Source organism: Notolepis coatsorum (assembly GCF_963971535.1).
Source record: "Notolepis coatsorum genome assembly, chromosome: 3".
Classification (NCBI taxonomy): domain Eukaryota; kingdom Metazoa; phylum Chordata; class Actinopteri; order Aulopiformes; family Paralepididae; genus Notolepis; species Notolepis coatsorum.
Window position 1 is genome coordinate 173,857,062 of NC_140167.1, and position 69,359 is coordinate 173,926,420.

At 44.2% G+C, this 69,359-nt stretch overlaps 1 protein-coding gene across 1 annotated transcript; it reads right to left on the bottom strand.

Annotated features, from left to right (window-relative positions):
* Window positions 1-6,686: 6,686 nt before the first annotated feature.
* Window positions 6,687-51,926, bottom strand: LOC311226063 (TBCC domain-containing protein 1-like; the record flags this gene model as incomplete). The annotated part of the gene is made up of 12 exons (XM_084311440.1): window positions 51,683-51,926; window positions 45,877-45,944; window positions 44,942-45,208; window positions 42,847-43,008; window positions 39,621-39,737; window positions 36,591-36,831; window positions 26,998-27,184; window positions 25,923-26,441; window positions 22,553-22,657; window positions 16,846-17,038; window positions 8,581-8,823; window positions 6,687-6,959 (listed from the first exon to the last, which is right to left on the bottom strand). Exons 2-12 carry the CDS (start codon window positions 45,940-45,942, stop codon window positions 6,687-6,689), a joined length of 2,373 nt encoding a protein of 790 aa, XP_084167566.1. The 5' UTR covers window positions 45,943-45,944; window positions 51,683-51,926.
* Window positions 51,927-69,359: the final 17,433 nt, after the last annotated feature.

Below are 69,359 nucleotides of genomic sequence, written 5' to 3' on the forward strand. Positions count from 1 at the left end.
TTTACTGTGGGGAAGGGGGTTGCTCACTCACTGCTGGCCAGAGTCGTAGCCACTAGCCTGTGGACTGTCTATGCAATGGCGAGCGAACTATTGGAGATTATTATGAAGAGGACAAAACGATCACACTTATGGGTTTTCACCAGACTACATTGGACTCAGCACTTCTGGTAAATCATAAAAATACTATAGTCAAACCGGCCGAGCATGTAACATCTGTTCACTGCTCCGCGGTAGTCGCCGACACTAGAGTTGAGAGCATTCCAGGCTAGGGCCAACTAACGTTCGGCAATGGCGATCGCCTAGACGAGCGAACTATTGGAGATTATTATGAAGAGGACAAACGGTGACGATCCATCCATAGCATAAGGAGTGTTTTCACCAGACTATGTTGGATTCTAGTATTTTCAAACAGGCTGTTTGGCTGCCAGGGCCAACTAACGTTATTTATTGTTCTGACCCAAGATACTTTGGAGCAAGAGTGGACAGGTTTTGGTGGACCTGCTGACAAAGGTAACGTCTATTTTACCGAACCCCATCATAAAACATGCCCCCCTCCCCCCATGGTTTGATAATCATTCTACTATGGTCATGTTACCTTTGACCTGGAAATAATATAGGTGGCAGGCGAGCAACCCGTGAATCCATGAAATGCGCATATGCGCACAAAACACATCATATCTTGCGTTCCAGGAAATGGAACTGGATTATTTTGAAACAGGACGGTTTTTAGCACGGGATAGAGCAGGAACGAAGGTATGTAGAACTAAACGTTTTTTTCCCTGTTGGAGTATACATATTTCCTTTCAAATGAGCCATACTATTGTCTCCATAGCTATAATATAGATTATAGAATATACGATGGGTCTGCAAACATCGTGAAAATGGTCAAAAAACGCTGGCGCCAGGGAGTACAGATGGAAAAACAGTGTGGCAGTCAAAGAGTTAACAATTGTTGTATTGAGCCGTACTGTATTATACCCATTCTGCAATCTGTTTAATAAAGTTTTCAATCAATCAATCAAACAACACAGCACAGCCACCTAGTGGTTTGGCGGTGTACTGCAACCCACGCGTTGAACTGAGTGGAAGTATGTCAGTCTAGCTCCCACATGCAAAATATTGGCGACAGCCAACGTTGAAGCATATCTTGGTCTTAAGTGGCAATAACGCAGAAAATTCTGTTTTCCAACCACCACTGAATCTCAAGTTAGGAAGAAGCAGTGTTTTTTTCATGGTAGAAAACAGGTGGAGTTTTTATTTTATTTGCCTCTTAATGGCACTGTAGCAGTGGAACACTGTTGACTGTATTGTGTAGATCTACCTTGCTCCAGGTATTCACATTCTGCCCACGTGATTGGTCACCACCTGGTGCTGGTGGGCGTGCCAGGCATCGCGCTGATAGAACTGACCACGAGGAGAAGTGTGGAGCTCACACTGGACACGGTCAGTCGACATGTGACCCCCTGCTGTGGCTCATTCATCCATACATAAAGCACACGGCAGACATCACTCTGCAGCACTCTCTCTCTCAGGCTGTAGGGTATGTCTCTCAGGCTGTAGGGTATGTCTCTCAGGCTGTATGTCTCTCAGGCTGTATGTCTCTCAGGCTGTCTCTCTCTCAGGCTGTATGTCTCCCTCTCAGGCTGTATGTCTCTCTCTCAGGCTGTATGTCTCTCAGGCTGTATGTCTCTCAGGCTGTCTCTCTCTCAGGCTGTATGTCTCTCTCTCAGGCTGTATGTCTCTCAGGCTGTATGTCTCTCAGGCTGTCTCTCTCTCAGGCTGTATGTCTCTCTCTCAGGCTGTATGTCTCTCTCTCAGGCTGTATGTCTCTCAGGCTGTATGTCTCTCTCGCAGGCTGTATGTCTCTCTCTCAGGCTGTATGTCTCTCAGGCTGTATGTCTCTCAGGCTGTCTCTCAGGCTGTATGTCTCTCTCTCAGGCTGTATGTCTCTCAGGCTGTCTCTCTCTCAGGCTGTATGTCTCCCTCTCAGGCTGTATGTCTCTCTCTCAGGCTGTATGTCTCTCTCTCAGGCTGTATGTCTCTCTCTCAGGCTATGTCTCTCTCAGGATGTATGTCTCTCTCTCTCAGGCTGTATGTCTCTCTCTCAGGCTGTATGTCTCTCTCTCAGGCTGTATGTCTCTCTCTCAGGCTATGTCTCTCTCAGGATGTATGTCTCTCTCTCTCAGGCTGTATGTCTCTCAGGCTGTATATCTCTCAGGCTGTATGTCTCTCTAAGGTTGTGGGGTATGTCTCACGACCACTTACTGTCCAAGAACATAGATTGTACAGGCTTAGATCTGTTTCTGATCAATCAAGTACTGCCTATATTTAATGTAACGTATAACCGATAGGGCATACAGACGCTCATCTGCACCTTTGTTTACACTTTATTTTATCTAATTTTTATATTCAGATCAATTTTATTGCCTATATGCATGTCTTTCTATTACCCTGCCCATATCTGTACCTCCCATCCCCCATGCTGCTATGACGATTTACCAGAGGGGATCAATAAAGGAATATCATATATTGCATACAATGCATTTTCCCTGTACATGTAGCCTCCTTTTGTAAACATTAGAAAGGATATATAATACTGTGTGTCTCCGTCTGTCCGTCCCTTCCCTCTAGACCTCGGTGCCCTGGCCTCTGATGCTCCAGTCCTTCTGCTCCGAGCTGACGGACCCAGAGGAACCAGGCGGAGGAGGAAACTGTTTCTCCTTCGGAACTCACCTCAACCCTCAGCCCGTCACTGTGGACCTCAGGCCTGCGCTGCCATAGAGCAAGCTGTGACTCTTTTAGAAGTGACTCTGAACATCTGGCACAATATAAGAGGCTGAGAAGTAAGTTGTGCCCAGCCTACCCACCCCAGGAAGCCTGTATCAGTTCCGCAACCGTTCCTATTTCCGGGGTAGGCCTGATTGGCCCCGACAGGCACGTGACCCGCCGCGGCCACGCCCCACGGCAGCCCCAGGACGCGGCAACGAGGCTGCTGTGGTTCAACGCCGCAGAGTTACCATACGCTATACAATATACTATGCAATGTACTAATATACAATACGGCTCACTTTTCCCACTTCAATGACAGAGCCGCTGTTTAATAATATTGTCGCGGCGGAACTCCGTCGCGGCAGCATTATGTAGCAGTAATCCCCCCTTTTTTACCATCGACAACTAGCTCAATTGGTAACGCTGCTTGGCTGTGGATCCTATGGTCCGTTTGTGACAAGTTCGATTCCCTTAAATTTTTTTTTTTTTAACGTGCATTGCACTATAGCGTATTGTATATTGTATATTGTATGGTACAGTAACGGTCTCTGGAGCGCAACAGTAAGAAGCATTTGCACTGCAATGCATACACCTTACTGTAAATTGTACCTCATCCCATTTCTGCTTTGCACTATAGCGTATTGTATATTGTATGGTACAGTAACGGTCTCTGGAGTGCAACAGTAAGAAGCATTTGCACTGCAACGCATACACCTTACTGTAAATTGTACCTCATCCCATTTCTGCTTTGCACTATAGCATATTGTATGGTACAGTAACGGTCTCTGGAGCGCAACAGTAAGAAGCATTTGCACTGCAACACGTACACCTTACTGTAAATTGTACCTCATCCCATTTCTGCTTTGCACTATAGCGTATTGTATATTGGTACATTGCATTGTATATTGTATGGTACAGTAACGGTCTCTGGAGCGGGCCAGCATTTGCACTGCAACGCATACACCTTACTGTAAATTGTACCTCATCCCATTTCTGCTTTGCACTATAGCGTATTGTATATTGTATGGTAACTCAGTTACTTCTATTCTGCATCGAACGCTGTACATATGTCTCTATACTATTTTATTTCATACAACAATGTATGCCTTTCAAATGTTAAATGATAAATGATTGCATGATACACACTGAAATAATCCTGCGCTCGAGCAAATTTGCTGCTGCGGGCAGCGTTGAAGGCGGAAAGCGGCGGTGAACCACAGCAGCCTCGTTGCCGCGTCCTGGGGCTGCCGCGGGGCGTGGCCGCAGCGGGTCACGTGCCTGTCGGGGCCAATCAGGCCTACCCCGGAAATAGGAACAGTTGCGGAACTGATACAGGCCCCCAGGAAGGATCAAGCGAATGAGCCTGTATCAGTATTTGAGCGGATTTCAAACACTGTGGGCTAGATCAACAAAGAATGGATTGCACGGTGCTAATTGCACCCTTACTTACAATTCATTATGAATTGAAAATGGGGGACCCTGATGTAAACAAGATGAAAGTCTTTCTCTGGTCTGCATCCCCTTAACAATTGTGTGTATTGAGCCGTAGTCTATTGTACCCATTCTGCAATCTGTTAATAAAGTTTTCATTCAATCAATCACCTGCACCTGCCTGTGTGGTTCAAGTGAACTGTTCTATGAACCCCCGGTCAGTGGCAGCTCTGCCACTAGGGGCGCAAGGGCGCCGCCCCCCCTTCAGGCCCTGCCTGGTTATATGAAAGTAGAACAAGAAAAAGTATCTTTTAGTTTTTTGTTTTATAGCCCTATAAATAATATAAACATGTTTAAAATGAATAATATTTACTCATTTTAAGTATGTTTGTATTTCCAATGCACAATATAACGTTATTATCTCAAATAAAAAAACACTCGTTTTCCTGAGCAGGAAGTGACATCACGTTTTTTTTTTTTTTTTTTTTTTTTTTTTTTGTATTTCTTGGCCCGGCTAGACACGATAGCGCTCTGAGTGTGCGTCACAGTTTGATCGCTGTATCCGTCACAGCCAATCAGTGCATAACGCGTTGTGCGTTGAAATATGACTATTATGTTGGAATCCGGGCGCGATTTGAAGCGGTCTAGCCAGTAGCGTCAAGAATTTCTGTAGCCGCATTTCGCGGAGACGCTCTCTGATTGGCCGACGCGATAGAACGCCAGGTAGTTTGAATTCGGAAATGGACAAAGGAATGAAGTACTTGTGTTGTGTGACCAACTGCTAACAAGCTAACACTTGGCTAACAAGCTATATGGCGGATGCAGTCTGGACACAGTGGACAGTGGTCTGGAATACTGTACATCAACAGTGGATTATACACTTTATCAAGGCAAGCCCTGGACGTGTCAACTAAACAGTGAGTCTCTCTCTCTCTCGCTCTCTCTCTCTCTCTGTGGTTAACGTTAACGTTTGTAAATAGTTTTTTTTAGGAGCAGTACTGTTAGGCTACTGCTGGCCATTCATGAAGCGAGACATTGCTGATTGTTTATTTATTTTATAACACAAGACTATGACTACCAACTGCCTAGCCAGCCGTGTATCAATCTTGGATGCAATAATAACGTTACCACACTGACTGTGTCGATGGCTCATTGATTTAACTACTGCAGCTCTCTCGGATTGAAAATACGTGGATTATGGCTTGTTCAATATCGTCTATGTTTGAATGAATGAATGAATGAGAACTTTATTAACAGATTGCAGAATGGGTACAATACAGTACGGCTCAATACACACAATTGTTAAGGGGATGCAGACCAGAGAAAGACGTTTGTCTTGTTTACATCAGGGTCCCAGATTTTCGATTCATATCGATAGTTTAATAGCTAGCCTTGGCTCGTTTAACAATATGCAAAATATGTGTACAGCCCTGTACTCATACTGAAGTTATTCTTGGTATATAATAGGTCTGATTGTGTAACGAATCGATTCCACGTCGCGCTGTGTGTGAGAGAGAGAAGGAGAGAGGGAGAGATCTGCCTGTGTTTGGAGACGGGCGAGTTTTGTTTCTAACTTTTCTATTTATATATTGTGTTTCAAGTTGTGAATTAGAGTCTAGACTATACTTTATTTGACTGGTTGTGTGTTGTTGTAGTAACAGCTGAGCGACTCGTTCATAAGAGCCGATTCATTGCCGTGAGCGTGAGTCGAATCGCTCACGTCTTGCCATGAGTCTGTTGCGTGGTACTGTACATGTACATGCAAAATGTTTGGTATAGCGCCCCTAGTGGCGAAGCACCCACCGGCCGTCACTGCCCCCGGTATGACGGATATTGTCGTTCTCCTCCTCACAGCCTTAGTGTGTTGAATCCCGCAGAGGAGAACTACTACTTGTAACTTACACCAGTGGCTCAGGAGGTAGAACGGTCTCCTGGTAATCGGAAGGTCCTGGTTCAATTCCCCCTCCTCCCACAGCGTGTCGAAGTGTCCTTGATGAGCAGGTCGGCACCTTGCATGATCGCCTCCGCCATCGGTGTTTGAATGTGTGAGTGAATGGGTGAATGTGAGGCATAAGTTGTAAAGTGCTTTGGATAAAAGTGTTATATATAAATGAAGTCCATTTACCAAGAAGTTACCAGTGATGATTTCTGATTTGCAATGTTGCCATTAGTTTGAAACATGTGTCTGCAGGACATACAGATAATAAACGAGACAGATGTTCCATACATTCATTTATGGTGTTACCGACTCTTAGGAGCTTTTCAGGAATGGACCTTTAGGTTTCAGGCATCATGCAAAGACACACACAGAAATCCAAAGAATGCCTACAACTTTTGCTTACCAGACAGTTTTTTTTTATTTCAGGTGAGACCTCGGTTATAAAGAGTGGTTGTGTGTGTTATATGTGTTATAGGTTCATGATGCGCTCTAATAAATGGTATCGGGTCTGTTTGCACGGGGCTTCGTCGAGCGGAAGGAGGTCGAGTCACTCTGTGAACCGTCTGAAGGACTGGACGGCGGGGCTGACGGCACCCCAGTCGCCGGGCTTGGAGTACTCGCCCTTCTCCAGGAAGTACTGCCGCCCGCGGTAGTTGGGGAGCTCGTAGAAGAGCCAGTAGCCCTCCAGCACCTGGCAGGAGCAGACCTCCCTCCAGCGGAGCTTCTCCAGCAGCGAGGGGCAGTCCTCCGTGGCCTCCAACACCTGGCCCCCGAAGTCTGCCTTCTCATAGAGCTGCATCTTGTACTGGGTCCCACTGGCCTGGAGGAGGAGGAGGAGGAGGAGGATAGTGATAGTTGAGTGAATGATAGAGGTTATGTGTGGGAATGGAAAGAGGAGGATGGATGGAGGGGTTAGAGGATGGATGGATGGGGGGGGTTAATACAGGGGGTTATAGAAGAAAGATGGGGTGTGGGGTAAGAGTAAGGAGGGATATAGGGAGATGAGATTCTGATCCAAATTAGAAACATACAGCATCTACACTGCGTCACACTTGTACACTGTATACATATGACCATGATGCAGAAATCAGTTTCATACAGGGTTTTCTACACAATTTGACTCAATTAGTTTCAGTAATCTTAACACAATCAAGAGGTGTGTATAATTGCGCTCCCTGGCACAAGGTCAGCTGGGAGGCGATAGTGATTAAAACTCTACCGCGGTCGTTGAGATGGAACGACGGTATTGATCTCCGTCCACGAAGCCCTGAGGCCACGCGTTTACATCAACCTCATTACATGACCTCATTGGGAAGCCTGTAGTCGAGCCTTCCTTTGTTGTTTTACTGCAGCAGAGTGGTTCTGTGTCGCTCACTTTGGCACCTAGAGTTTAGAGATCCACAGGTTCCTTCCTGAAGAACCACACATACAGCAGGGCAATGGTGGCCTTAAGGTTTGAGGAAACAGGGTGGAGAAACCCCTCAACTACTGCTCTCTTCAGCAACTACTCAAGGTGTGAATACATGGAACCGTATGGGTGCGTAGCACAGTGTTGCTTTGAAAAAGCGCATTTATGGTCAGTAAATCTTCCCTGGATAAACGAAGGATGATAAAACTGTGTGTACGGTTCTACAAAGGGATCTGATCGCTGTGTCCGACTCATTCACTAATATGCTGGAGTGAGCAACGAGGTTCTGGCGCTTCAGTCGTTCTGATCAACAAGTCGATCAGGCCGCTGGAGGAACGCTCCGTCGGTCAGTTCCCGCAGAAACGAGGTCCGGGACGTCCGATCAATCCCCTCATGCAGTTGATTAAAGGCATCACGCAGAGTCCTCTTTTTATTATCGGCTCATTCACTAGTAACATCTTAACGTTATTAATGATCTCCTTTATCTTATTCTTTTTTTTTTTTTATCCACTTTTTCTCCCATTTTCTATATTTTTCTCCCATCCCAATTTCGTATCATCCAATTCAACCCTCCCCTGTCACGAACGCTGTTTCTTGCCTCCCACAAGCCGGCTGCAATGTGGACTAAGTCATACATAGCACAAGTCCCCTCCGGTACTTGAGGTAACAGCAGTCGCATCTTTTCACCTGCGCAGCTCGATCTCTCAGTGGCGAAGAGTAACGCGTGGGAGGCTCACACTGCCCCCGACACTTCCTGATTCTACTGCGCAGGCGCACCAACCGACCTGTAGGAGTCGCTGTCCACAACGCCCGATCCCCACCCATCAGTTTCCCACCCCCTAATACGGCCAATGTGTATTAGTATGGACGGCCAGCTAAACTGAAAGCAATGTGGAGCGCTGGGCTCGGACAGGCAAGCCCAGCGTCTCCGTCATTCGTGGCGAGCGCCTTGCCCACTACGCCACGTAGCCGCCCTTCCTTTATCTTATCTTAAAGACTTTGAGCTGTGGGTCTCGGCAGAAGTGTGACTCACAAAGTGGATGGTCTTGCAGGAGCTGAGGCGGTCGTTGAGGCCCATCCAGCGCTGGTAGTCGGGGTACTCGCCCCTGGTCAGCACGTACTGGTAGCCCATGTAGCTGGGCCTCTCGTACACCACCCAGGACCCACTCTCCACCCGGATGGAGTTGCAGCGGCTCAGGTAGGCGTGGAAGTCGGAGCAGTCGCTGTCGCACTCATAGCGGCGTCCCTGGAAGTTCTTATCCTCGTAGAAGACGATCTGGAAGAGGATGGGAAAGAATCATGCGGTGCTCATTGTGGTATGTTTTCCTTTGAGGCCTCTGTTCACACCTCTTCCTCTCCCCTTTATCCTCCCCTTCCTCCCCCCTCACACCCTACTCTTTGTTTCACCTGTTCGCCGCTCCCCACAAACCCTGCCCCCTTTTCCCAGAAAGCTGAGAAGCAAGCTCACAGAATTGGGGGGACCAAACTCCTGAACCTAAATTAGTATTTGATTCTTTAACAATAAATGTGTCAACCATGAAGATTTGACCATGTAGATAATCAACCTCTCCGGTTCCACGACAGGTCCTAGTTTCTCACTGGAGCAGCCTCAGTATTTCGTGGCTCTGTTCAGAAACTTTACAGATTGTCCCTTAATTGTGAGCCAAGCGTTGAGCCGAAACACTTTAAACTCATAATGCATTGCAGCGCTGCCTCCTATATGAATGAATGACATTTTATTTCCGTGTCATGTCTGACGACCCATCCCTTACGGGATTATAAAACACCAAAAACAACAATTGACCATAACAATCACTTCCCATGGTTTCTAAGCTACACCATGCACACCATCAGAGGCCAAAATACATCACGTTATTTTCGTGCGTTTATCCTAAGCTTTCTCTAAATATTCAGCAAGTGCAAAAACCCTGTGATAAAAAATCCATTGTAGTCTATCTGCATCACTAAACCACGTTAACTCAAGGTTTTTACACCTGTCAAATAACCTATACATGTCAGAGTCCTAAAACCATGTGTTTACTGGACCGATGGTTAGTGCAACGTTCACATCCAGCTGACACAATCCCTCCTGACACCTGGTGCCACAGGCAGGCGGAGCTAAACTGACCAGTGCTGTCTCTCTGTCTGCTTATCTAGCAATTAGCTAGAATTACCTTTTTTGAAAGGGGTATTTCACCAAAAAACTATGCGAATTTATTTTGCACATAATCTCACACATCCAAAAACACACATTAATTTAGTTTGACATGTTATTGAGAGTAAATGAGTTTGAATATGACCACCAGTGATGTCATTGGGGACGTTGAATCCTGAATACAAGCAGTACCTCGTCTTATAGGGACTGATACCTGATCATTTCATTGAGCTGTAATTAACACAACACAAGGATTCAATGTCCCCGATGACATCCTGGTGGCCATATTCAAACTCAATTTACTCTCAATAACCGTCGAACTAAATGAATGTGTGCACAACTGAAGACTCTGGCAGGAGCACTCATTCAAGGGTACTACGACTATGCTTGCACCTCATGGTACCAAAGCACCTCAAAGGCGCTAAAAACAAAATTACAAACATCTCAAAACAATCTGGTCAGACTACTGCTTGACCTTACTCCTAGAACCCACCTCACCCCTGCCCACTTTGACAACCTAGGATGGCTTAGAGTAGACGACAGAGTACAGCAACTTGCAATGGGCCTGGTCTACAAGATACACTACACGACCAAGGTACACATGTACATGTCAAAATACTTCCCAAAGGTCAGTGAATACCACGATCACAACACCAGAGGGAGCTCCACAAATCATGTTAAACCCAGATTCGGCTCAAACAAGGGACTAAACACGTTTCGCAATTATGCCACATCAATGTGGAACGCCCTACCCAAAGCTGTAAAGGAATGTGAATCACTACCCACTTTCAAAAACACTCTTAAAAAAACACCTACGGGAGACTGCAATTCGAAACTGGCCCCTGTAAATGTCCTAACACAACCCCCTCCAATGTACAGTAAATTACCAAGTATGGTCTTGTCAATATTCCAATGTACAGTTTTGTTTGTACAGTTGTACAGTGTCCCCCACCCACCCCTCCTACCCAACCTCCCCCCCCCCACTCCTACCCAACCTCCTCCAATGTACAGTTTCTACGTCAAATGTATATACTTTTTTTTTCTGGACTCTTTTTTGTATCACAAACAGTACTGTATTTGCAAATCTGGTATGTCATAAATGTATAGATGTAGCAGTACTGTCTATCTGTATGTCATGAATGAATGAATGAATGAAAACTTTATTTAACAGATTGCAGAATGGGTACAATACAGTACGGCTCAATACATACAATTGTTAAGGGGATGCAGACCTGAGAAAGACGTTTGTCTTGTTTCCATCAGGGTCCCCCATTTTCAATTCATATAGACATATATGACATACATGACATACAGATAGTCAGTACTGCTACATCTATACATTTATGACATACCAGATTTGCAAATACAGTACTGTTTGTGATACAGAAGGAGTCAAGAAAAGGGAGTATATACATTTGACGTAGAAACTGTACATTGGAGGAGGTTGGGTGGGGGGGGTTGGGTACATTGGGATATTGACAACCATACTGGGTAATTTACATTGGAGGTGGTTGGGGGGGGGGGGGGGGGCGGGGGGCACACTGTATAAACAAGTAACACTGTACATTGAGGGGGGGGGGGGAGGAGACACTGTACAAACAAACACAATTGTACATTGAACTATTGACAAAACCATACTAGGTAAATGACTGTACATTGGAGGGGGTTGGGTTAGGATATTTACAGGGGCCAGTGTTGAATTGCAGTCTCCCGTAGGTGTCCCTTGAGAGAGGTTTTGAAAGTGGGTAGTGATCCACATTCCTTTACAGCTTTGGGTAGGGCGTTCCACATTGATGTGGCATAATTGCGAAACGTGTTTAGTCCCTTATTTGAGCCGAATCTGGGTTTAACATGATTTGTGGAGCTCCCTCTGGTGTTGTGATCGTGGTATTCACTGACCTTTGGGAAGTATTTTGACATGTACATGGGTACCTTGGTCGTGTAGTGTATCTTGTAGACCAGGCTCATTGCAAGTTGTTGTACTCTGTCGTCTACTCTAAGCCATCCTAGGTTGTCAAAGTGGGCAGGGGTGAGGTGGGTTCTAGGAGTAAGGTCAAGCAGTAGTCTGACCAGTTTGTTTTGAGATGTTTGTAATTTTGTTTTTAGCGCCTTTGAGGTGCTTTGGTACCATGAGGTGCAAGCATAGTCGTAGTACCCCTGAATGAGTGCTCCTGCCAGAGTCTTCAGGGTGTTCTTGTTTACCAGAGAGGAGATCCGGTACAAGAATCGAGTTCGTTGGTTGACTTTTTTTATTACATTGGATGCCATTTTGTCACAGGAGAGATTAGCCTCTAGGATGGAACCCAGGTAGGTAATTTCATCTTTCCTTGTGACAATATTGTCACCCACTGTAACTGAGAAGCCGTCGGTCTTGCTGAGTTTGTTATTTGAACCGAAGAGAATGGACTCTGTTTTGCCCATGTGTAATGATAGTTTGTTATCAGCGAGCCATATGCAGATTCTGCCTAGTTCCGAGCTGAGGGTTTTTTCAACCTGTAACTTGTTCTTGTCAGAGACCAGCAGGGCTGAGTCGTCCGCAAACAGGAACAAGTTGCAGTCACAAGCTGACGACATGTCATTTGCATAAATTAGGAACAGTAGCGGTCCTAGTATGCTTCCTTGTGGAACACCACAGCTCACTGTGAGGGGGGGGGATAGGGTACCGTTTACCTCCACCATCTGTTCCCTCCCCTCAAGGTAGGATTGCATCCAGCTCACTGATAGACTATCAAAACCAATTGCTTTTAGCTTGTCAATCAGAATGGAGTGATTGACCGTGTCAAAGGCCTTTTGTAGGTCCAGCATGACCATGCCGCAGTATTTGCCTGCGTCCACCTCTTGTTTGATGTGGTCATTCAAATAGAGAAGGCATGTGTCAGTGGAGTGGGATGTTCTGAAGCCAGATTGGAATTCGTAGATTAGATTTTTTTCCGCTAGGTACTTTTCGACCTGTTCGTAGACTATTTTTTCCATGACTTTCGAGATGGAGGTGAGAATAGAAACAGGGCGGTAGTTGCCTGGGTCTAATTTGCTGCCCTTTTTGTGCAGAGGGGTCACCCTCGCAATTTTGAAGTCCTTGGGGACGTGTCCCTGTTTTATGGAGAGGTTTATTATGTGTGTGATGATTGGTGTGATGGCGGCTGCTGAGTCTCTGAGGAATTTGGAGGGGATGTTGTCATGGCCAGTGGCCTTGTTAGGTTGGAGGGCGCTCAGTTTATTGAGTACCTCATCTGTTGTTACCATTTCCAGCTTGAAGTCGTCCTTTCGGACCCCTAGGTTTTTGTAGTAAGCTACTATGTGTTCTACCCCATAAAGCCCTGAGTGGGAGGGTAGTTTGTTTACCAGTGTTGTGGCTATGTTTGTGAAGAAAATGTTTAAGTAATTGGCTACATCCAGCTTGTCTGTGATGAGCGTGTTGTCCGTTTTTATGTTTATGTTTGAGAATCTGGTTTTAAGTTTTTTACTGCATCCTAGTTGATTATTGAGTAATTTCCAAAGTTCACGTGGTTTGTTTTTGTTTTCCTCAGTTTTGTCATTGATGAAATTCTTTTTTGCAGTTTTGATCATGGAGTTTACGTCGTTTCTTAGTCTGTTTCTTTCTAGTTTGAGTTCAGTCACGTGGGCTTGGAGTTCACTGCTCGTGCTTTTAGTAAGCTTTGACTGACTTTTACGAAACTCAGAGCATTTTTTGTCTCTGGTTTTCATAGCGGCCAGTATTTCGGAGTGCATCCACGGCTCAGCGCGATTTTTTACCCTGGTGGTTCTTAGGGGGGCCATGTCGTTTAGTATTGCTGAGAATTTGGTTTTGAAACCAAGCCATGTTTCGTCAACCAGTGTACCATTGAGTTCATCTGACCAGTCCAGACTCTCCAGTTCAAGGTTGAAGGCCTCGCTAGAGTAGGTTTTGAGGTCTCTAGATGTGACTGTTTTGTGGCAGCCAGCCTTTTGTTTTAGTTTTTTTCGGGTACAGAATATCATATAATGATCACTTAACCCACATGCTATAACCCCTTTATTTGAGATCTTGGACTTGTCGGAGGTCAGAATGAGGTCAATGGTAGTCTGAGTTGATTCACATACACGTGTGGGTTGGGTGATTAGCTGGCTGAGGCCATGCAGATCACAAAACCTACTGAAGGCCTTGAAGACGGGTGCATCTTTTCGTTGGATATACGTGTTCCAGTCTCCAATAAGAATTTTGTCTACATCCTCAACTCCAGCTAAACACCCATCCAGTGTATCATAAAAGCCACTATGATCTGGCGGCCTGTAGACTGTGCCAACCAGTAGGGATTTCGCCCTTTCGAATAGGATTTCCACCCATACAGTTTCAATTGATTTATGATTCAGGTCATTTCTGTTGATGAATTTGGTGTCCTTGTGTATGTACATACAGACACCACCTCCATGTTTGTTCCTATCATTCCTGATTATTGAGTAGTTCTCAATCTCTATCTCTGGATCTTTTACAGAATCGTCGAGCTTAGTTTCTGAGAAGCACAGTATGTTTGCCTTACCATTTATGAATATTTGTTTGATTTCATCCAATTTGTTTTTTAAGCTGTTAATGTTAATGTGAAAAATGTTCAGTCCATTGGCGTTGGTTATTTCATTGATGTTGGCAGGTTCGAAGTATTGTTCGTTTGTGATCTGTTCCTCTGTGTTGTTGTGGGTGGGAAGGGGGGAGGGGGGGGTCGGGTCCCGCGCCGTGCTGGAACAACAAAGAAGGGGGGAGGGGGGGGTCGGGTCCCGTGCCGTGCTGGAACAACAAAGGACTCGTTCCTGGTTGTTTTCGTTGTTAGCTCTGCTAGCTAGCCGGCTATCGGGCGTCGAGATGTTTACATCCCGCGTCGAGATGGTCGTCATGGTTTCGACCCTCGGTTCACCTCCTCTCGTCACTGCCTCACGTGTGCTCGTCTGCTGTGGCGTCATTGGGGGAGCTTCGCCGCCCGCGCTGTGGATGTAGCCACAGGTTGCGTTGTTGATGCTGTTGGTCGCGATGGGAACCTCCATCGCTTCTTGCTGTAGTCTCTGGTTCCGTGTCATTACGGGACCAGGGTTCTGATGAATGTCACCCGACATGAGCAGATATAATAAAAACATTGATCTCTTATTACACTTGCCTGCCGGGGGTAATTTCTTTCGTTCCGGATTTGCAGTAAGTACTGTGTGGATGGTCGTGGCTCCGAAGGCTGGATGTTTCCTCTCCGAGCCCGTTAACAAATAGAAGTCGCAATGGGACTGCTGTTTTACGTTTTCGCTACCCTCCACTTCTGTCTGGAGTTGCTGCTTGAGTTGTGAATTCAGGTACAAATCCATAATCCACAGGAGGGAAAGTAGAAAATGCGCAAAGTACTTTTTTGTTGTTGCTCTGTTGCGTTGGTTACGGGAGCTACGTAAAATGCGACCGTCCATGTTGAAGCCGGAAGTCAGCTGTACATATGACATGTATGTCATATGTTACGATGAATTGAAAATGGGGGACCCTGATGTAAACAAGACGAAAGTCTTTCTCTGGTCTGCATCCCCTTAACAATTGTATGTATTGAGCTGTACTGTACCCATTCTGCAATCTGTTAATAAAGTTTTCAATCAATCAATCAAACTATACTACGACTCTGTAAATACATCTGATTAGCACTACACTCTGTAGTACTCATTTGCATATTTTGTACCCAATTTAATAACCTGTACATTGTATATTGCTCACTTTACTGCTGCATTTGCACTCTGGTTGGATGCCAAACTTATTTTCGTTGTACTGTATAATGACAATAAATTAGAATCTAATCTAATCTAAAACGGTTTCGTTTTTTTGTGTGTGAGATTATGTGCAAAAATAAATCGGCATTGCTTTTTGGTGAAGTGCCCCTTTAATCTACTTTACAGTGAAGTCTAGAATTGTTGCTTTTCTCAGTTAAACCAGTCGGTATAATTCAAACCCCAAGTTTTAATGTTTACTTTTAAAGGTTTTCTTTTCAATCCGAGGCAGAATAACATATGATAACTCTTCAGTACCGGTCTTCCATATCACACTATTATTGTGCAAGCCTTAGAACGTGTATTCTATAATCTTACATTACCTAATTTATGTATTGCAGTAAATGTTATTCTGCTGGAATAGTGTGCAGCAGTAGTGTTTGCTGCAGATAAGGATGAACATGTCCCTGTCTTCCATATTACACTATTATCATGTCCTCCATCTACCTGTCCATAGTGTCCACACCGTCCTGGTACTCACCCTGCCCATCTTTGACATTGTGTGTAGGCTATTGGACGTTAAGTGGCGGTGGTCTCCCCTGAATGGACGTCTGGATGTCTGCGTTCTCGTCCACCGGTCCCTTTTATAGCCCGTTCATGCCCTCCCACCTTTACAAACGCCCACAGCGGAGGCAGGGGGGGAACAATCGCTTTGTCATGAAAATGAGATCCAAAAATTGAGTCAGTGATTCTAGCACTATTCAGTTTTTCCAGAAAACAACGGCAGGATTACGGTATAATGGTCAGAGCCCAGTCACCCGGTGCCCCCGCCCGCACCATAACACACGTGCCAGGCTGCCAGCCCTGCCAGCTTACCCCCCTCCTCCACCGCCCGCACCTGTTAACACCCACCGACCAAATCACACCAAATCTATGAGCTCAGATACAGCTGTGTAGTGCGTACACCATGCCGGTTTGAGCCCAGATACAACTGTGTAGCACGCACACCATGCAGGTTTGAGCACAGATACAGCTGTGTAGCACGCACACCATGCAGGTTTGAGCACAGATACAGCTGTGTAGCGCGCACACCATGCAGGTTTGAGCCCAGATACAATGTGTAGCGCGCACCCCATGCCGGTTTGAGCCCAGATACAGCAGTGTAGCGTGCACACCATGCAGGTTTGTGTGAGCCCAGATACAGATGTGTAGCGCGCACACCATGCAGGTTTGTGTGAGCCCAGATACAGCTGTGTAGCGCGCACACCATACAGGTTTGTGTGAGCCCAGATACAGCTGTGTAGCGTGCACACCATGCCGGTTTGAGCCCAGATACAGCTGTGTAGCGCGCACACCATGCAGGTTTGAGCCCAGATACAGCTGTGTAGCGCGCACACCATGCAGGTTTGTGTGAGCCCAGATACAGCTGTGTAGCGCGCACACCATGCAGGTTTGAGCCCAGATACAGCTGTGTAGCGTGCACACCATGCCGGTTTGAGCCCAGATACAGCTGTGTAGCGCGCACACCATGCAGGTTTGAGCCCAGATACAGCTGTGTAGCGCACACACCATGCCGGTTTGAGCCCAGATACAGCTGTGTAGCGCGCACACCATGCAGGTTTGAGCCCAGATACAGCTGTGTAGCGCGCACACCATGCAGGTTTGTGTGAGCCCAGATACAGCTGTGTAGCATGCACACCATGCAGGTTTGTGTGAGCCCAGATACAGATGTGTAGCACGCACCATGCAGGTTTGAGCCCAGATACAGCTGTGTAGCGCGCACACCATGCAGGTTTGAGCCCAGATACAGCTGTGTAGCGCACACACCATGCAGGTTTGAGCCCAGATAGATGTGTAGCACGCACCATGCAGGTTTGAGCCCAGATACAGCTGCGTAGCGCGCACCATGCAGGTTTGTGTGAGCCCAGATACAGCTGTGTAGCGCGCACACCATGCAGGTTTGTGTGAGCCCAGATACAGCTGTGTAGCGCGCACACCATGCAGGTTTGAGCCCAGATACAGCTGCGTAGCGCGCACCATGCAGGTTTGTGTGAGCCCAGATACAGCTGTGTAGCGCGCACACCATGCAGGTTTGTGTGAGCCCAGATACAGCTGTGTAGCGCGCACACCATGCAGGTTTGTGTGAGCCCAGATACAGCTGTGTAGCGCGCACACCATGCAGGTGTGAGCCCAGATACAGCTGTGTAGCGCGCACACCATGCAGGTTTGAGCCCAGATAGATGTGTAGCACGCACACCATGCAGGCTTGTGTGTGAATGTACTCCTTTTTGCCAAAGGTACAATTGGAGTCCAAATGCGTAACTATTCTACAAGCCTTAGAACTTGTATTTTATAATCTTACATTACCTAACTGTGTATTGTTATAGAAAATATGATGTTTCATTCTATTACATCATTTGTACAGCTTACTGGGAATGTTCATAGCCGTTTAAATACATATTTCTCCACTAGGTCTTAACAGTGTTCTTAAAACAACGGCCGATGCCCAGGACAGCTTGACTTAGATATGACATGTCCAAGAAAATCACATCTTGTTGTTTTTTCGTTTTCATTTTCATATCAGTCTTGTGTGAGACATGACAAAACCCCTAAACCCATCTTTGTTTAAATTTTTTCATCTTTGTTTTTATTAGTCATTCCCAGCTGGTGTATTTAATGGTAAGTCTGACCAGAGTTCTTTCTCACTTTGTGGTCAGATGCTCGTGTTTCACTTGGCTCTGATTGAAAACTGAGGATACTTTTCTGTGGCCACAGAAAATAAACTCTGTTCTTTTGATACTTGACTCATCTGAATTTCTAGTTTCACTGTTAGGCTCCTTTTTAAAATATTCCACAACAGTATGTATTGATTGAAATGTTATTTAGCTGGAATAGTGTGCAGCAGTAGCGTTTGCGGCAGATACAGATGAAAGGAAGTCTTTGTACATGTATTTCTTTTACAAGTTTATTCAGTTTGTTACAATTAAAATGGGAACAAAACAAACATGTGCTCTTAAAAAAATATTGCTTGATTGCATCTCGTAACTGTAGTGGGCATAGTGCAATTAAACAGAAAGGGATGTTTGGCGACTAAGCTATTGCAGTAAGACATAACAGCATAATCTATACATAATATCCTTCACTGGCCTTTTATTGAAACAAGGACAAGAACTGACAGCATTCTGGATAGTTTACATACATAAATATTCTCTACGACATTAATAATGTAACTTAGATGGGACCGTATTTTGCATAAAGCCTCTCGGAAGCAGGAGCACTGATCGGTTGAGATTGAATAAGGTTATTAAAGACGAGGGCTCCTTGTCACAGACCTCAGATCAGCACTGCTACTCTGGGAAGCCTTGTGAATATGGGTCCAGGTGTACAGTACCTATACCTATTATATAGGTGTACATTGACCTATATAAGAGAAATACTGCCTTGGGAGGCGTCCCTTTCAGAGGTGTGTATTGCAACGGTCCTGTTCCGTTTGGACTTTACCTCCTTCAAGCTGTTCTAACGAGTAGACCGGATTTCAACAGAATACAAATTGCATGAAGCCATTCAACCTCTTCACTTCACAGCCATCGTTATGTTTTTAAGATAAAAGATAAAAGATAGATGAATGCATTTCAATGAGCAGGTGACTAATTCACTTCCATATACTATTTCAAAACACAACAACCAAGGCAGCGGGAATCGGGTAATCAGGAGTTTGAAATTCTGATGGTGTATTCAGCCTGTTGTTATTTTGCTTCTTGAAGTGGCATTTATTTTTTTATAGAAACGTTTTAACATTTGAGCAAATGGCCAATTCCACCAGCCAGGCACCAAGGTCCACCAACATGGCCATGAAGTGAAGGAGGTCTACAGGCCTGAAGTACCGGAAGAGCTCATAAATGCCAAGGTCGATTACAAGGCACAGCAGGCCTCGGCAAATGACCACAATCAAATGCTAATGGAAAAAGGCATATTCATACAAAATATACATTCACATTCATAAAGACATGGGTAGTAATGTGTCCAAACGGCAAACTTGGGATTATTTAGGTTCACTTGGCACATTTGCACTGAATCCATTGCTTATATTGTAGCATGTTGCTTGTTTTTTCCTCACCTCACCCTGTGAGAAATACAGTACAATAACATTCCTTTAATATCAGTCTCCTGTGTTAACCCCTCGAGACCTGCAGGTGAGACTGTCTAGTGAAGATACTGGTATATTAAACTACAGACTAAATAAGGCTCCAAAGTTGGGCAAAGTTTTGTTTTTTGGGGGGAAACATATTCCAAAGGGGTTCCATGACCTCTGACCCCAGGATGTCTGAATGAAAATGGCTTCTATGGGTAGCCACGAGTCTCCCCTTTACAGACATGCCCACTTTATGCTAAACACATGCAGTTTGAGGCAAGAACCGTGCAGTTTTTTTGCATGCTAAATAAAGATGGGTTATTTTCACCTATTCAAAAAATGGTGTATTTGATCATTTCTGCATACAATCTGGGAATTGCATAGCAGGGGTACGACTGGAAATCTGACACTCTTGTGGATCCAATGAGCCCAATTGTATTCATGTGTTACTCCCCAAGAGTCCCCATAGAAGCCATTTCATTGTAGTAAAACTATTTTTTTTCTATTGTATTTATTTATTTTTTCTTTTCTTTTTTTTCTCACTTTTTCTGTATTTTTGCTCCCATCCCAATTGAGTCGTTAATTCCCTTCCTGGTCGTTGCGCGCATTGTCCCACTGTCGGCCTAGGGAGGGTGTAGAACTACCACATGCCTCCTCCGATACATGTGGAGTCAGCCAGCCGCTTCTTTTCACCTGACAGCGAGGACTCTCACTGGGGGAATGTAACGCATGCAGAGGTTCACGCTATTTCCCCCCGATCCCCTCCCTGCTGAACAGGCGCCCCGACCGACCAGTAGGAGTCGCAGTTTACAACGACCAGGACACATACCCCACCGGCCTCCCACCCGCTAACACTGCCAATTGTGTTAGTAGGGACGACTTACCAAGCCGGAGGTACCGCTTACAGCTGGATTCGATCCCAGTCTCTGCAGTGGTAGGCGAGTTTTTTTTTTTTTTTTACTTGACCTTACTGTATAAAATTACCTATTGTGATCTCTAGGATAATCATAGCCTCGTGAAACTGTACAGCCACAACCTAGAGACGTAGGGCATTCAGAGGATATGGCTTTCCTATGTTTATTGACCATAAGGGGGGCAGGGGGTGGGGGGTCCCAGAACAGAAGTGGTCACCATCCAATCTTCACATCCCATCACTTATCTTAACACTTTCAGTGCCAGCAGGGGGCGCACGATTTAGTGCTTGAATGCCCACCATCCACTTCAATGTTAGCGTTAATAACGCCTAATCTATGTTTTAAATTATGGCTATGTGTCTAATCTGCCCGTCGCTTATCAATGACTCGTTTTCCAGTCAACATTGTCGAAGCGGATTTGTTTTTTTATCGGTTCATTTTCGTTTTATAGCATTTTGAAAAGCCCTCGTTTTCAAGGGAAATTTAAAGATTCCATGATAGACGTTTAATGGAATATTCTAGAATACACAAAAACTGTCATTTTTCGGCCTATTTATGAATAGTTTTAAAATAAATGCTAGATTATCGATAGTATATGTGTACGTATGCACGCTGGGGCCGCAAGCTGAAAATCGATTATCGAGTTCCTCATCAGCGATCGCGCACACACACACACATACATACATAGGGGACACGTTGATATCTCAGCGAATACAACTCTGATTATCCCAAGACTGGTCAAATAGATTCCTTACCTCAGATCAGATGTTCTCCAAAAAGATCATTCCAATTCCTGATCGCCATTCCAAAAATCGATCACTACCGTCTACTATCGATTGGCTACTGTGAATATATATTCCAGGCTGATTCCCGTCCCGCGATGACTTCCATGTTCATCAGACGGCTTGCCAGCTCAGGGAGCCAGCTGGCCCCGCCTCTACATATCGACTGATCCCAGGTCAGTCTAAGCGACTGACGCGCAGTTACTCAGGGATAGACGATAGGGGGGGCGCTTTTTTCCATTCTGAGCTGCTGATGGGGCTGGTGTACCAACGGGAGACTCGGTTGATGAAATATGAATTCAGATCGCCAATAAAAAAATAAAACGATAATTGTCGTCGTGGGCATTGATGCATTGGGCTGGTGATGGGCACTGAAAGTGTTAATGTGGTATTTTGGAGGGATTTTTGACCATGTTTATCAATTCCAGAGTGGCCCAAGAACGGGTTAAATTTTGCACCAAATCTTTTTTTTATCCACTTTTTCTCCCATTTTCTATTTTTCTCCCATCCCAATTTCATATTGTCCAATTCAACCCTCCCCTGTCTCGAACGCTGTTTCTTGCCTCCCACAAGCCGGCTGCAATGTGGACTAAGTCATACATAGCACGAGTCCCCTCCGATACTCGAGGTAACAGCAGTCGCATCTTTTCACCTGCGCGGCGCGATCTTTCAGCGTCAGGGGTCTGCGCTTTGGAGGGGCGCCGCCCCCATCGCTTCGTGATTCTACTGCGCAGGCGCACCAACCGACCTGTAGGAGTCGCTGTCCACAACGCCCGATCCCCACCCATCAGTTTCCCACCCCCTAATACTGCCAATGTGTATTAGTACGGACGACCAGCTAAACTGAGAGCAATGTGGAGCGCTGGGCTCGAACAGGCGAACCCAGCGTTTCCAGCATTCGTGGTGAGCGCCTTGCCCACTGCACCACGTAGCCGCCCCAATTTTGCACCAAATCTGTAACAAATGGCCTCAACCCAGGAAATGCTGCAACAACAACTTCTGCGACATGGCCACCGTACACTTCCATCATAATGTTCTATGCCCTTATACAATTTAAACAGGCGCCTAACCAAAACACAACGTTTATTACAGATTTACGACTATAGAAACTTGACACAGTGCCGAGCCAGGTCCCAAATTAATCCTCAGGCTCCCTGCTTTCAGATGATGTATACCGTTTCTATGTGGCATCTACTGTTGATCTACTCTACCCTAACCACCCCCTGCCCTCCCCCCCTAAAGAATACAAAACGAGGGCTACATGGGTCTCAAAAAGAGTTAAAACCAGATTTTTCAATTATTAATTTCATTAATTATTAGGCAGGGTAGGGGGGATGAGGCTGTCCATCTCCGCCTTGTGTCCCGTCTTCAGCAGCCACTCCACGAACTTCTCCTCCACCAAGGCCTGGAACTGCTGCTTCTGCTCCCTGGGGGGGGGGGGGGGGGGGGGGGCAATACAACAGGCCTGTTAGCGGTGTACAGACTTCTAGTGCAAGGCCAGGTAGGAAGACACAGACACCTCAACCCCTCCCCCCCACATCACTGACTGATCAAACTGTGAACGCTACACACTCTCAATGCTGCTGTGACTTCACCATCAACTCCACTACATTACAACAATGCATAGTGTTAGTGTACTTTACATCCTTCTACCACTGCACTGTGTGAACTGAATGCGCAATACTGTTACTCTATTATTATCTATTATTATATATAATTTTTATTTATAGATATCTATATTATTTTTATACTTTATTTATCATTTTTAAGACTCTTTTTTTTCTAGTTTAAGGCTATATTTTGTGATCTCAGGTCAACTGTAAAATATAGCCGTTCCACCTGTAAATACATGTATTTTGCTTCAGTCTGAGCACGTTCCACTCATCTCCAACCCGCAGGTCAGCCAGAACACAGAGCGGGGTCAGCTGTCCAACCCTGCAGGTCAGGCCCTGTAAATGTCCAACCCCCCCAAACCAATGTACAGTTTCTTCCCCTTCGGATGTACCGGTATATATTTTTTTATGGTCTCTTTTTACTACATAGTTCTGTATATCTTGTATGTCATAAATGGCCTGATGAATTGAAAATGGGGGGTCCCGATGTAAACAAGACGAAAGTCTTTTTCTGGTCTGCATCCTCTTAGCAGTTGTTTTGTATTGAGCCGTACTGTATTGTACCCATTCTGTCAATCTGTTTCAATCAATCAATCAATCAGGCAGAACACAGAGCGGGTTCAGCTGTCCCACCCGCAGGTCAGTCAGAACACAGAGCAGAGGTCAGCTCCGTCTGGGGTGTTGGTCTCACCACGACGTCTCACCAGCTGACCGCTCCACATTATATGGTTCCACCATAACGTTCCACTGCTGACGCAGCAGCCTACTGGACGGCTGAGTGAGACAATGGTTTCGGCGCTGCGTGAGCTCTGGTTTTGGCACTCTGTGACTGTATGTCACGACCCCAAACGGTAGCACCACGCTATGTTGTGATCAGGGTTTCCGTTAGAAAAAATTGTTGCCGGCCTCAGTGTCCGGTAGATTTCAATCTACCGGTCAAATGAGAGAAATTCCGGTCAGAGTTTATTGAGCTTAAAAACAATTGATAGGCAAAAGAATGACAACAAAACAAAAGAATGACATCATCAAGGCATGTAGATTTATAATATTTTTACTTAAAACTAGGCTACTTTTGCGTATAAAGTCATTATATTCCAAATAAAATAAGTCCAGAGACTCGTGCTGCTGCCGACTTTAAATCAAATAGGTGTCTGTGGGCAGTCGCCCGACATTAATAAACAACAGTCTGTTATAATCACATTTTTATGAGCTAACGAATTCCGTTATATTGGACATTTGTATTAATTATATCAAGCGAAGAACTGAGAAATTTGACAGAGAGACGGCAACATTATCGTGGGTTTGCGTGACGACTCTCGCTCTCTCCACCTCCCAATGACTTATTTGCGAGAGTATGTCGATGCAGAGCAGCAGATTCAGCTGTTATTGGCTCTTTTCTGGGGACCGCACAGCAGCGCCCCCCACCCAACATTGAATTGAAAATGGCTGAATTGGAGTACTGCTGGAGTACTGCATTGTGCTGCTGCTGCTCCGGCTCTGCAGCTTCACAAAAGTTTGCACACCCAGCACTAAGCTCTCGCTGACAACGTCGTTGTCATTATTAGAAGCAACGATGAAACAAATGTAATGATTGTTTCGTTCATCGCATAGGCTATTTAATTTTAGCCTATTTTAATACAATTCAAATAATCAAATTGTGCTTAGACTCAGGGAATTATTTTCACCGGACATTAAGACCGGAGAGATTAAATATGTCGGACTTCAACAGATTTTGCCGGTCAAATACCGGTAATTACCGGCTAACGGAAACGCTGGTTGTGATGTATTGTCTGGTTCTTTGGCTTTTCTCCCGGCTGCGCCTACTTCGTTAGGAAAACAGAGACTCCTATTGATGCCTATTGTATTTGGCCTGTATAATAGATGATGTTTGTTTATAAAACTACAACTTTAGGACAAAACATATATGTATATATATATATATATATATATACAGATATAAATCCCACAGAAGACCATCAAGGCCCAAAAATAGTCATTACCTCTTTTCACATGAGCACAAACATTCAATGGCAGCCAGTGTTGGAAAGTAATTGCTTGACATAACAAATGTTTCAAGCGATGTAATCATTTGTATAAACTGGTCAACACGGCTCTGATGATCACAGCTCTGATGATCACGGCACCCAAAGGCGGAAATAAAGCCGTGTTGAGCAGTTTATATATATATATTTTTTTAATGTTTATTAGCAACGCCAAGCTTTCAAACCCTAGCGTTCGTCTGTCCGAAACCCTTGTGCAACTGTGAGTACCTTTGAAATTTCTTTACGACACCTGTACGCCAGGAAGGAAGGTCTGTCTGTCTGTCTGTCTGTGTCTGTGTGTCTGTCTGTGTGTCTGTCTGTGTGTGTGTCTGTCTGTGTGTCTGTGTGTCTGTCTGTCTCTCTCTCTGCGTGCGTGTCTGTGTGTTTTCATGCGTGCGTGTCTTGATAGAGAGAGAGAGAGACATAAGCGCTCGGCTAAATTGCAACACAGCTTCCCTCGTTGGAGCAGGTTTTACACTACAATCCCAAACGGACCTAAATAATATTTAAAAATTGAAGTATGAATACAACTCTATTCTGGGCAAGCAGGTTAGCACCAACAGAACCACTTGTTACAGCAAGCCTCCTCCGTGTTTGGTACAGTTTGGTACACCTGCGATCGCTCCGTCATCGGCCACGTTACTGTGGGTAGTGATTAAACAACGGAGTTGTATATTATAAATATTGTCGTTTTTGTGGGTATTGTCCAGTTGTTGCTGTATGTTTTTATCTGCCCAAAATTCAAGCAAGCATGAAAGCATTACAGGTTTGCTTGCACACCACACTCCGTTCCGTTCCGTTGGGACACTGGTTCGCACCCGAAACCACCTTTTCAAGCGGTCCCGTCTTGGAGCGAATCAGCGTCCCCGGTGACGGGGGGGGGGGGAGCGTTCTCATCACACTTATTTTGGTGCGATCGTGGATTCAACCCCGGATGGCTAGTGAGAAAGCCCCCTTAATTGTAGGATTTTTACATCATCGTATAAGGGACTGTGTATTCACTCGCATGCAGGGCTACAGCAGGACCCGCTACTCACTCGTTGAGGCGCGCCTCCTTCAGGGTCTTCTTCCAGCTCTGCATCCTCTGCTCCCCCTCCTTCACGGCGGCCTGGTAGATCGGCGGCAGCCCCCCGGGCACCTCGCACGTGTCCCCCTCCATCTGAAACGGCACCACCAGGGTGTGGAACTCCGCCGGTGGCAGCAGGCGGTAGCAGCCCGGGCTGGAGGAGGCGGAGGTGTTGACGAGGCCCTCGGTCCCCAGCAGTAAGGGCTGATCCCAGATGTTGGGGACCACGGCTAAGCCTACGCTGGCCATGTGGTCCTCCAGGTTGGGGTAGTGCGTGTGGAAGGGGCCCAGGGTGAGGTCCGTGTTCCCGGGTAGGAGGAGAGGGCGGGTGGGCGTCAGGGCGTAGACAGTGCAGCGGGACGAGGCTCCTATGGCGACGCGGCCGGCGACGCACACCACCCGCACGTTCTCACAGCCGTGGATGTGGACACTGGTCTCCACGGGCCCCAGGACCACCGTGCTGTTGCGGCACTTCTCCACGCTCACCGATCTACACACACATATATATTTTGAATGCTTTATTTGAATACACAAATTAAATTATACATACAGGAGGCAGATATATTCTGGAGATTCTACATGGTTTAGGAAGGCATTGGTGTTGGGAAGTCCGATTAGTTGGGGCAAGACTGGTTTGACTGAAAAATGCTTTTTCCTTTGATGCTTTAAACACCTGGAATGTCCTCCAACTGACTGTGAAGCTGAAGGTTCTTCCTTCTCTTGCTGCATTTAAAAGTATGATCTCCGACCACTGTGTCGACTTGTAACCATCTTAGCAGATTCTATTGTTTATTCTTATTCACTGTGCCTATATGTATGAAACTTGTTTTGTAAGCTCGTCGTTGCTGTAAATGAGGGTAACCTCAGTGTCTTACGAGTCAAAATAAAAGGTTTGAAATCAAATCAAAGATTATAAAGAGCATGACAACACCGTGCCCAGCGGGGATCGGTGTGTGTCAATCACAGGTTTTCAGACAAAACAGCAGATGAAAGCTACAACATTTGACAATTATCTGTATCACAACCCATCTGAGAGCGACTCTTACCGGAGAGGCGAGAGCAGGTATATGAAGGCGCCGGAGCATCGGGATACTCTGATGTTGGCACCGGCCAACTTGTCGGAGTCTTTAGCCAGAGTCTGTTTGTAGACCTGCGTCATCAACACAATCCTGCTGCCGGCGGGAGCCATGTGTGTGTTCCTGGTGATCCTCGCCCTCTTCATGGCTCCCTCCACTGGAGGGCACAGAGACAGGACGAGAGGACCGTCAGAAACATAACGGAGACAGACGGGTAGACAGGGGATAGCTGGAGACAGACAGGTAGACAGGGGATAGTTGGAGACAGACAGGTAGACAGTTGGAGACAGACAGGTAGACAGGGGACAGCTGGAGACAGACAGGTAGACAGGGGACAGCTGGAGACAGACCGGGGACAGCTGGAGACAGACAGGTGATAGTTGGAGACAGACACAGGGGACAGCTGGAGACAGACCGGGGACAGCTGGAGACAGACAGGTGATAGTTGGAGACAGACACAGGGGACAGCTGGAGACAGACAGGGGACAGCTGGAGACAGACAGGTGATAGTTGGAGACAGACACAGGTGATAGTTGGAGACAGACAGGGGACAGCTGGAGACAGACACAGGGGATAGTTGGAGACAGACAGGGGATAGTTGGAGACAGACAGGGGACAGCTGGAGACAGACAGGGGACAGCTGGAGACAGACAGGTAGACGGGATAGTTGGAGACAGACAGGGGACAGCTGGAGACAGACAGGTAGACAGGGGACAGCTGGAGACAGACAGGGGACAGCTGGAGACAGACAGGTGATAGTTGGAGACAGACAGGAGACAGTTGGAGACAGACAGGGGACAGCTGGAGACAGACAGGTGATAGTTGGAGACAGACAGGGGACAGCTGGAGACAGACAGGTGATAGTTGGAGACAGACAGGGGACAGCTGGAGACAGACAGGGGACAGCTGGAGACAGACAGGGGACAGCTGGAGACAGACAGGTGATAGTTGGAGACAGACAGGGGACAGCTGGAGACAGACAGGGGACAGCTGGAGACAGACAGGGGACAGCTGGAGACAGACAGGGGACAGCTGGAGACAGACGGGACAGCTGGAGACAGACAGGGGACAGCTGGAGACAGACAGGTGATAGTTGGAGACAGACAGGGGACAGCTGGAGACAGACAGGGGACAGCTGGAGACAGACAGGGGACAGCTGGAGACAGACAGGTAGACGGGATAGTTGGAGACAGACAGGGGACAGCTGGAGACAGACAGGTGATAGTTGGAGACAGACAGGTGATAGTTGGAGACAGACAGGGGACAGCTGGAGACAGACAGGGGACAGCTGGAGACAGACAGGTGATAGTTGGAGACAGACACAGGGGACAGCTGGAGACAGACAGGTGATAGTTGGAGACAGACAGGTGATAGTTGGAGACAGACAGGGGATAGTTGGAGACAGACAGGGGATAGTTGGAGACAGACAGGTGATAGTTGGAGACAGACAGGGGACAGCTGGAGACAGACAGGGGATAGTTGGAGACAGACAGGTGATAGTTGGAGACAGACAGGGGATAGTTGGAGACAGACAGGTGATAGTTGGAGACAGACAGGGGACAGCTGGAGACAGACAGGGGATAGTTGGAGACAGACAGGGGACAGCTGAAGACAGACAGGGGACAGCTGAAGACAGACAGGGGATAGTTGGAGACAGACAGGGAACAGCTGGAGACAGACAGGGGACAGCTGGAGACAGACAGGGGACAGCTGGAGACAGACAGGGGACAGCTGGAGACAGACAGGGGACAGCTGGAGACAGACAGGGGACAGCTGGAGACAGACACAGGGGATAGTTGGAGACAGACAGGGGACAGCTGGAGACAGACACAGGGGATAGTTGGAGACAGACAGAGGACAGCTGGAGACAGACAGGTAGACGGGATAGTTGGAGACAGACAGGGGACAGCTGGAGACAGACAGGGGACAGCTGGAGACAGACAGGTAGACGGGATAGTTGGAGACAGACAGGGGACAGCTGGAGACAGACAGGGGACAGCTGGAGACAGACAGGTGATAGTTGGAGACAGACAGGAGACAGCTGGAGACAGACAGGTGATAGTTGGAGACAGACAGGGGACAGCTGGAGACAGACAGGTGATAGTTGGAGACAGACAGGGGACAGCTGGAGACAGACAGGGGACAGCTGGAGACAGACAGGTGATAGTTGGAGACAGACAGGTGATAGTTGGAGACAGACAGGGGACAGCTGGAGACAGACAGGGGTCAGCTGGAGACAGACAGGGGACAGCTGGAGACAGACAGGTGATAGTTGGAGACAGACAGGGGACAGCTGGAGACAGACAGGTGATAGTTGGAGACAGACAGGGGACAGCTGGAGACAGACAGGGGACAGCTGGAGACAGACAGGGGACAGCTGGAGACAGACGGGACAGCTGGAGACAGACAGGGGACAGCTGGAGACAGACAGGTGATAGTTGGAGACAGACAGGGGACAGCTGGAGACAGACAGGGGACAGCTGGAGACAGACAGGGGACAGCTGGAGACAGACAGGTAGACGGGATAGTTGGAGACAGACAGGGGACAGCTGGAGACAGACAGGTGATAGTTGGAGACAGACAGGTGATAGTTGGAGACAGACAGGGGACAGCTGGAGACAGACAGGGGACAGCTGGAGACAGACAGGTGATAGTTGGAGACAGACAGGGGACAGCTGGAGACAGACAGGGGACAGCTGGAGACAGACAGAGGACAGCTGAAGACAGACAGGGGATAGCTGGAGACAGACACAGGGGACAGCTGGAGACAGACAGGTGATAGTTGGAGACAGACAGGTGATAGTTGGAGACAGACAGGGGACAGCTGAAGACAGACAGGGGACAGCTGGAGACAGACAGAGGACAGCTGAAGACAGACAGGGGATAGCTGGAGACAGACAGGGGACAGCTGAAGACAGACAGGGGATAGCTGGAGACAGACAGGGGACAGCTGGAGACAGACAGGTGATAGTTGGAGACAGACAGGGGACAGCTGAAGACAGACAGGGGATAGTTGGAGACAGACAGGGAACAGCTGGAGACAGACAGGGGACAGCTGGAGACAGACAGGGGACAGCTGGAGACAGACAGGGGACAGCTGGAGACAGACAGGGGACAGCTGGAGACAGACACAGGGGATAGTTGGAGACAGACAGGGGACAGCTGGAGACAGACACAGGGGATAGTTGGAGACAGACAGAGGACAGCTGGAGACAGACAGGTAGACGGGATAGTTGGAGACAGACAGGGGACAGCTGGAGACAGACAGGGGACAGCTGGAGACAGACAGGTAGACGGGATAGTTGGAGACAGACAGGGGACAGCTGGAGACAGACAGGGGACAGCTGGAGACAGACAGGTGATAGTTGGAGACAGACAGGAGACAGCTGGAGACAGACAGGTGATAGTTGGAGACAGACAGGGGACAGCTGGAGACAGACAGGTGATAGTTGGAGACAGACAGGTGATAGTTGGAGACAGACAGGGGACAGCTGGAGACAGACAGGGGTCAGCTGGAGACAGACAGGGGACAGCTGGAGACAGACAGGTGATAGTTGGAGACAGACAGGGGACAGCTGGAGACAGACAGGTGATAGTTGGAGACAGACAGGGGACAGCTGGAGACAGACAGGTGATAGTTGGAGACAGACAGGGGACAGCTGGAGACAGACAGGGGATAGTTGGAGACAGACACAGGGGACAGCTGGAGACAGACAGGGGATAGTTGGAGACAGACAGGGGACAGCTGGAGACAGACAGGTGATAGTTGGAGACAGACAGGGGACAGCTGGAGACAGACAGGTGATAGTTGGAGACAGACAGGGGACAGCTGGAGACAGACAGGGGACAGCTGGAGACAGACAGGGGACAGCTGGAGACAGACAGGGGACAGCTGGAGACAGACAGGTGATAGTTGGAGACAGACAGGGGACAGCTGGAGACAGACAGGGGACAGCTGGAGACAGACAGGTGATAGTTGGAGACAGACACAGGGGACAGCTGGAGACAGACAGGGGATAGTTGGAGACAGACAGGGGATAGTTGGAGACAGACAGGGGATAGCTGGAGACAGACAGGGGACAGCTGGAGACAGACAGGTGATAGTTGGAGACAGACAGGGGATAGCTGGAGACAGACAGGGGACAGCTGGAGACAGACAGGGGATAGTTGGAGACAGACAGGGGATAGTTGGAGACAGACAGGGGATAGCTGGAGACAGACAGGGGACAGCTGGAGACAGACAGGTGATAGTTGGAGACAGACACAGGGGACAGCTGGAGACAAGACAGGTAATGGCTGGATAATGGATATAATTTTATATACAATACTTCACTGTTCATACTATTTGCACATAACTGCCCGATTGCACAGCCCTGCTAAATATTCCATCCCACTGTATTGATATTTTTATTCTAATTAGTGTATATACTTCACCACATCATGCAGTTGTACAGCCCTGGCCGATTGTTATTTTTTTTCTATAATTATATTATACCTCTATTTTAATTTAGTTTATATTCCATCTTATTTTATTCCACCTTTTATTTCCTTATCTGTCCGTTGTTGTCCGTCTGTTAATGTTGCACCGAAAACGACCAAATCAAATTCCTTGTATGTGAAAACTACTTGGCAATAAAGACCTTTCCGTTTCTGGAGACATGGACACGCGTACAAAGCCACATTCCGGACTGCTCTCATTCCACCAGGGACAATGGCTATACTGTCTTGAAATGACTAAACCATACTAGCTGCTGACTATACAGTCTGAACCACAGGAATACATCAAATCCCAACTTGCTCTGCTCATGGGGGGATAACCTTGCATGGCAGGTGGCTTCATGAGATCAAGCGTGAATCGATCTGGTCCGGCTTCAGGTTATGCACACAGTGGTTTGGACCAACAGTTTCAGAGGATGACTTCCCAGATGGTTCTGTGTAATAGACCATCTGGCAGGTCAGGTTAAAGGTGGAAGTGGCATTTTATTTATACATTTTAAATGCATGTTAAAATAATAGCTCTACATTCTGACAGCCATCACTGATATAGAGTGTTTGTAACATGGGTCTCCCAGTCCCTCCTGCTCTGCAGTAAACACAAAGTACATTTGCTGGTATTCCGTTCCTACTTTATCCAATCAGGAGAGATAACTCCACACTGCAAAAATGGTCTTGACAAAAATAAGAAATAAAAAAAAATAGTTTTAAAAGCAAATGTGCTTGAAACAAGTACAATTATCTGCCAGTGCAGTAAGCTAATTTGGCTTGGTAAGACGTATTTTTTTTTTTTTTTTTTTTTTTTTATATATATATGTATTTTTATTGCACATTACTTTAGTTACATTCCATATTGATGCACACATGCAATCTTATTTTTTTCTTGTTCAAAATAAACATTCTTTCTTTCCTTTGGCGGGTCCATACATACATATAAACAGGATAGTTAAATAAGTTAGATTTTTGCTGGGAAATAAAAAAGAGACCAAAAAAATAAATAAAAATCCGAGCATTAGAAAAAGGCCAAAAGCCAAGACACAACAGCGAATATACCTTCAGTTCAGACATTACTGTAATATGAGTGACATTTTGAACTTATATATCCTCTTCATCCTCCCTCAGACCCTTTAAGTAGTCCAACACCGGTCCCCATGTCGTATCAAACACCTTTCTCCGTCCTGTATTTTTAAATCTAAGCCTCTCTAAGTAGAGGGTCTCACCCAGCTCTCTCATCCACATTTCAAATGAGGGTGCTGCATCAGACTTTCAACGTCTCAGAATGAGCTTTTTAGCCAACACAGCACCTAAATATATCGGCCTTTTTTCATTGTCAGAGTACTTAGTGACATCGTCGCTATAGCCCAAAATGGCCACTAAGGGGCAGGGTTCCCACTGTTTATTAAAAGCTTTTGAATAAAAGTCAAATATATCAGACCAGAACGTGTGTAAGTTGGGACAAGACCAGAGTTGATGTGTAAGGGTACCATCTTGATTTTTACATTTGTTACACAGTGCTGATACGCTAGGATACATCTTATTCACTTTCACCTTTGAGTAGTGCAACCTGTGTATCACTTTAAATTGAATCAAGTTGATTCTAACATTTACAGAGCACCGGTGAATATTTGTAAGACACGTTTCCCAGAATTCCTCATTGAGGGGTATCCCCAGTTCTGACTCCCACTCAGTCCTATATCTTTCTGTGCTAACTATTACCTGATTGAAAAGTGTCTGGTATATTTTTGACACCGCCCCTTTACTACCTGGTCTAACATTAATTATATTTTCCAGTGCTTGATGCTGAGGAATGTCTGACCATGTATCTACATGAGTCCTTACGAAGTTCCGTATCTGTAGATAGCGGAAAAAATTTGTTGGCGGTAAATCGTGTTTGACCTTCAGTTGCTCGAATGATAGAAACTGGCCCTCTTGGTACAAGTCCTTCAAGCTCCCTATACCCTTCACCTTCCACTGTGCAAACCCTTGATCCATAGTGGATGGCTTAAAGGCATGGTTATTACCGATTGGAGTGTCTGTATACATATTTGGAGCTTTCAAGTATGCTTTAATCTGTTTCCATACCTTCAAGGAGCTATGTACTATAGAATTCCCTTCATATAGTGATTTGTTTATCTTGACAGGGCTATTCAAAAGGGCTAGGAGAGAGGTTCCCTGACAAGCTGCTTGCTCCATTGAGAGCCATGCAGGAGTGACCTCCTCCATGCCCTCCGTAAGGTTAGCACTTCTCCAGAAAGCCATATTGTTTTAAATGTGCAGACCAGTAGTAACATTTGAAGTCTGGAAGACCAAAGCCACCCTCATTTTTTGTTTTACATAAGTGTTTTTTGCTAATACGTGCAGCTTTATTCTGCCAAATAAAGGGGATTATAATAGAGTCTAACTTTTTGAAATACCGCTGTGGTATGAATACTGGAATTGACTGAAAGATGTATGTAAATCTCGGAAGAACCACCATTTTAATAGCGTTTACTCTCCCAACCAGTGACAGTGGGAGGGTCTTCCAAAAATCTATATTCTGTTTCAACTGTTTTATTTTTAATTTCCAATTCTCTTCAAGTAAGAGTTCAGGTTTTTTAGTAACGGTCACTCCTAGGTAAGTAAATCTATCTTTGGTCATCTTAAAGGGGACAGAGTTCAATGAGGAGCTATCCTTATTTAATTGTATTGGCATTAATTCACTTTTATCCCAATTAATTTGAAAACCTGAAAGAGAGCCAAAATAATTAAACAATTCCATAATTGGAGGAAGGGACTCCTGTGGGTTAGATACGTATAACAAAATGTCGTCTGCATACATTGATAAATGATGCTTTTGCCCTTTAATGGAGACAGGTGATATTCTAGGATGTTGTCGAATTTTTGTAGCTAGTGTTTCTATGACTAAATCGAAAAGATAAGGAGAGCATGGATCTCCTTGCCTTGTCCCACGGTATAGTGGAAACTGAGAAGAAATATCCTGGTTAGTAACTACACTTGCTGTGGGATGAGCATACAAAATCCGTATCCAGTCAATAAACACCTTCCAAAACCAAATGCCTCTAGGGTCTCATACATACTCTCGACCTGATCGAAGGCCTTCTGAGCATCCACTGAAATCACCACGGTCTCTGTATTGTGTTTCGTATAAAGTATATTGAATAACCGTCTTAAGTTGTAATAAATATGTTTATTAGGAATAAAGCCTGTTTGATCCGGGTGCACTATCTTCTGAATGTGAGCTTTTAGCCGCTTGGCCAGAATCTTGCTAAGCAGCTTTGTCAAATATTTGCATTATACAGTGTTTGAGGTAGTCTACCATCCGATGCGGCATGTTTAAACATACGAAGCAGCAGCGGAGATAGTTCCTTAGAGTAGTGCTTGTAGAATTCTGCCGTAAAGCCATCAGGGCCAGGTGCTTTATTGTTCGGGAATTCTGTAATTGCCTCTACTATTTCTCCTATGGAGATGTCCCTTTCCAATGCAGCTTCTGCCTCGCCATCAAGCTGAGGTAGGTTTAATTCAGAGAGAAATGCCTTAGCATCAATGTCATGGTTGCCATTTGATGTATACAATTTTGAATAGAACTCCATAAAACGTGCATTTATCTCTTTAGGGTCTGTAAGAACAGTGCCTGTGTCTGATTTTATTTTTAGTATTGCACGGGAAGCTTGCGCCTGTCTTAATTGACGTGCCAGCAGTTTCTGAGGTTTGTCACCTATTTCAAATTGTATCCGTTTTATCATATTCAATTGCTTATTGACCTGTGTAGATAAAATAGTATTGTACTCATCTCTTTGAGAGACTATAGAATGCAGGATGTCGGGATCCGCAGAGACCCTGTACAGGTGTTCTAGTTGAGACACAGAATCATCCAACTCCACTAGTCTTTTTGACATTTGTTTTCTCCTACCTGCCACGTATGATATGATGCTACCTCTAAGCACTGCCTTGATGGCTTCCCACAGTGTTGAGTCATCCACATCCCCTGTATCATTTGTGTCTATAATGTCAGGTAGCCTAGCTGACATGTATTTTAAGAAACTCTTCTCTTTTAAGATTGTGTTGTCAAATCTCCAGGTGCGTTCCTTTCTATGTCTAGTGAACCTAACATCCAGTGACATGGGAGCATGATCACTTATCAGGATAGTATGGTATTGTGTGGACACAACATTGGATATCAGTTTAGAGTCTAACAGCATGAAATCAATCCTAGAATAGGATTTATGCACTGGAGAGAAAAAAAGAGTAGTCTCTGTTGGTAGGATTGCGTAGCCTCCATGTCAACCAGATTTAGATTGTGCATGGCACTTTTTAACACCTCACTGGCTTTGCTGTTCACGGATACCTTTGATGACTTTTTATCCAACACAGGATCAATTATACAATTGAAGTCGCCACCCAATATAATATTTGTATTACCGACATCAGGAATTCTATTCAGAACTGTCTCAGAAAAATGTGGATCATCAAAATTTTGACCATACACGTTTATCAATGTTACAAGAACACAATTAAGTGTCCCTGATACAATTACAAATCTACCATTCGGATCCGCGATTGTGCACTCATTATCAAACGACACACCCCTCTTGATAATAATAGCGACCCCGCTGGCCCTGGCCCCGAAGTTTGATTGAAATATTTGTGATCCCCATCCCATGCGTAACTTGTTCCTGGCTATATTCTTAATATGTGTCTCTTGAAGATTATAACATCAGCTTTCAGGCTTTTTAAATGAGCCATTACCTTACCTCTTTTAACTGGGTATTCTTGTTTTTGACTACCTAAATGTTTATTGTGAGTGATCTGTGGTGCTGAATTTCCCTCTGGATCAATAAAGTACTTATATTCTATTCTATTTCTTGAAATAAGTACAAATATCTAGTGTTTGCTCTCCTGATTGGTTAAAGTGGGAAGGGATACCAGGAAATGTATTTTGTGTTTACTGCAGAGTGGAGGGACTGTCAGAATATAGAGCTATTTAACAATTATCTTAACAAAGAAATACCACTTACAGCATATTTAATGAGGGGGGATTCATCCGATCCAAATTCTAGGAATTAGCATACCTTGCTGGGCCCAGGCCAGCTTCATGCCCAAGCGCACAATGAAAAAAGGGTTGAGCGTGAGGCTGCTCCGGAGCCAGGCGAGGAGCTGCTGCACGGGGAAGGAGCAGCGGAGTTTGGAATAGCCGGCCTCGGCCTGCAGCGGGGCCCTGGACAGCAGCCAGTGGAGCGGGTGGATGGTCCTGCAGCGGCTCATCGTGCCCTCCAGGAGCAGGCTGAGCCCCTGCAGCGCCTCCAGGGACACCTGCACAGTAACCACAGCACAGTCAGCCTCACTATAGCAAGCTAAGCTAAAATAAGATAAGCTAAGCTAAAATAAGCTAAGCTAAAATAAACGAAGCTAAAATAAACTAAGCTAAGATAAGATATTCCTTTATTGATCCCCATGGGGAAATGCATGCGTCATAGCAGTATGGGGGAGGGGAGGTACAGGTATGGGCAGGGTAATCACGGACATAAATATAGGCAATACAATTTTAGTAAAGATACAAATAAGCAGTGTAAACAAGATAATTAACTATAAGCATATGAGCAAGTAAGCAGTGTAATCAAAGGTGCAGATGAGGGTATGTATGCCCGCCCTATCAGTTATAATATACGTTACAATAAATATGGCCAAAAAACACTGAATATACAGTGCATCCGGAAAGTATTTTAACTTTTTTTTTCATGTCAACGTTCACACGCACAATATATGCTTACCTAGGATTTGACTTGATTCAACAACAAAGCAGTCGGAGCAATGGCAAGCCGAAAACTGTCGAAATTGTAGTTATTTGAAGTTTGGATTTTTTTTTTACGACTGAGGTAGGTAAATTACATTTCTTGAGACTAAAGTACCGAAAAAGGGTACCGTTTGGTACCGGTATCGATTCACAGGTACCGGTATCGGTTCAAATGTGAAAGGTACCCATCCCCAACAATACCCCATAATGACTAAATGAAAAAAGATTTAGAATTTTTTGCAAATGTATTAAAAATAAAAAGATTTAATAATCACATGTACATAAGTATTCACACCCTTTGCTATGACACTCAAAATTCTGATCATCCTTGAGATGTTTCTACAACGTGATTAGAGTCCACCTGTGGTAAATTCAATTGATGGGCATAATTTGTAAAGGCACACAACCAGTCTATATTAGGTCCCACAGTTGACGGTGCATGTCAGAGCACAAACCAAGCCATGAAATCCAATGAATGGTCTGTAGACCTCCAAGACAGGATTGTATCGAGGCACAGATCTGGGGAAGGGTACAAAAAAATTGCTGCAGCATTGAAGGTCCCAACGAGCACAGTCGTCTACATAATTCGCAAATGGAAGAAGTTTGGAACCACCAGGACTCTTCCTAGAGCTGGCCGCCCGGCCAAACTGAGCCATCGGGGGAGAAGGGCCTTGGTCAGGGAGGTGACCAAGAACCCGATGGTCACTCTGACAGAGCTCCAGTGTTCCTCTGTGGAGATGGGAGAACCTTCCAGAAGGACAACCATCTCTGCAGCACTCCACCAATCAGGCCTTTATGGTAGAGTGGCCAGACGGAAGCCACTCCTCAGTAAAAGGCACATGACAGCCCGCATGGAGTTTTCCAAAAGGCACCTAAAGGACTCTCAGACCATGAGAAACAAAATTGTCTGGTCTGATGAAACCAAGATTTAACTCTTTGCCCCCGAATGCCAAGCACCATGTTTGGAGGAAATCAGGCACCGCTTATCACCTGGTCAATACCATCCCTACAATGAAGCATGGTGGTGGCAGCATCATGCTGTAGGGATGTTTTTCAGCGGAAGGAACTGGGAGACTAGTCAGGATCAAGGGAAAGATGAATGCAGCAATGTACAGAGAGATCCTTGATGAAAACCTCTTCCAGAGTGCTCTGGACCTCAGACTGGGGCGAAGGTTCACCTTCCAACAGGACAATGACTAAGCACACAGCCAGGATAACAAAGGAGTGGCTTCGGGACAAGTCTGTGAATGTCCTTGAGTGTCCCAGCCAGAGCCCAGACTTGAACCCGATTGAACATCTCTGGAAAGATCTGAAAATGGCTGTGCACCGACGCTCCCCATCCAACCTGATGGAGCTTGAGACAATCTGCAAAGAAGAATGGGAGAAACTGCCCAAAATAGGTGTGCCAAACTTGTAGCATCATACTCAAGAAGACTTGAGGCTGTAATTGCTGCCAAAGGTGCTTCAACAAAGTATTGAGTAAAGGGTGTGAATACTTATGTACTTATCTGTTTATACTTTAAAAAAAAATATTATACATTTGCAAAAAATTCTAAAAAACCTTTTTCACTTTGTCATTATTGGGTATTGTGTGTAGGGATGGGTACCGAATTCGGTACTTTTGAGGTACCGAACCGAAATACGTCGGTACTACCGAGTATCGAATCAAGTGAGAAACCGAAAAAAAAATTAAAAAAAAATATTTTTTATTAATTTTTTTTTACCTTTTTTTTTTTTTTTTACCTTTTTTTTTTCATGTCAACGTTCACACGCACAATATATGCTTACCTAGGATTTGACTTGATTCAACAACAAAGCAGTCGGAGCAATGGCAAGCCGAAAACTGTCGAAATTGTAGTTATTTGAAGTTTGGATTTTTTTTTTTACGACTGAGGTAGGTAAATTAAATTTCTTGAGACTAAAGTACCGAAAAAAGGTACCGTTGGGTACCGGTATCGATTCACAGGTACCGGTACCGGTATCGGTTCAAATGTGAAAGGTACCCATCCCTAATTGTGTGTAGATTTTTTGAGGGGGAAAAAATATTTAATCCATTTTGGAATAAGGCTGTAACATAACAAAATGTGGAAAAAATTAAGGGGTATGAATACTTTCCGGATGCACTGTATACTATGAGTAAGTGACGTATACACAGTACACACACTACACAGGTGCAGTATACTACGTTGTAGGTCCGTGCAGTTTAGGTGGCAAAAGTCAGACACACTTAGTGATTGAACATTTATATACTGTATGTATGCATTCCGTTTGTCGCTACAGAATTGCAGTGGATCCGTGATCTACAGACCTGGCTGTCTCGGGTGGCCTGTCCAGAACGCGACAACTGGCCCGGTTCCACTAGCAGCTCCACTAGGTCACACAGGTGGGTCTGAACAAAGGACAGGTGGGCCCGGTCGTCCCAGTTCTGCTGAGCCAACACAGCCAGACAGAGAGAGAGGGGACCGTAAGAGGCCAGTATGGGGTGGCTGTCACAGATTACTAATAGGTGAGAACAAACGTCATTACCGGATATTAATAATAGATATTTCAGTGCCACGGACGCGTTTTGTCGTTAGTTCATGCCGACCTTTGAGTGCCCTCGACGCTATATAGCGTTTGTTTGTCGTTTTTTTTTAAATTTATTGGCGATTTTAATTTATATTTCATCAATCGAGCCTCGATTTAGTGCTGCAGAGTCTCTCTGAGCTCAATTGGGAAGATACCACCCCCTATCGTCTCTCCTTGTGGTACTGCACCCCATTACTTTACACTGCTGAAGGGGGGGTGGCCAGTTTGCTCATTTTACTTTTCCCTCAAGCCAACTGAAGGATCGATTGTGCTCACCGGCCCGGAAAACGTGTGGATTATGTATTTACAGGACCTAACACTGTAATCAATAAGCGTGATCGATATTTGGAATGGCGATCAGGAATTGGAATAATCTTTTTGGATAACATCTGATCTCAGGTAAGGAATTTATTTTACCAGTCTTAGGATAATCAGAGCTGTTTTCACAGAGATATAAGCGTTTGCCCTATGCGTGTGTGTGTGTCTGTGTGTGCGCGATCAGGAAATGAGAGAATCGATATTTCAGCCCGCCTCTATAGCGTGCATAAGTACATTATACTATCGATAATCTAGCGTTTATTTGAAAACGATTCATAAATAGGCCGAAAAATTACAACGTTTTTGTGTATGCTCGAATATTCCAGTAAATGCCTTTTATCACGGAATCTATATATTTTCCTGAAAAACTAGGGCTTTTCAAAATGCTATAAAACGAAAATGAACAGATTAAAAAACAATCTGTTTCTGCAATTTGTATGCTGCTTGCTGGTATTCATCTGTGTGAACGTTAATTCAACGCGAGTTATTTGATATACCTTATATACATTGGAGAAGCATATTTGGGTACCTGAACATGTGCTATATATTTGATATACTATGTATATACTTTTGAGACGACTGTCGTGCGACCAAGTCAGTGTTTGTTTGACTTATTATTTACTTTTGAACTCTGTGTTTTTTTTAGTTTTTTTTTCTGTTTAATGTTGTTATCTGTTCTATGTGGACAATGACAATACAATAATGTATATATGCAGACATATACTTCGATTTCTATGTCCTCAAAAAGTATAATAAACAAAAAACAATCTGTTTCGACAATGTTGACTGCAAACAAGTCATTGATAATAATAATAATTTAAGACAGATTATGCGTTCACAACGCTATCATTGAAGTGGGTCCTAGCATTTAACCATGTTTCCCATGTTAATGGCCGGGCACTGAAAGTGTTAAGAGATACTGGTCCTCAGCAACAGATAATGGTTTGAATTATAGAATAGTAAGCATCCATTTGCAAAAATGGTTGCTCTCCGTCTAGTCTGCCATTCAGAGTATAACTTTTACGGAGCTGAATTTAATACCAATTTCACAAGCACAAGAAAACCCCACATAGCAACATTGAACTGGCGGCTGCACTTGTGCGCCAAATTAATTTCTTGCACGTTCCATACAAGCTCTCACCAGACGCACCAAGCTCCCGGTAGCCCCACAAAAAACAACGACTTGAATACAAAAACATTTCATATATTTAATATTATTTAATCTCCCGACAGCCAGGCTGCCCCCCCAAAAATGTAGTACCTGTGCAAATGAAATTTAAGACTTTCTAATACCTTTTAAGGCCTTTATTATTATATGTTTTTAATTTTATGTATTGATCTTTTACTGAAATGTGTTATTTTACTGTGCTTTGCCTATTTGCGGTACTTTTATTACTGTTGTCGAATTAATGTGATGTTTTACATATGCGTATGTTTGTGTACAGCACTTTGAGCTGCATGACATGTATGAAAGGTGCTTTATAAATAGTGCCGTCAGGCGATTAAAAAAATGAATGTAATTAATTACAGGATTTGTAATTAATTAATCAAATTAATCGCATTTTAATCGCATAACCATTTTATGCCTGATATTCTATAATCATATTTCAAATTGCATGTGTCCGGATGGCAGAATTCAGTACTGTATCTACAAAACCTTCTGTTTAATCATCTTCCATCTATTAATTTGCTTAGATTTTTCAGGTCTGGTCAATTTGAGCATAGTGTTATTCACAGTCAAAGATAAAAAGAAATGCAATTGATATTCTCATTTGGTTCATTACAATTTACTCAAGCCTAGTAACAGACACAGTATTTCTGACACTGGGAATACATTCCCTGAGATCCATAGATGTCCCTAGAATCAGATACCAAGAACATGCAAATGGACAATATAAAAATTCTACGTTCTTATGGAATGAATGAGATTTATATTAAAAAAAGAAAAAAAAATCTCCCATTTTCTATTTTTCTCCCATCCCAATTTCCTATGGGCCAATTCTACCCTCCCCTGTCTCGAACGCTGTTAGGCCATGCCTCCCACAAGCCGGCTGCAATGTGGACGAAGCCTTACATCACGTGTCCCCTCCGGTACTCGAGGAAGCAGCCGTCGCATCTTTTCACCTGCACAGCGCGATCTCTCAGCGTCGGGGGGTCTGCGTTTGGAGGGCACGCCGCCCCCGTCGCTTCCTGATTCTGCTGCGCAGGCGCACCAACCGACCTGTAGGAGTCGCTGTCCACAACGTCCGATCCCCACCCATCAGCTTCCCACCCCCTAATACTGCCAATTGTATTAGTATGAACGACCAGCCAAGCTGATAGCAATGCGGAGAGCTGGGCTCGAACCCAGCGTCTCCTGCATTGGTGGTGAGCGCCTTGCCCACTGCACCACCTAGCCGCACCAATACATTTTTTGTAATTCTTTTTGAGTTAATTTTCATACCGCGATAATTTGCTATGTAATTAATTAATCTAATTAACGCGATAAACTGACAGCCCTAAAATTTATCTTTACTTTACTTACTTAAATAGAGAATTATGAATTTAATATTAATTTAATTAATTGAATGTGCTGTGCTCTCCGTCTCAAGCCTAGTCTGCCATCGTCGACATGAGACAGAACCTCGCTGTATGCGAGCGGGTCAGACCTTGTTCAGGGAGCTGGTCTTGGCCTCGCGCTCCGAGCAGGAGGAGGGGGAGCGAGCGCGGGGGCTGGGCCACTCCTCACCGATCAGAGAGGTGCGCAGAGACACACTGTTCAACTGCTGTATGTGGAGGAAGAGGAGGAACTGCATGGTGTCCACACTCAGCTGGAGGAGAGCAGAGGCGAGAGGCTGCCGTTACATGCGCTGCAATTACATCGAGTCATTTAGCACTCGAGTGCTTCAGTAGTGCATAGTAGTATAGACATAGTAGGTAGCATAGTAGATAGTAGTATAGGCATAGTAACATAGTACATAGTAGATAGTAGTATAGACATAGTAGCAAAGTAGGTAGTACATTAATTTACATTTTACATTCAGCTGACGCTTTTATCCAAAGCGACTTACCGTACAAATTGTGAAACAACCAGGAGGGGTACACGGTAAACAAGGTCGTAATCGCACAATGAGCATTTTCCGGTTAAAACATGTGGAGTATGGGCGGCCGGGTAACGCAGCGGACTAAGCGTCTGTCTACCACCGCAGAGACAGTGGGATCGAATCCAACTGCCAGTGGTACCGGCTTGGTCGGGCGTCCGTGCTGACACAATTGGCAGTGTCAGTGGGTGGGAAGCCGGTGAGGGTGGGTCTTGGTCGTTGTAAAACAGAGACTCCTACAGTTCGGTCGGGGCGCCTGCACAGCGAGGGAAGGATCTGGGGGAGGTAGTGTGACCTTCCACACATTACACTCTCCCAGTGAGAGTCCGCGCTGCCAGGTGAAAAGAAGCAGTGGTAGTCTCCGCGCTCCCGGACCAAAGTGCGCAACGACCAGGGGATTGGGAATTGGCATAACGACTAACATTGGGATGGGAGAAAAGCGGAAAAAGGAGGGGGGAAAAGATTTTAAAAAATAAATAAAAAATACGTACACCTTAAATCAGACGAGGACTCTTAACACTTTGGCTGCCGGAAGACGTTTTTGGGCGTCCTTCCCCGCCATGCTCAAGTTGCCGAAGACGCCGTAACTCGTCTTTGATATCAATATTTCAAAAATCTGTGATCGAAATCATATTTTCTTTCCGGAGCCCTGAGATGTACTGGTGAGCTCCCATCAACTGTTTAACGGTTCGAGAGCGCCATCTGGTGGCCGATCGGCAGGGAGGGGCTCGCCAAACAGGAAGTGCTCATCCTATGTGCTCCGGGCACTCGCGATCGGTAGCCGGACTCCATCTCAACACACTGGATGATCAATCGCTCGCCCTAACTCAATAAACAACGTTATTTGGACGTATATAGTAGTATACAACCTGGAAATGGTTCTTCAGGATAAACATCCCATAATCGAAAACGGTCTACACCACGCTGATTGTCCAACGGCGCAAGGAAGATACGGTAAGATTCAGCGTTATTTTTGAACGTGTTCGATATAAACTGCTCTGATGAACATATGACCCACACTAGATGAATGATATAACGCTGCCCACGGAATTATAAACGATCCCCCGCCCATCCGGTCATCATCAGATCATATGTAGATCATTCTAGAAGTACGTCCAGTTGACATTTTTTATATCACGCCGATTGCCATCAAACTGTATTTCATCATCAATATAATGCATTTGGGGCTATAGATCACGTTCTGGAGAAAGCTGCAGAATGAGATGAAAACATACTTATACATTAGACCATATTTTACTATGAATATGTGAATGAAAAAGTTTAACGTTGCTACACAATGAACAATACATATAGGACTTTGAATGGGCCATAATAATGGCAATTTAGCAATAGAATTTAAAAAGTTATAGCCCTGCAAAGAAGGGGTACTTATCCATAGACAAATAGAGCTGGCAACCTATGGTATATCATGAATTTAGCCTTAGGCAATCAAAGTGTTAATTGGAGTTTTCTCAGCATTTAAAGTCAGTCATTTGGGATTTTGCTCCATTGCATGTCAAAAGAAACTCGTCTTAACAGGACCATACCAGTCTAATTTTGTCCACACAGACACACACAAGCGAATGAACAACACAATGGGATAGTATTAGAGCAGCTAATTCTCAGCCTTCTCTTTGACCCACGTTCTATCGTTTTTCCTCACCTTGCTCCTTTGGTGGTCCAGCTCTTTAGGGGAGGAGCACAGGGATAGCGACTCTGCCCACTCCAGCCTCTCCTCGGGGGTGTGGCCTATGAGGAGGTCAAAGGTCTCGAAGTAGAGCCACGCGAGGTCCTCCGGCAGCTGTAGCTTCTCACAGGCGATGTGTCTCCACATGACCCAGCCCAGCCTGGGGAAGCAGCCGTCCCGCGTGCGCACGTAGACCGCCATCTTACGCAGGTAGTGCAGGCCAAGCTGGGTGTGGGGAGCCACCTACCGGGTTCCCACAGACATTGCAAAATGAAATTCCAAGGACTTTTAAGTACTTTTCCAAGCACTATTTTTCAATGATGTCACTCGAAGGATACAATTCACTTTTAAATGCTGTTTTTTTAAGCATCTTCTTGGCCTGCTTGCCAGCTAGAGCATCACATGCAAAGAAATGAGGAAAAGCAGTTGGAGCGAGACAGCGACTCGTCAGATAGGTTTTTAAAACGGAACAAAATATTGATTTCTTGATTCAGAACAATTTGATCATGGATGAACAAAACATTCAATGTGAATGGTTGATTTGAATTGCAAGTACTTTTTAAGCACCTTGTAAAAAAATTGCTATTTTCAAAGTATTTCAGAGCTAGACTTCTTTTTGTAAAAAAAAATCAAGCACTTTAAGCACTTCATGGACCTTGTGCGAACCCTGCACCTAGGACCGTTATACCAGCGTTATCTAGCAATACTCAAAATAGTTCAGAAATAGAAAAGAAAACACAGATAAACAAATACAGAACTGAGCAACTATAGATAGTTGCTCTCAGGGAATGTTATGAAATATTAAAAACGAAAGATTATCGTCGTCTTGTTTTTTTAACCTTTATCGAATCAAACGATTATGCTACAAAGTCGGTGCGCCAGAGATATCAACCAGAGTGCTGGATGTTCACCTGCAGCGCTCCCAGGAGGAAGGGCTCCATGCGGGGCCATATGCTCACAGCGGCCCCTGCCTCCATGTCTGAGGGAGAAGCACACAGGAAGACCAGGACTGGGTGTTAATCTTCCAAGTTGTGAAGAGCAATGTTAGAATATAATGCATGAAACGAGGAATGTCACCCATTTTAATAATTCACACACGTTTCTTCCCGTGTCCCAGGACAGTATTCAGTCAGTATTTATGAACATGCACCACTCTCAAATCAGCTATTTAGTGATGTAACTGGGATTTAAAGCAATTTGCACTCAATACATGAAGACATTGAGAACCATATGCTGCTATCCACCGGGCACTTTACAATTACGTGAAATATTTAATTTAATGATTTTTATACCCAGTCTTTATTTTTTTAACTACATGTTTACACTGCTGTTTTTAACTGTGTCCTGTGTTTTTATAATGTATTTTATACACCATTAGAGTGGCAAGTACATTTATTTAGTATACTATACAATGACAAATAAAGGCCGATTCTGATTTTAAAATCAGGGGGCTTACCCAATACCCATAGACGATGAAACATGTGCATTATGCGTCAAAGAAATGAATGGCGCTAATACACATTTGCGTTAACACGTTATTAACTTTGACAGCCCTAATATACATATGCATAACATACAAACTGTACACACATTTATCTGTATATATATTATATATCCATACCTACCCGTATTATTTAAACAACTGGCTAGTATGGATTACTAATAGGGATGTCCGATATTATCGGCCGATATCGGCAGTAAAATGTGATATCGGAAAATATCGGTATCGGTTTAAAAACAAAAAAAAACAATAACAATATTTGTTATATATATATCCAGTGAAATGATTGGTTACCTGAAATTATTCAGTTTTTTGGACGGGGAAACCCTGCATATATCGGTATCGGTTGATATCGGTTGATATCGGTATCGGAAATTAAGAGTTGGACAATATCGGAATATCGGTATCGGTAAAAAAGCCAATATCGAGCATCCCTAATTACTAACATTGTGTATTCATACTCATACCACTGTATGTAATAGTGTACATTAGCTTAGCACACATAATACTAAGTAGCTTCATCATATATACTCCACATATTCACATTATACTGTATACTGCAGTGCACTTTACTGCTCCTTTGCGCTCTGGTTAGCTGCCAACTTCATTTCGTTGTACTCTGTGCCTGTACTTGTACAATGACAATAGATTGAATCTGAGATCATCTTATTAGAGTGTTAGAGCTCTAACTAAGTTAGAGCCCCATTCATTGTCTATGGAGCAGCCCCTGATTTGACATCCCAGTGACATCACTGATTGGAGGGTTTGTTTGTTTGTTTGTTTGTTTGTTTATTAACACAGTTAAACAGAAGTAAAAACAATACATAATAAGTTATAACGATTGTGAAGGAGAAGTTAGAAGCCTAGAGGCGTATCAAGAACTTCCCCTGTTTTATAAAATCAAACATACAAAAATACAAAAATATGCATATTATAAAATACCAGAATACATTAAAAAGATTTGTGTTAATACAAACATACATACACACAGTACATACATGCATATACTGTGTACATAATAATATATAACAACCCACCCACCTGCCTACAAACCTACCCACCCACATAACCAAATGCATACCTACATGTATGACCCATTATCTATCTACTACTTTTGGATGAGAATTTTGAGCAAATTGTAGTTTGCTTTAAAAATAAGCAGAGATGGAGATTTCCTCAGCATAGGATCAGCTGCATTCCAAAGGGTTCTCCCTCTGTTCTCTCTAGCTTTAGGAGAGAGTGATGTTCATAAATACAGTAGCACTACAGATGTTTGGAGGGATGTGAAGGTATGTATGATACTATGAATGAATGTTTGTAGGTATGATAATATGTAATAATTAATTATATGAAATGAATGATGGGGGGGGGGGGGGTGCAGTTCTCAGTCCAATCCGAAGGGAAATGGTGAATGTGTAGTGTCTGTGTGAGCCGCTCCGTCACAAATACTGTTGTATGCACTCTCACTTGTACACACAAATCCCCATTTTCATATATGTACATAGTGTTATATCTCTTACTTGTGTTATTCCATGTTTATTTACTTTTTTTATCTTACTTGGTGTACCATTATATGACTAGTACTCCAATGCATCTAGTGCTGTTCCTACTGTACCGTTGACCATACATGATTAATAAAAGAAACGTGAAACTTGAACTTGAAGATTGAGGACCCGATCATTATACCAGATAGAGAAACAATACGATTGTTGTCCGAAGACTGTACAAATCGATAACATTGGCTAGCTATTCACACATTACTTTATTGTATATGTAGTGGTAAACAACTAAACATGCTTCCCAAAGCAATTGGTTTTGATAGTCTATCAGTGAGCTGGATGCAATCCTACCTGGAGGGGAGAGAACAGATGGTGGAGGTAAACGGTACCCTATCCCCCCCCCCCCCCCTCACAGTGAGCTGTGGTGTTCCACAAGGAAGCATACTAGGTCCGCTACTGTTCCTAATTTATGCAAATGACATGTCGTCAGCTTGTGACTGCAACTTGTTCCTGTTTGCGGACGACTCAGCCCTGCTGGTCTCTGACAAGAACAAGTTACAGGTTGAAAAAACCCTCAGCTCAGAACTAGGCAAAATCTGCATATGGCTCGCTGATAAGTAACAAACTATCATTACACATGGGCAAAACAGCGTCCATTCTCTTCAGTTCAATTAACAAACTCAGCAAGACCGACGGCTTCTCAGTTACAGTGGGTGACAATATTGTCACAAGGAAAGAAGATATTACCTACCTGGGTTCCATCCTAGAGGCAAATCTTTCCTGTGACAAAATGGCATCCAATGTAATAAAAAAAGTCAACCAACGAACTCGATTCTTGTACCGGATCTCCTCACTGGTAAACAAGAATACCCTGAAGACTCTGGCAGGAGCACTCATTCAAGGGTACTACGACTATGCTTGCACCTCATGGTACCAAAGCACCTCAAAGGCGCTAAAAACAAAATTACAAACATCTCAAAACAAACTGGTCAGACTACTGCTTGACCTTACTTCTAGAACCCACCTCACCCCTGCCCACTTTGACAACCTAGGATGGCTTAGAGTAGACGACAGAGTACAGCAACTTGCAATGGGCCTGGTCTACAAGATACACTACACGACCAAGGTACCCATGTACATGTCAAAATACTTCCCAAAGGTCAGTGAATACCACGATCACAACACCAGAGGGAGCTCCACAAATCATGTTAAACCCAGATTCGGCTCAAACAAGGGACTAAACACGTTTCGCAATTATGCCACATCAATGTGGAACGCCCTACCCAAAGCTGTAAAGGAATGTGAATCACTACCCACTTTCAAAAACACTCTCAAAAAACACCTAAGGGAGACTGCAACTCGAAACTGGCCCCTGTAAATGTCCGAACACAACCCCCCCAATGTACAGTAAATTACCAAGTATGGTCTTGTCAATATTCAAATGTACAGGTTTGTTTGTACAGTTGTACAGTGTCCCCCACCCACCCCTCCTACCCAACCTCCCCCCCCCACTCCTACCCAACCCCCCCCCCCGCCCACCCACCCACCCAACCACCTCCAATGTACAGTCCCCCCCACCCCCACCTACCCAATGTATATACTCTTTTTTCTGAACTCTTTTTGTATCACAAACAGTACTGTATTTGGTATGTCATAAATGTATAGATGTAGCAGTAGCCTACTGTCTATCTGTATGTCATGTATGTGAATGAATGAATGAATGAAAACTTTATTTAACAGATTGCAGAATGGGTACAATACAGTACGGCTCAATACATACAATTGTTAAGGGGATGCAGACCTGAGAAAGACGTTTGTCTTGTTTCCATCAGGGTCCCCCATTTTCAATTCATATAGACATATATGACATACATGACATACAGATAGTCAGTACTGCTACATCTATACATTTATGACATACCAGATTTGCAAATACAGTACTGTTTGTGATACAGAAGGAGTCAAGAAAAGGGAGTATATACATTTGACGTAGAAAACTGTACATTGGAGGAGGTTGGGTGGGGGGGGTTGGGTACATTGGGATATTGACAACCATACTGGGTAATTTACATTGGAGGTGGTTGGGGGGGGGGGGGGGGGGCCGGGGGGCACACTGTATAAACAAGTAACACTGTACATTGAGGGGGGGGGGGGTTGGGTTAGGATATTTACAGGGGCCAGTGTTGAATTGCAGTCTCCCGTAGGTGTCTCTTGATAGAGGTTTTGAAAGTGGGTAGTGATCCACATTCCTTTACAGCTTTGGGTAGGGCGTTCCACATTGATGTGGCATAATTGCGAAACGTGTTTAGTCCCTTATTTGAGCCGAATCTGGGTTTAACATGATTTGTGGAGCTCCCTCTGGTGTTGTGATCGTGGTATTCACTGACCTTTGGGAAGTATTTTGACATGTACATGGGTACCTTGGTCGTGTAGTGTATCTTGTAGACCAGGCCCATTGCAAGTTGCTGTACTCTGTCATCTACTCTAAGCCATCCTAGGTTGTCAAAGTGGGCAGGGGTGAGGTGGGTTCTAGGAGTAAGGTCAAGCAGTAGTCTGACCAGTTTGTTTTGAGATGTTTGTAATTTTGTTTTTAGCGCCTTTGAGGTGCTTTGGTACCATGAGGTGCAAGCATAGTCGTAGTACCCCTGAATGAGTGCTCCTGCCAGAGTCTTCAGGGTATTCTTGTTTACCAGAGAGGAGATCCGGTACAAGAATCGAGTTCGTTGGTTGACTTTTTTTATTACATTGGATGCCATTTTGTCACAGGAGAGATTAGCCTCTAGGATGGAACCCAGGTAGGTAATTTCATCTTTCCTTGTGACAGTATTGTCACCCACTGTAACTGAGAAGCCGTCGGTCTTGCTGAGTTTGTTATTTGAACCGAAGAGAATGGACTCTGTTTTGCCCATGTGTAATGATAGTTTGTTATCAGCGAGCCATATGCAGATTCTGCCTAGTTCCGAGCTGAGGGTTTTTTCAACCTGTAACTTGTTCTTGTCAGAGACCAGCAGGGCTGAGTCGTCCGCAAACAGGAACAAGTTGCAGTCACAAGCTGACGACATGTCATTTGCATAAATTAGGAACAGTAGCGGTCCTATGTCATATATGTTACGATGAATTGAAAATGGGGGACCCTGATGTAAACAAGACGAAAGTCTTTCTCTGGTCTGCATCCCCTTAACAATTGTATCATGTATTGAGCTGTACTGTACTGTACCCATTCTGCAATCTGTTAATAAAGTTTGCAATCAATCAATCAAACCCACACGGAGAACAAGACCCATGGCATATCGGACAGTAAGGTTTTTGATTGATTGGAATTTGTATTTAACAGATTGCAGAATGGGTACAATACAGTACGGCTCAATACACACAATTGTTAAGGGGATGCAGACCAGAGAAAGACTTTCGTCTTGTTTACATCAGGGTCCCCCATTTTCAATTCATCATGAATGAATAGGTTGCTCTATCCCCTTTCGATTGCTCAAACAATACTTGGAATGCTCATCGTCGTCATCATCAGCGCATAGCAACATAACGTAGCGTTATCTTCACAGTCAACAGCAATGTGATGATAACACTGTTATTCCTGACAGCTGGAACTGTAACCAAGCACCGGTTTAGGCTTAGCTAACTAACGTTAATTAGCTAACGGTTAGCTATTGTTAGCTAGGTTAGCTAGAGTCCGTGAGACTGCTTCCTGTGGTCTTGCGTTACCTTTAAGTTGCTACTGTTCTCCTTCTTCGAGCAAATCCTCACCGTTCCGCCTCAATGTCCCAGAGAGAGAGAAATGGATAGTCTTTCATACGTGAGAGTGAACGAGGAAGCACACAGACCTGCCAGGTGTACGTCGCTTTATCTTCGACGTGCTGCTCGGCGCCCTGGTTGTTGTGGAGACCATAGCTATATATCTATGGTGGAGACATCTTTGATTGAAGTTCCATCTGTTGCGCGCGACGGCGCGTGAGCTCCACTGGTGCAGTTTGTCAGCCAATAGGGGATATCTGCAGAGCCAAAGCCCAACCGAGTAACCGAGTACAAGCCCCGAAGCCCCGAAGCCCCGCCCAGACGTTGGGCTTACGGCTCTGCAGATATACCCTACTCCGCGCTGTCGGTCAACACAACTGGTGTCAGTTCAAACTTATGTTTGTTATAGAGATAGACAAATGTTGGTTTGATTGATTGATTGAAAAGTTTATTAACAGATTGCAGAATGGGTACAGTACAGTACAGCTCAATACATACAATTGTTAAGAGGATGCATGATGAATTGAAAATGGGGGACCCTGATGTAAACAAGACGAAAGTCTTTCTCTGGTCTGCATCCCCTTAACAATTGTATGTATTGAGCTGTACTGTACTGTACCCATTCTGCAATCTGTTAATAAACTTTTCAATCAATCATTCAATCAAACGGGCAACGGCTCAATACACACAATTGTTTAAGGGGATGCAGACCAGAGAAAGACTTTCGTCCTGTTTACATCAGGGTCCCCCATTTTGATCCCATTGTCGGTCGTGAGGAATGAGTGATAATCTGTGGAGACCTTAATACCAAAGTCAAAGTCGTTCCTTGACCTCTGACCTTAATATAACTAAATTAAAATGGGCTCAATATAACGAGTTATTATCATAACTCTAGTTATATGGTGTGTGTTAACGTGTCTTGCTTTGCCTATTGGACTGGACTGCTCCTTGTGCCCATTGGAGCTCACTGAATTCTACTCAATAGGGGTGTAACGGTACACAGAAGCTACGGTTCGGTACGTACCTCGGTTTTGGGGTCACGGTTTGAGTACAACAGGATCAGCCTATTGTAATGACCCTGCTGTTCATTCACTCATGGTTTTGTTTCAGGGACATCTGTAGTAAAGGGGAGGGGAGGAGATGGGGAGAAACAGCCCAGTGCAGAGTGCATGGTTAAGTTGCTCCGTCCGCTTGTCATCATGCCTTTAATGCTTGATGCCAAGCTTCAATGATTTATCTATCATCTGAATTTGGCAGTACAAGCTTAATATTCAACATTAAAGATCAAAGTAAGCCTCTACAGATATTGAGCATAATTTTGTAAAATGTGCAACCCATGTCCACCTAGTGTTGTATGGTCCCCCTTGAGACATATTCAACCCTAGTTCTACCGTGTCTATAGTCTCCCCTGAGACGTATTCAACCCTAGTTCCATCTCGTGTCATATAGTCCCGAGACGTATTCAACCCTAGTTCCATCTCGTGTCATATAGTCCCGAGACGTATTCAACTCTAGTTCCATCTCGTGTCGTATAGTCCCGAGACGTATTCAACCCTAGTTCCACCTAGTGTCATATAGTCCCCTTAGACGTATTCAACCCTAGTCATATAGTCCCCCCTGAGATGTATTCAACTCTAGTTCCACCTAGCATCATAGTCCCCCCTGAGATGTATTCAAACCTAGTTCCACCTAGTGTCGTAGTCGCCCGAGACGTATTCAACTCCACCTACTGTAGTGTCGTAGTTGCCCGAGACGTATTCAATTCTAGTTCCACCTAGTGTCGTAGTCGCCCGAGACGTATTCAATTCTAGTTCCACCTAGTGTTGTATAGTGCCATCTGAGACGTATTCAAGCCTAGTTCCACCTAGTGTCGTATAGTCCCATCCAAGACGTATTAGTCATATCATGGCAAAAGCTCAAATGTCTACCTAAATTGACCTGGGCGTAAAAGAAGGTAGGTTCCCAGACAAGAATACATTTACATTTAGTCATTTAGCTGACGCTTTTATCCAAAGCGACTTACAGGTTCTGTACGACAAGTCAGCAGGAAGGGTACGACTCTTACAACTGAGTAACAATGTTCATCAAACAGTGCTGAAACTTGGGTGCTGCAGTGATGAGTGCATAGTAGTAAAGACATATTAGTATAGTAGGAGGAGTGCATGATAGTATAAGACAGTAAGAGTGTTATTATAATTTTTTTAATTTCAGTTATTGATTGAAGAAGTGTGTTTTTAGTTGACGGCGAAAGATTGATCATGTTTCGGCTGTCCTAACTGTGGTGGGATGTTCGTTCCACCATTGTGGCCCACCCCGGAGCTCGGATAGGAGTGGGTCTGAGGCGGCCAGAAGATGTAGAGCGGAGGGGTCTTGAGGGTGTGTAGTTAGAGACCATTGACCGGAGGCAGGAGGGAGCCGTTCCCTTCGCTGCACGATATGCCAGGTCGAGGACCTTGAAGCAAATTCGTTGCGGCGATGGGGAGCCAGGTCCCTAAGAAGTGGGGTAACATGGGCTGACTTTGGTAAGTTGGAGATCAGACGGGCGGCTGCGTTCTGGGCAGACACAATAGCTATAATAATACAATAACACATCAACACAAGTACAAAAACATGGGTCCATGTCTCATTTTCAGGTGGTGGGAAGAGCAGTCAATGGTTCTGCCGTCTTTTGTACAGCTCTCCCACCAGGTTGGAGGGCCCTCTAGGTGACAGGCGGTAGCAGTACAGGAGGAGAAAATAACCCTGGTGGATGTCAGGCTGCAGATGGTTAACACATTGACTGCCAATCACGTTGTACGACGGGTTTGCTGGTCATGCGAATTCTGCCAAAGCACGGCGTACGACGTTATTGAGATCATATTTCATTTTTTCGCCATGTTATTCATAATTCCGCCACCCAGCCTCTGCTGAGACAGTGGGACTCTGCACAACAGTGCAACGCTTCAATACAGCCGCCTGGTGGATGATCGGGCGAGTTACAACCAGAAATGGATCTGGTGATCTCGGTGCATCTGGGAAATCCGTCCGGCAGTCACATATTGTTGCGGGACTCTAGACACACATCCGTGTATATGGATCGCTGCCATAACTCAATAATTGATATGATTTGGGCGTTTATTGCGCCACACAAACCGGAAATGGATCTAGTCGATCGACGTCAAATAAGTGGGATCTTTTTCCTCCAGTCTCATCGGTGAACGGTAAGAGGACAGTAACGTTATTTTCAAGGCGATTGTACATTTCTTTATTTACAAACCATCTGATCAATAAATCAACCCATACTACATAAAGCATTTACTGACGATCACGGAATTATAAACGACCCCCCCCCCCGTTCATCCGCGCATGATGAGTCATAACGTTTAGGATCATGTACAGTTGAAATTTTTAATATAGCGTGTATCGGCAATAAACAGCAGTTGATAATCTATATATGCGGTTATGCCTATAACTCACATTCTAGGAATTACTGCAGAAAACGATAAAAACATAATTATATTCTAGACGGTATTTTTGGAAGAATCTATTAATGAAAAAGCATAACGTTCCTACATCCTGAATGATAGATAATCGATGTTGAATGGGCCATAGTAATGTCAATTTAGCAATACAATTAAAAAAGTTATAGCCCTGCAAAGAAGGTGAACATCTCCATAGGCTTAGACTGGTGGCAGTGATCATACATTGATGGATAGAAGCGTGGCAGTCAATGTGTTAAGAATCTAACGCCGGGGAGCTCCAGTAGCTCACCACGTACCGCGAGTGCTATTTCAGCGCCGTGGACAACCGTGCTTGTCACGGATCTGGGGCTGAGCGAGTTCGAATCCCGGACTGCAGCCGTGCCTTTCCCAGAGTGTCTTCCCCCCCATCTGAACCCTTTCAGCCTGCTTCTGTCGGTCGAACTTGACCAAGTATAAATGCGATAAACGTATAAAAGAGCCAGGGAAATGGCCAAAGTTTAAAAAAAAAAAAAGAATCTAACGCCGTAGAAAACAGGTGAAACGGACAGCATGTCGATGTGAGACCTCCGCCCTGGATCGGTCTGCCATCATGAATGAATGAAAGAAAACTTTATTTAACAGATTGCAGAATGGGTACAATCAGAGCCATATAATAAGAGTTGTGACACTCTCATAGGCTTTCATTGTTATCGTGGAATGTGGAAGTGAAGCGCCTCATGGGCGGTCCGTAGTTCCAAGCAGTGAACGTTTTCCAGCCTTGAACGTCATTACTTTTCATTGTTTTCCGAGGGGCACTCGCTGGTAAGTAAGTTTACTTTACTTACTGCATTTTTTTTTACATTTTTAACGCATTAGCAGACCACTCATGGATTTAGTCAATAGTGGTATTTTATGTAGCCAGCTTTAGTTAATGTTTATCGTAAGTTAATAGCTTGTTAGATTCTAAATGCAGTTAGCTAACGTTACCATAACCAATGCATTGGCCTAACGTTACATTTACCTCAAATTATTTATATATACTTCGTTTATTCGATTTATTGTTAGTGAGCAACACATAGTTTCGACCGTATTAGCACATCTGATTACAATGCATAATAAGTTGCTCAACTAACATGGTTAGCTTGCATCTTGCAAAACAGATCTATATTTCTGATTTACAAAGCAGACCAAGAAATCTGGCAATGATAGACCAATGGTTTGAAACTACAGCTGCACTATAAGGTTTGTCAAGCCAATATATTATATATTAAATAAGTTAGCTGCCTGTTCACCCCAAATTCTTTCATTACCATCCCCTCTTGAAAATCCACCAAAATCTTTCAATGGACCAATTGAAACTTCATTGGATGAGAGGTTCTCCTTCTCTATGGAATCTGGTGGAATTGTAAACGTCTGTCCATGGACCAGGGCACTCCTCGGGTTCTTCACCAGATGTGGGACGTCTGGCAGGAAGTATAGCCTACTGTCTGGTCTTGCTGGATGTGGGACAGATGTTTTGTTGTGGTTCACTCCAAAGGTCCACTTCCACATTGCCAGATTAGGGCTGCCCATGTGTGTGGTGACGTTAATTACATGTAGCCCTATGAAAGCTGCTCTGTCAATAATGTCCAGGATGATTGCTTTATAAATTGCCCCATTAGTGGAATTGCCACTGTAGTGGTAAGCCACTACTTGTTTCCATCGTGTCGTGCTCCCTTGCCAACATAAAAAGACATGCATGTGTTGCCTCTCCTGTGTGGCCGGGTAACGTCACATTGACATCTCGTCCAGAGTCAGCACACACTCCCTCTCCATCTCTGTCAGGCCATCTACCTTCAGCATGTCAAACACCTCCCCTAATACTCATGGTTCCATCTTTATATGGATATGTGTGGTCATTGGCCACTGCATGAACATGTGCTGGAGGTTTTGGGCTGGCTCTCACAGCGGGACTATTCCTCCTCTTGGGCTTAGGGCGATGCACAAATATGGTTGGAACAGCATCAGCCTTCAATTTTAGTTGGCCCTTTTAGTTTGCTGTGAATTGCTCTCCCTCAAAATGTGCCTGCAGAATCATTCCAGACTTTACCCCATAATTGTCAATCACAAATTCATTGTAGTCATGTACATATTACAGTAAAACACATTGAACCTGTTGTGGAATATTTTAAATTAGCCAAACAGTGAAACTGTAGAAATTCAGATGAGTCAAATTGTATCAAAAATAGAATATAGTTTATTATCCGTTTCTATGGCCATAGAAAGATTATGCACAGTTTAAAATATGACAAATTAAGATGACAAATTAATAACAGATAATGACAAGAAAGGTAAACAAAGGTGAGATTATGGGTTTTGTCGTATCTGTCACAAGATTGATATGAAGACAACGAGAAAAAGAACAAGATGTGATTTACTTGGCCATGTCATATCTAAGTCAAGCTGGCCTGACCTTTAAGTTGTTGTCTGAGCTGTATACTAGTTAAACTATATAAACTAGTCAACCTTTTTCTTCTCCTGTCTGTGTCTTTTGGGAAGCCAATAAGCCATACATCCGGATCCCTTTCTCGGACCGATTGGTACATCCAAATGCTGCACAGCTAACCATGGTAAGACGTCGATCTATAAAAGTTAGATGTTATGATTAAGCAAACAAAATATGTATACTAAAATACCAAGTTTCCCACAGCAGAAACTGGTGGGTGAACTCTAAACCCTCTAAAATATTGAAATCAAATCAAATAGTTTTATTGTCACATACACAATCATACACCTCTTGAAGCAGGATGCTTGCATGCTGTGGAATGGAAATGTTCGAGATGAGAAGAGATACAAGATGCGTGTTGTTGTAGAGTACATGTGCAACTCCATAACTCTATCTCCGTTTTGTTTTCTAGGATAAATTACCACTATAATGACGTGCGTGCGTCCAGTCTGAGGTTTGTGAGCAGCAGTCATGACAGCAAGGCCCGAATCTAGCACTACCAACAACAGGAGTGGAAGACTGGACCTTTACCCTCTACCTGGACATATTATAGGCCTATAATACAAAAAAGAATTGTGGAATGCAATTGCTTGCCTTGTATATTTTCTACTGTTGACCAAACTTCTTTTCTTGGCTTAATTGAGTAGTTTCTGGCATGATTGATATTTAGATTAGATTAGATTCAACTTTATTGTCATTTGCACAGACTACAAGTACTGAGACAACGAAATGCAGTTTAGGATCGAACCAGAAGTGCAAAAGAAGCAGTAAAGTGCAGTGTAATTTAACTTACATATTATGTATAATATATAAATACAATAAACAGTAAAGGTAGGTATGAATGTGCTAAGATGTATACAGTATGAACATTTAACAGAATGAACAGTATGAAGAGTGGTATGCAGGCACGTGCACACATAGAGGCCAAGGGGTGCTTGAGCACCTGCCTTTTTGAGCCTCATCAAAAAAGTGCCCTTTTTGGAAAAAATTTTATAAAATAAAAATATATTATTATTTTTTTTTTTACCGTTACGCATATAGACTGCCCTTCCAACTGAAAAATGTCAGGATAGAATCAAAATATTAGGTAAAGAGAGAGAGATGCCCCATATTCCATTGCAGTTTGCACGGCATCCTCAGCGTGCCTCTCCGCGGACCTATATATTTTATGCATAGCGTGGGTGGTGATGATGATGATAGAAACCGCTGTGGCGCATACAGTTGAATGCTGGTATTACACTCATTGAGGGACACGAAGAAGTCAAGTCCAATGGGATTTGGGAATCTCAAATACAAATCGGGATTGGAATAAAAAATGCATTTATATTAAATAATACAGAATATACAGCACTTCTTGGGGTCTGTAGGGTAAGCACTTATTCCCTCCCCCCTGAACATTTATGGAGATGGGCCTTTTAAGTCAGTGATAAAAGTGTCTTTCAAGGATAAGTGAGCTCCTGCACTGATTATTAGTTCAATATTCAATATTTGATCACCAAAACCCCCCAAAAAGCATAAAAAGGGGGCCCCCCCGCCCAAAAAGGGCCCTTAAAAATCGGGCTTGCTCAGTTAAAACACACACAGGTATAGTGCCCTTTTTAGCCTTTGAGCACCTGCCCCTCTAAAGTCCTGTGCACGTCCCTGGTGGTATGAATACGCTAAGATATATACAGTGAACACTAGTAACAGTATGAAATGTAGCGTTTAAGTTAGTCACCATGGATGTATTATAAGAGCTCTTATAATACATCGATGGTTACAGTATGAAATGTAAATGCTAAGAAATGCAAAGTAATAACAGCTTGAGGTATGATATTCACTGCATTTCCATATTCACTTTGTGCATGTATATGTGAATGTCTTAACATAAGATAACATTAGGATGTGTATTTATGACCATAGAAGCACAAGAAAAATATGAATACCGTGAATGTTACAGTATGTAACGTTAGCCTATGCATTCATATTTTTCGTAACTTATCCTAGTTTATGGGAACAGACAACAGAAAAACTCATTAATGCTGTCTCTCTGCCACCCCCCGAGAAATGCTATTATATATTGAATATAAAGTGTTGTCAACATAGTAACTGTAATGTGGGCTGATTAATAAAATAATGCTTGAGTGTTTAACTGCCGTTAAATGGCTAATGTAAAGTAAAACAATAGTCCTCAGTAGCTAGCATAGTAACGTTCGATATTGCCGCCATCGCCTAGTGATATAAAGTAATATAATATAAATAAATGTAAATAATAAAGTAGCAGACATATAAATGATAGAACACAACAGTGATCAATGCACATTATGTGTTCATATTTACCGAAAATTGCTGTAACCGTAGTAGTCGCTGCTGCTCTGTCTCGCTCAAATCAGGCCGACAGAGCTGAGTGCAGATTTGTTTTGGAACTATGGCTAGCTACATGAACCACGTGATCGCGTGGCGGCGAGATCACAGAGTGTCGCAACTCTCTTTTAGAAGGCTCTGGGTACAATACAGTACGGCTCAATACACACAATTGTTAAGGGGATGCAGACCAGAAAAAGACGTTTGTCTTGTTTACATCAGGGTCCCCCATTTTCAATTCATAATGATCATCACGCTCCTATTGGAGACAAGTTCACACTACACTGTTCAGCACTGTCACTCACCTATAAGGAAACAACCCCTCAAAACGTACAGAAGGCCTCTCATATCTGTACTCTCTGTCCCTGACATGCTGCGCGGTCAGTCTCATCGGGCCAGCAGTGTCACTCACCTACAAGGAGGCAATTCCTCAAAACTGACTGTTCTATTGTATTCACAAAATATGCTTACTTCATATATGCCTACCACATGTATCTATTGCTATGTTCGCCCATCACCATCACAATCACGCGTGCAGTCTAACACCTTTCCCGTCTCCCTGTGGGTGGCTGTCCTGGAGTGATGACCGGAGTGCTGGACGTCCCGTGACGACACCCACCCAGGATGCGATCCCCCTCTGCGTGCCCCCCTGTCTCCCTATCTCCGGCCGGAGTGATGACTGGAGTGCTGGACGTCCCGTGATGACACCCACCCAGGATGCGACCCCCCCTCTGCGTGCCCCCCTGTCTCCGGCTGTCTCGTGGTGGTGGCCGGAGTGTTCAACGTCCCGTGATGGCCAGGGGGATGCGGCCCTCTCTGCGTCGCCTCCTGTCTCCGGCTGTCTCGGAGTGGTGGCCGGAGTGTGGAACGTCCCAAGAGGACGCACCCCTGTGCCTCGGCTGGAGCCGCTATCAGTTCTATCTTTAATCTTATAAAATGTTCAGTTGTTATCACCATCAGCTCTATATTTAATTTTTCAAAATGTTCAGTTGCTATCGCATGCACTCATCTGTGTTTCACTACACACATGGGTGCATGCTTACCAGCTGTTCGCCTCTTTATAATGCAACACTAATATCACCGACATCTAAGAAGGGAGATCCCCCCTTGAATTGGCCCTTCTAAGGTTTCTCTCCTCCACATTGCCTGTGGTGCATTTCTTCCTATCGTTAGGTTTTATTGAGTTTTTCCTTACCTTCGCGTGGGGTACGTCTGGGAGTGTTGCATGCATGCATTTATTTTGAGCTTATGAACATTATGGTATTCTTGTTTTTTCTTGACTTACTGTGTTACTGTGTTTTTTTTTTCTTCTTGACTTGTTTAAAGAAGACTTGTCTCTGTTAAGCACTTTGAGCTGCACTCAGTGTATGAAAGGTGCTATATAAATTATTATTGTTACACAATTTTAGCCCCGAGTTGCCCACGCCAACAGCTTTTTGGAGATCGCTGACAAGAAGCCCCAGATCAGACACAACTCGGTGTTCACTCTGCGTGTGCACGACGGCGCTCGATCGCTGTGTGAATTGTTCCAAGACGCAACCAGTGACTCAACAATGTGTCACAGACGTGTTGTGGAAAATATTATCATGTCATTATACATCTGTGTTGAGATATCATTTTATCATTTTACAGCTTGACTGGTTCAGTGTGACCAGCTAGTGTAATGTGTGTGTGTGTCTCCTTAAGAGACTCCAAGGTACCAACATCTCCCCAGCCAGCAAGGTTATTATTACTTCCCGTAATTGGGAACCATTTTTATTTACTTTCATCATCATATCTGTTCTAATGTTACATCTTGCAAGTGTGTATAAACTATGTTCTGCCCAGACCTATTGGTCACTTTATGGCCAGACGCTAGTGTGTGAACATGATGCATCCGTCTGTAAACTGTCCTTTCATTGTGGCCACGGTGAAATAAACTGTTTTCTATTATTAATAATGACTGATTTATAAAACGGCTCATCGTTTTGTCCTTTAACACTTTTAGCGCCCACCAGGGGGTGCATGATTTAGTGCTTGAATGCCCATCATCCACTTCAATGTTAGCGTTAATAACACCTAATCTATGTTTTAAATTATGGCTATGTGTCTAATCTGCCCGTCGCTTATCAATGACTCATTTTCCAGTCAACATTGTCAAAGCGGATCGTTTTTTTATCGGTTAATTTCAGTTTTATAGCATTTAGAAAAGCCCTCGTTTAAGGAAAATAAAAAGATTCCATAATAAACGCCCTGTACTGGAATATTCTAGAATACACAAAAACGTTGTAATTTTTTTGCCTATTTATGAACAGTTTTCAAATAAACGCTAGATTATCGATAGTATATGCTGGGGCCGCGAGCTGAAAATCGATTACCTCATTTCCTCAACATCACACACACATAGGGCGAACGCTGAGAGCTCAGCGAATACAACTCTGATTATCCCAAGACTTGTAAAATAGATTCCTTACCTCAGATCAGATGTTCTCCAAAAAGATCATTCCAATTCCTGATCGCCATTCGCTTTTATTGATCCAACGCTGGGTGCTCGAAACACATATTCCACGCTGTTCTGAGGGACCAGAATGACTGCAATCGGCTCGTATTACATGCCTGAGAAGTAAAATGTGGATTCCGGATTTTTCTTTTCTCATCCATTTTCATTGAGTCCATTCCAAAAGGGTGCATTACCATCTGGGAGACAATAGTGGGCGCTTTTTTCACATCTGAGCTCCTGATGGGGCTGGTTTCCCAACAAGAGACTCGGTTGATGAAATATGAATTCAGATCGCTAATAAAAAAATAACACGCTAATTGTCGTGGTGGGCATTCAGGGGGCGGGCTGATAACACGTGTTATGTCGTGGTGGGCTCTCAAAGTGTTAATATTTCCCATAACAGATGGCGACGAGAGATTTTTTTTTTTTTTTACCGATGGGTGTCGAGGTCGGCCGCCAAACGGACTCTGCAGAGAGGGTGAATCCTGGGATTCCAGGGGAGTGCTGCCCTGTCTCGACCTCCTCCGTGCACTGGGAGGGGAGAGTACCGCTGTGCCGTCCGCTTGGCTGTCACCTACGGCATGGACCTTGTGGACGCGTGATGAGGGACACTCGGTGAGCTGTTGACATTCTGATTTCTGTTTAAAGCATTTTTGTTTTTAAATTTAAAATTAGAGGTCTAAACTAGAACATGGTGCCTGTCAGAGCTATTTGTTTTGTGTATATTACTGTGTGCTTGGTAGACTGGCGATGGTTTTTTCTATAGTTTCTCAATCTTGGTACGTCCCGAATGTATTAGGCGAGGATTAGACTCGTGCCCTATAGATGGGATGCGGGGGCTACCCACGAGTATAATAAAAGATGTTGAGTTCAAGTCTGCGTCCCGAAGAAGAGGGGTGGGGTTTTTTTGGGCTTCAAAATTATATATATATATATAGCGCTAGTTTCGCTGTGCAGGCTCTGTATTTGAGGCATTGCTTTTCACAAAGGAGCAGGAATTGGGACTGTAGCACAGTGCGCATACAATTTGTAAAGTCGTATAGTGTGTAGGCTGCTTTGGCAGAAACCGTGTAGGAGGAAATAGGAGCAGGACCCGGACGCGTGTATATTTTCCATAACACTCTTTCACTTCCACGTTCGGGATGCGCAATCTGATTGGCCACTGACGTTTCTCTCAGCGCCAATCGCGCCTAACTTTCAGTTCCACAGCCCAAGTCCGACATCACATCAATATACTAACTAACTAGCTATTCATATCAATCGAAATAGCAGGAAGCAGGTGTCTATGGGGGTAGATTTCTATCAAAAATAAACAAACGCAAAAGTAGAATCTTTTATTCTTCAGCGCTACCGAACACGGCCCGATGTGTGTTCGGCTCATGAGGGCTACAAGTGGCCAAAATCGCACATTATCTTTAGCCCTAAGCATCAACATTCCATTATGAAAATGAATGCTCAAAGTAAATATATAGTACCATTTTGAAGATAACAACTAGGGCTTTCAAATGATATAAAATATCTATGATTATTATTATTAATATCTTTCATATTTGATACAGAAATTATTACAAAAATCTTGTCCGGCCACCACATTTCAACAAACTGCATTTTCAACCACTTTACTGACAAGCTAGCAGGAAACTTAGAGGGTATGGGATATATGGTGGAGAGCTTTGTGAGGTGGAGTGACAGCAACCACCCCAAGAAGAGGCCCCCCCTGATTCCCATCACCATCCGAGGGGATGAGGTGGAGTCATATAAGTTCCTTGGGGTCAGGGACGCGGGAAGGGGGGGTGCGGGGGGTGCTCTCTCAATTATTGCAAAAAAAAAAAAAAAAAAAAAAAAAAAAAAAAAATTATATGGCAGTATTTATATATTTGTATATACTGTAAATGTATAACTGTAACACTGTATATTATAAGTTTATCCTGCTTAAAGCACGTCACCATTTTAATATTGTGTGTATTGAGCCGTACTGTATTGTAGCCATTCTCCAATCTGTTAAATAAAGTTTTCATTAATTCATTACACTACTGTATGTACACAATCATACGTGTAAAACCGAGTAGATTTTCGAGTGATGACAGACTGTCACAGACTGATTGAATGACAGGTGAAACAACTAATTGTATTCACCTCCCGTCTCCCGCCCTTCCCACGCGCCACGAACCACTGAGCTACTGTGATACAGTGCTTGCGCAGTCAGTCGATTTGAGCTAGTAGTCAGACTTTGCTAGCACAGAATGTCTCACTCGCAGAAAAGAAAAATATCAGATTTATTTTCGAAACGTCCCGCCGGTCCCAGTGACAGTCCCACTAAATCTGATAAACGTCAGAGAGAGAGACAGAGACGACAGGTTCAGCCTCAGCATCAGGTATTGAAGAGTTAACTGAGTCTGTTCCCCTATACCCCCCCTCGGGCGCCAGGGGCTTCCACTGAGGGGTGATGCAAATAGGGATGGGGTGTTATGGCAGCTCATGATGGAAAGAGTGCGCACCGAGTCTGATCCCGAGTTGAAGAATTGGCTCCAAAAGAGAGACAACTGGATGTCCAACAACATCCAAAACGAAATCTTACAGCTGCTTGCCCATGATATTCAGCGACAAATTAGAGGCAAAGCATCCAAAAGCCCAATCTTTGGCTTGAGCGCTGACGGAACCACTGATGTCACTCACTGGAAAAGAACAATTCTCGTGTAATATACAGTTAGCCGATGACAACTTGGAAGCTCAGAACTTCTTTTGGGGTTTTTACAATGCCCGGCCCAGACACAACAGCCGAGACGCTGTTTTTGTGTATAAAATACTTTTACGCCTCGACCTGCCCATGGAGAGGCTGATAGGATACTGTTTTGATACAAAGACTTAATTTCCTGCATTCTGGTGCAGGCATTTTTTTTATTTGTACCCTTTAAATGCCAGTGTTTGTGATGGCATCACAACTTATTGTTAAAAAATAGGCTAGCATATGTATGATTAGCAACAACACAGGTTTTTTGTAATTGATAAATACAATATTTTATTCAACTTCAGCCCTGATCATAACACCACATATTCATTTTATAATTCTAACCCTTTAAATGCCAGTGTGTGTGATGGCATATATTTGCAATATATCAAATGCAAAGTACATTTTTCTGGGGGGGATTATTACAGGCTAGCATGTGTCAATGATTAGCAGTTTTTCGTAAGGATCCCGCCTCCACCAATCACATGCGGCTCCCTTTGTGTGTGTGTGAGAGCAAGAGAGAGAGAGAGAGAGAGAGATAGTTCTCCAACTTGTGTGAGTTGCAGTGATCTCCTGGTTGTTCCCCATCTAGGTTATCTAACTATTGCGCTGGTGCAAATAGAAACACTGGCCTGGCCTGCTTCTAAGTTCAGTGGCCTGACCGCAAAAAAAAAAAAAATAAAAAAAAAATTCATCTGGCGACCCCCCAGCACCCCCTGCCGTTTTATAGTTCCCGCGGCCCTGCTTGGGGTACACCTGAACAATAAACTGGACTGGTCGGACAACACAGAGGCCCTCTACAGGAAGGGACAGAGCAGGCTGTTCTTCCTGAGGAGACTACGGTCTTTCAATGTTTGCAATAAATGGTAAATGGCTGCTTTTTTATATAGCGCTTTTATCCAAAGCGCTTAAAAATATGTTACTCACATTTTTACCCATTCACACACCAACGCGGAGGCAAGCATGCACGGTGCCAACCTGCTCATCGGGAGCAATTAGGGGTTAAGTGTCTTGCTCAAGGACACATCGACACGCTGCCCGGGAGGAGCGGCCATCGAACCGGGAACCTACGGATTGCCAGACGACTGCTCTACCTCCTGAGCCACTGTCGCTGACTTTGGGTTCTTAACACTTTGAGTGCCAGCGACGAGAGATCTCGTTTTTTTATTAGCAATTTGAATTCATATTTCATCAATCTAGCCTCACGTTAGTGCTGCAAACTCTCTGAGCTCCATTGGGAAAATACCGCCCCCTATCGTCTCTCCCTGTGGTACTGCACCCCTTTGGAATGGATTGAATGAAACACATGGGGGAAAACCTGCTTCCTCATTTAACTTCTCGGGCAAGTCACCCGAGAGGATCGGATTCATTGCCCACCACCAGAACAGTGTGGAATACATATTTCCAGTACCCAGCGTTGGATAAATAAACTTGATCGATATTTGGAATGGCGATCAGGAATTGGAATAATCTTTTTGGAGAACATCTGATCTGAGGTAAGGAATCTATTTTACCAGTCTTAGGATAATCAGAGCTTTTTTCACAGAGATATCAACGTGTGCCCTATGTGTGTGCGTGTGCTGATCAGGAAATGAGATAATCGATTTTCAGCTCGCTTCTACAGCGTGCATAAGTACACATACTATCGATAATCTAGCGTTTATTTGAAAACTATTCATAAATAGGCCGAATTCTTTTTTGTGTATTCCAGAATATTCCAGTAAAGGGCGATTATCACAGAATCTTTATATTTTCCTGAAACTTTAAAAAAAAACTAGCGTTTTTCAAAATGGTATAAAACGGAAATGAACAGATTAAAAAACAATCCGTTTCTCCAATGTTGACTGCAAACAAGTCATTGATAAGCGATAGCCAGATTAGACACATAGCCATAATTTGAGACATAGAGCTCTCATATTTACAAACGCATAAACTATCATTGAAGTGGGTGGTGGCATTCAAGGGGGGTAAGGCGCACCGCATGGCTGGCAATGAAAGTGTTAAAGATAATGTGCGATTTTGGCCACTTGTAGCGCTCATGAGCCGAACACACATTGGGCCGTGTTCGGTAGCGCCGAAGAAGCCTCACACACGAATCCACACGAGGAAAAACAGCTAAATATTTGTCTCAAAATTCCGTACGTAACTCCAAGCTGATCAAGCGTGTCCTTAGAATTCCGTACGTAAATCTAAGCAGATCAAGCGTGTCCTTTACGAAACACAAATTGAGGTGTGTGTGCATCGTTTTTTTATAATTGTGGATTCTACTTTTGCGTTTGTGTATTTTTGATAGAAATCTACCCCATAGGTGTCTCAGGTCTCCCCTTGATCACTCACAGTTGTGCATAACTACCATTAAACAGTCAATCGTCAATCAGGGGCGACAGTGGCTCAGGAGGTAGAGCAGTCGTCTGGTAATCTGGAGGTTCCCGGTTTGATTCTGACTCCTCCCGGGCAGTGTGTCGAAGTGTCCTTGGGCAAGACACTTAACCCCTAATTGCTCCTGATGGTTGCGTCTGCCGTCGGTGAATGGGTCAAATGTGAGGAACAAATTGTAAAGCGCTTTGGATAAAAGCGCTATATAAATGCAGCCATTTACTATTTCGTCTCTAGTCCTGATTATGGGGGAGGGAAAAGGGCTATTTCATAGTAATTAATAATGTCCATAAAAAGGTGTTTTATGAAAAGTAATAATAAAACGCACAACATTGTGAGTTAGGGGAGCAGAGTCCTGTCAACATGTGACACTAGGTTCTTGGTATCAGTATCAGACTTCTAACAAGCACATGTATGGAAACATCCACAATTTTTATTGAATTAGTTTACAATAATATATATATTATATATATATAAAAAACAGAACTTTAATGTCACTACAAAAAACAATGCCTGTATGGAAGTAAATGTGAGATTTACCTTGTAAACCAACAAAAGGTCAATTAAAATCTTTTAAAAAACCTTGAAATAGAATACAACAGTACAAACTGAACCTTACTTATGACCTACAACATATTTAAATAATCCTTTAAAACCTCTTAACGTGCAACGGCCCAGCCCCTCGAGGGCGAATTGCCCACCGGCACGACGCGCCACTTTGCCGACCTCTAGCGGCTTGGGTGTGCATTTTTTTCTTTTTCTTTTATACAATATATAGATAGAATTAAAGCCCTATTTGTTGCCTGTCGATTGCGAAAGTATGCAGTCCTCAAACGAAAACAAAAATGACCACTTTTTGGGGCGCCTGTTAACACTTTGATCGCCATGGTTAAATTCATAATTTACCATCCCTAGCCAGCTCTATTTGTCTATGGAGAAGTTCCCCTTCTTTGCAGGGCTATAACTTTTTAAATTCTATTGCTAAATTGACATTATTATGGCCCATTCAATGTCCTATATCCATTGTTCAGGGTGTAGCAACGTTATACTTTTTCATTCACATATTCATACTAAAATATGGTCTAAAGTATAAGTATGTTTTTATCGTTTTCTGCAGCTTTCTCCAGAACTTGATTTATAGCCCCAAATGCATTATATTGATGATCAAATAGTTTGGTAGCAATCGGTGCCAGATAAAAAATTTCAACTGGAGGTGGTTCTAGAAGTTACTACTTATCATCTGATGTTGACCGGATGGGCGGGGGGTCGTTTATAATTCCGTGGGCAACGTTATATCATTCACCTAGTGTGGGTCATATGATCATCAGAGCAGTTTATATGGAACACGTTAGAAAATAACGCTGGATCTTACCGTATCTTCCTCGCGCCGTTGGACGATCGGCTTGGAGTAGACAGTTTTCGATTATGGGATGTTGATCTAGATTAACCATTTCCAGGTTGTATAATACTATATACGTCCAAATAACGTTGTTTATTGAGTTAGGGCGAGCGATCGATTATCCAGTGTGTCGATATGGAGTCCGGCTAACGATCGCGAGTGCCCGGACGAAATATGGATGAGAACTTCCTGTTTGGCGCGTCACTTCCTGTTGGCCGATCTGCCGATCGGCCACCAGATGGCGCTCTTGAACCGTTAGAGAGTTGAGTGGAGATCAGCAGTATATCTCAGGTCCCCGGAGGAGAAATATGATTTCGATCACAGATTTTTGAAATATTGATATCAAAGACGTGTTACGGCGTCTTCGGCAGAATGAGCATGGCGGGCAATGACGAGT